The 51,765-nt window shown below is 41.9% G+C and overlaps 1 protein-coding gene across 4 annotated transcripts; it reads left to right on the top strand.

The window, feature by feature from the left end:
• Positions 1-4,649: 4,649 nt before the first annotated feature.
• On the top strand, positions 4,650-51,183 carry PELI1 (pellino E3 ubiquitin protein ligase 1). 4 transcript variants are annotated; one of them, XM_074579235.1, is made up of 8 exons: positions 4,650-5,065; positions 18,198-18,362; positions 42,032-42,176; positions 43,243-43,372; positions 44,858-44,959; positions 47,384-47,581; positions 47,694-47,882; positions 48,740-51,183. In XM_074579235.1, the coding sequence occupies exons 2-8, from the start codon at positions 18,308-18,310 to the stop codon at positions 49,304-49,306; spliced, it is 1,386 nt and encodes a 461-aa protein (XP_074435336.1). In that variant the 5' UTR covers positions 4,650-5,065; positions 18,198-18,307; the 3' UTR covers positions 49,307-51,183. The 4 variants fall into 4 exon arrangements, with proteins under 4 accessions (XP_074435336.1, XP_074435338.1, XP_074435339.1 ...); XM_074579238.1 differs by lacking the exons at positions 4,650-5,065; positions 18,198-18,362 and adding exons at positions 32,227-32,394; positions 33,582-33,690; XM_074579236.1 differs by lacking the exons at positions 4,650-5,065; positions 18,198-18,362 and adding exons at positions 32,230-32,394; positions 33,582-33,724.
• The last annotated feature ends 582 nt before the right edge of the window (positions 51,184-51,765 follow it).

The following is a 51,765-nucleotide window of genomic DNA, read 5'->3' as shown; positions in this document are numbered from 1 at the left end:
GTTTCAGCTCCCTGCTGTCTCACTGTGGAGTGGTACAAGCTTACGGGGCAAGGGGATGTGGCAGGATCAGAGGGAAAACCAGCCCCCAGGCTTGCTGTGGGCGGGGAGCTGAGTTATGAAACCCAGTTTTTAGCACCAGTTCCTCCAGATCTCTGGGCATGTCACAGAGGAGGGCAAGCCTTGAGTGGTGGTTGCTCTTCTTCCATAGCAAAAGACGTGTTAAATATAAGGAAATACCAAAAGCAGCCACCACACTCAGCTGTTTCCTCTTTTTTTTTTTTTTTTTAAGTGGAGAAAGAAAAGCTTTCTGAAAATTGTTCCTCCTACAAAAGGAATGCTTTGTAAAGCTGGTTTGTCTCTTAAGCTTCCTCTGAACTGCATTTGAGAAAGAAAGGAGCCCTGAGGCGGGATGGAGATGAGAAAGGGAACAGCAAGCAGGGCTGAGCCAGGGCGCTGTGCGAAGGACAAACGCTCCCATGAATTTAAGAAAGGATCGGGCCAATTCATGAAACAGAAATCCATCGAAGGGTGGTCATCATGAAGATTCTAATTTGGAGGGTCAGCAATGGGATGCGAGCCCTGGTCCTGTTGGAGATGGTCTCTCGGGACAGGGCCAGGCTCATCTCCAGCACCTCTGGCACCTGGGACTCATCCTGCAGTGGGGATGCGGATGCTGGTATGCTGGGATACTGGATATCCCTCATGGGTGCTTCGGCTTCTGCAAGAGGGCAGCATGGCTGGGTGAAATCAGGCAAGAGCCTCCCAAGGGTCCAAGCAACAAACACATCATCTACTACAGAAAAGCGCAGCGGGGGAGAGCAGCCGGAGCAGCTCCTGGGAGACGGATGGGATCCCACTTGTCATGGCAAGAGGGACTATTTGCTGTGTCAGGTCATGAATGTTAGGGGCAAGGCTCTGTACCACGAGTGCCGAGCTCATCCTCTCCCACCCAGGCTTTCCTCAGCATCCTCCATGGGTGCTTCTGACAGCTGCACCTAATTCCTATATGGCTTAGTAAAGTGAGCACGGGATGGCAGCGTGAGGTCTCCTGCAATCTAGCCCCAGTACGCCCCAGGCATAATATTCACCTCTTCACGCCTCAGTTTCCCTCAGTAAATTGGATAGTAATGAGATCTATTAACACCATCATGTTACATCACATATGTGGCAAGTGATTCATTACACGCAAAGCTCCGAGCACGTGAAGCAGCTCACAGGGGTCAGGCAGCACCAGGCTCATCCCAGCATGATGTCTGTCTGTGATTGTGGCGGCATTCCATCTATCCTTCACCCTCTTCCCCATCCCTTTTCCCCCCAATTTTGTCCCTCATCCCGGGGAAGGTCCCTGGGAGGAGAGATGTGGCTCCTTCCCAGGTGAGACCCAGCAGGCTTTTGGTGTCAGGGCTCATGCCAGGAGCTTCTCCACCCACGCCCCCACACTGCCGTCACCTTCCACCCACCTCCCATGTGCCCACACGCGTGCTCCTGACTTGCCCGTGGTTGTGTCCCATGGGAATCATAGAATCATAGAATGGTTTGGGTTGGAAGGGACCTTAAAGATCATCTAATTCCAACCCCTCCCACCAGACCAGGTTGCTCAAAGCCCCATCCAGCCTGGCCTTGAACACCTCCAGGGATGGGGCAGCCACAGCTTCCCTGGGCAACCTGGGACAGTGTCTCACCACCCTCACAGTCAAGAATTTATTCCTAATATCTAATCTAAATCTACCCTCTTCCAATTTGAAGCCATCACCCCTTGTCCTAATAGAATCACACAATGGTTTAGGTTGGAAGCGACACCTCCAGCAGCTATGGGGAGATGGGGGGTTTGTTCCTGCTGGAGGTCCACGGTACGATTTACCCCATAGCAAAGGATTAGGGGATGCTGGTATCGGTAGCTCAGCCAAGAGGAGATTAAAGGATGCCTTGATCAGAAGGCTATAAATACCTGGGTTAGAAATAAAGCAGCGATAACGGGGCTACTGAGCGCGGAGAACGAAGTTGTAGAAAATCCAAAGGCAAAACAATAATCGCTCAGCAGAGAGCTCAGTTTTAACACCGGGCTTTGTTTGCGGCGGTAGCCAAAAGCAGGGGTGGATTTACCATCAGGGCTGTTTTTATCTCGGCTGTCCACACTTCTTTGAAAGAAGTGCACCTTTGAGGCAAAAGCTATTTTTGGGATGCCCCTGGTTACGTGCCGGAGGTCAGAAAAGATGATCACCCTGACCCTTTCGTTCTTATCATCTGGGAGCCGTGAGTTATATCTCTTAATCTCTCTTTAAAAATCCCAGGGCCAATGAAACTCAGGTTAACGAGTCGTGGAGCTGTGCTTACACAGCCCAGCACCATTAATTATTTCTAACCCTTGCTAATTCTCCAGCAGCTCCCAATATGATGGCAAGGAAAGCACCTCTGTTGATTTTCTGCGTCATGCTGGGGCAGGACCACGTCTTCTTCTGAGTGATGTGGTGGTAAAATTCCCCATTTACCTTAAAAATCCGTTTATTTCTTTCCCGCTATATAAAAGAAAGTTTGAAGATCAATTAGTGTAGTCTTTCTTTCCACAGCTAGAAGGGTCTTCCAGCTGAAATAGTATTTCAAGGGTTCCAGGAATATATTTTGTCTAAACAATGCTCTTGGAGAATCGGTATGACGGTCAGCAGTACTGCTGGAGCAGCCTGTGATACAGACCTATCTCCCTGTCTTGCTTGAAATACGTTTTTATACATTTATTTGAGCACCCCCATGCGCATGGCAAGACATATGGAGAGGACTGGGGCAACACGCCATGGTTGATGATATCCAGGATTATTTATTTCCCTCTGGCAAAGAAGTGAGGCAAAATGAGGTTTAAATTGGAAGGGACCTTGAAGATCTTCTAGTTCTAACCCCCAACATGGGCAGGGACACCTCCCACTAGACCAGGTTGCACAAAGCCCCATCCAGCCTGGCCTTGAACACCTCCAGGGACAGGGCAGCTACAGCTTTTCTGGCTCTTGTTGAGCTTCTCATCCACCAACAGCCCCAAGCCCTTCTCCTCAGGGCTGCTCTCCATCCATTCTTCGCCCAGCCTGGATTTATCCTTGGGATTGCCCTGACCCAGGTGCAGGACCTTGCACTTGGCCGTGTTGAACTTCATGAGGTTTGAACGGGCCCAACTCTCCAGCCTGTGCAGGTTCCTCTGGATTTTGTTGTATCTGTAAGGGATCCGTCAGCTGAACCATTCCTCTTCCAAACTCTCTGAGTGATGCAAGGCTCCCAAGCCTTAAATGCGTCTGTGGCTGCAGCTGCTGGCGGGGGACGGCTGCCCCGCCATCTATCCCCAATATTCTGCCCCAGCGCCGCACCGCGAGCACCCCAGCTCCATTTATGGACCATTTATGGACCATATGGACCATATGGATCCATTAATGGTCCATTTATGGACTGAGATCTATAAATGTGCACAGATGTTGGGAAAACCAACTTTCCCTGGAGGAAGGGGGAGCACTCGCAGCATCTCAACCCCAGACTATGCACAGATATATATATACAGATATATAAAGGCATACACACATATATAGAGATATACACATGTGCATATGCATATACATATGCATACGTGTGTTATATATACACAAATGCATATTTATGTATAAGTGTGGGCGCGTGCACATATCTGCATAGATGCACAAGAATATATGCACATGCATAGACATAGACATATATACATACATATACACACGCATATATACATACATATATATAAATGCATATATGCATATACATGCATGTAGACAGATATATACACACATATATACATATATATGTGCATATACATATTCATATACATATACACATTATATATACAGAAATATATGTGTGTGCATGTGCATACATCTGTATATATACACAGATTATACGCATGTGCATACAGTCATATATACATACATATACACACATATACACAAATACATACATATATACAGATATTTGCATATATGTGTGATTTTACAGATATATACACATATATATTCAGATATATACATGCACGTATGCATATATACCTGTGCGTATGCATATACATATTTATATATTTATACATACACGTTATCTATACACAAATGCGTATTTATGTACAAGCGTAGGCATGTGCGTACATCTACAGATATACACAAGAATATATGCATGTGCACAGACATAGATGTATACACATATATACACATGCATACATATATACAGATATATGCATGTATGTACGTGTATGCACATATATGCATATATACAGACATGTACACACATATATACATGTGTATGTGCATATGCACATATATACATATATACACGTGCATGTGCATATACATATTCATATATATAGGACATTGGAATCATAGAATCGTTGAGGCTGGAAGGGACCTTTAAGATCATCGGGTCCAATCATCAACCTACATACACATACACATGTATATACGCATACACACGTACATATACATATGTATATACACATACACGATACACGAAGATACTCATACACGTGCACACACACACGTGCACGTCTATATAAGCGTATACGCGTACGGAGCACGCGCGCAGGGGGCGGCACTACAAGTCCCATCATGCCGCGGGGCGGGGAAGGGGGCGTGTCCTCGCGAGACGCGTCGCCCCGCCCCCGCCGGGCCCCACCCCCGCCGGTGGGGTGGGCGAGCGCGCGGCGGCGGCCGAGGCAGAGGGCGGGCGGCGCTGAGGCGAGCCGAGCCGAGCCGAGCCGAGCCGAGGGGAGCCGGGGGCGCTGAGGCCAGGCGGTGTGAGGGCAAAGGAAGGCGGCGGCGGGGCCGTGGTGAGGGCGGCAGAGCCGGCGTCCATCGCGTTTCTTCTCCCCGGCAGCTGCCGCCGCTTCCCAGCTTGTCTCTCGCTGCGGGGGCGGCGGGGAGAGCTGCGGAGGCTCCCTCCCCTCTCGCCCGCCCTGAGGAGACGGGGACGGCGGCTGCCCCTTTAACCCCCCCGCTCCTTGCTTCCCCCCTTCGTCTCGGGGAGCTGCCGCTGCCGGCCTGAGGTGCCTCTTCCGCCTGCTTCCTTCCTCCCTGGGGTGAGTATCGCGCCTGTCGCGACAGAGCTGCTGCCGTATCGCCAAGGGGGAGGCGGGCAGGGGGCCCGCCCGGGGGCTGCCCCCTTCCTCCGGCTCTTTCCCCCCCCCTTCTTCCCCCGCCGCCCTGCGCGCTTTGTGCGGCGCCTCCGCAGGGCTGTCTTGCTGTTGCTGGCTTTAAAATAATTCTCTATTTATTTTTTTTCCGGGGGTTGGGGAGTTTTTTGTCTTTTTTGGGGGGGGTGGTGAGTGGATTTTTTTTTTTTTTTGTGCTGTGTGGTTTTTTTTTTTTCTTTCTCCCTTCGTACCCCTCCCCGGAGTTGGCCGGGCCCCGATGTGGGGCTGGATGTGCCGGGGAAGCTCTTTGTCATGGAGCGGCTGCTGAGCCGCCTGCCCTCGGGAAAAACATCACTTTAAAAAAAAAAAAAAAAACAAGGAAAAAAAAAAGTCAGCAGTTGGACTCCGAGGTTTTTGTTGAATACGAGGGGTGGGTTTTTTTGGCGGTGGTCATGTTATTTTTATTTTATTTTTTTTTTCCGAGGAGAAAAGATTCCACCCCCCCGCCAAGTCTAGGCTCCATTTATCGCAGCCCCCTGTGCCGGAGCAGCACGCAGGCGGGTGAAAACAAAACAAAGGGGGATTTTCGTTTTTGCTGCTGTTAACCTGCAAAATCTTGGTGGGAAAGCTTCCCCTCTCCCCTCCCCCTTTAGCTCTTCCAAATCTGATGCCGTTTTACTCTGGAAGAATCCAGATAGCCGGTAGATAAGTTGTGTCTTTTTAATTTTAAGCTTCTTGCCGGGGGGAATCGGAAGGTTTCTCTACCGTATCCTCAGCCTTGGCTCTTTTGTGAGCAGCCTGCCATCCAGCGCAACTTTCGTCGGGTTTTTCTTTTCACTCTTCTTTTTTTTTTTTTTTTTTTTTTTTCACGTAGTTAAATAATGCGGTTTCAGGAAGAGCTAATGGCAGGGGGGACATTTCTGCCTGTAACAGCCATAGAGAAGATTTTTTTTAAAAGGCAGGGGAAAGGAGCAGCAGTTGTGTTTTCAGCTAAATAATATTTTTTTTTTCTTCTTAAAAGGCGTAATGATATTTTAAAGCAATTATTTTATTTTTATACTGAAAAGCTTTTTTCTTTTTTATTCTTTGTTTTTAAACTACCCCCTCAAAAACTGCAGCTGTTCCACCTCTGCAAAATGCAGCTTCTAGAATACATGCAAGCAAAAAGCAGCCTAGCTGTAATGCTTGTGTTTCTGGCCTTACGTTTTAAAGGCCACCCATTTGTTTTCGCTGGGACCCTGCTGCCTTGAAAAGACACTACTTGGTAAAATTACAAAGTGTTTCAGCTAGACAGAGCTGGAGGTTCTGCATCCGAAGGACGACGGGTTTATTTTTTCCATTCTGAGCACGCGTCGGGGGCAGAGGGAGAGCTAGGGGGGAAAAAAAGCAGTTTCCGGTTTCTGTTCAGCAGCTTTTGATATTTTTTTTTTACAAAGAAGCAGATAGATGACCTGTTGATGATACATCTTCCGTCGCTTTTTATGCCAAAAGGTGCCGGTTGGTTAGTGGAGATGAAAGCTTTAGCCAAGATTTTTGTTTGCGTGTGTTGCCGTGCAGTCTGTGTGGCTTTGTGATGTTTTAGGCCAACAATTTTGGAGTGAGTAATGTAGAGCCAAAGTTCAGATGTCTACACGGGACACTTCCCCCCCTCCTCTCTGCTGTCCCCCTTCTCCCTGAGAAAAAGCCTGGTTTCTAGAAAATTTAAGTCATAGTTGGAAAATTAGACCCTTTTGGTGCTGTGTAAGATAGGTGCCCTAGCTCCTTTTGAAGTCGTATGAATGACCAGGCAGGAAGCTTTAGGAATTCGTTTTAGTTGTATGTAGGCACCTACTGGGTACCTTAAGCTGACGTGTCTCCTATTTCAAATGAATTAAACTTGTAGGAGCACCTGTGTTCTGCTGAGTATAGTCTTGTGAAGTGTGCCTAATGAATGTTTCCGTTCTTACCAAACACTGAAATGTATTTCTCAACGCAGCAAGTCACCATGCTGGACCTGGTTCATTTTGGAAATTAAAGTTTTGGGTAACTTCTAGTATTTCAGTTAAAGCAGAACTTTTATATAAAGTCTGTCTGCTACAACCGTTTTGTATTTTGGTATCAATACCGGTTTCTATTAAGAAACTAGGCATGGAAAACAGGATCCTTTCACTTCAGGATTTATAGCTTGAGACTGTGTATTTGTAGACGCAAAATAGAGCATCATCTGCTTGGAGCCAGTGGTATTTAAAGCTCTTATTCATTTGGAAGGAACTAATTACAAGTACATTTTGATATAAAATGTCTTCTCAGACAGGAACTCTGGAACACAGGAAAGCAAAAAACCCAAAGCTGTTTGTAGATGCTAATCCATGCCCTGAGCTAAAAAAGGAAGAATGAGGGTGTTTCATGAGAAATCAAAGTCACCTTTAAGTGCACGCTTGTAAGCTAAATTACACAGTTGATTAGGAATTCCTGCAGGATGCCGATAATTGGAGGTACTTGTTGCTAGCTGGTCACTGTGTGCCTTGCTGGTTAGATCGTAAAAGTTTTGACTGTAGGTGGCATCAAGAGGAAGAAGTCCAGCTCTCTTGCTTCCCAGGCATTCGTTCCTTAATCTCCAGATTCACAGGCGGGCTGACAAACTGTCGAAGGAAGTGACAGCAAAGAGATGGTGTAGGAAGTAGGTCGAGCGCCACTAAACACTGCTGAGAGAGTTTCAGTGGAAAAAAGTAAGCATGTTTCCATCTGATCTAGTTTATGTTTGCTTTCAATCTACCTGTTAACAGGACGCAGCAGTAAAGTTCATACTCCTGCTGTAGTCCTCCGATTCCGCTGAAATTAATATTGCATCCCTAATTGGGCCCAGTTAGTCTACCTGGATGGAAAGAGTCATGGGGAAGAAGGCAAAATAGCAATTTAGTTCCCATCGTGTAAGGTGCCAGTTGTGTCAGCTGGGCAAAGCTGAAGTGGCTCTGTGTCTCCTTGGAGGCCATGGACAACTTGTGGGATGGACTTCCCTCTCCCAGTGCTGCTGCGGGCTCTCCAGTGTGGTGGCTGGGGCAATAGGGTAGCATCATGATGTGTTCTTTGTGGACTTAAAGTTTTGCAGTGGATGTGGCAATTAATAGTGACAAGCGATTTTAAGTGTTTCTTGTTTAAAATGTTTGAATTGAGGTATTCAAAAACCTGCTTTCCAAGTTAAAAAAGTTCTTTGGCATGCTAGAAATCTTCCTTATACTACAAAAAAAAGCAAGCTCTACTGTCTTGCTGCTGTCTCCTGAAAGCAGTAAAAGCTATTGACAGTAACTTGATTTGCAGAAAAATTACAGCCTTGCACTATGAATATGTTCTTCACGAAGTATCCTGTATTTATATTGATTTGAAAAAGAGATGTTGCTTCGAGTAGGAAGAGGCACTTAAATGCTTTGCATGAGTGAGTGCACAGCATATTGGCTACCTAGGTGAGCCCTATGCCATAGATGACTTCTGCTGACCCATTATCATGTGATCTGGAGTACCAAATGTTGCTAGCTGCTCACAATGACCTTTCTGGAATAACCCCATAGTCATGAACGGATGTAAAAAAGTTGAAACTATGGGCTCTACAGGAAAAGGCTTTTGTCCTCTGCTGGCAGCCTGTGCTGAAGGTAGGTGGTCATCAATACCAGTCTAGCTCCAGCAACGTCTCCTGGCTGGTGTGCTGGGTGTAAATGCTGTGAGGTGGTGTTTTGGGATGTGGGCTCAAGTGTAAACTGGTCAGCAGCTTGTTTGACCCAGGCTGAACACAGCGTTTGGTTAAAGATTGATGGTATCCTCCAGTCCCTGCCATGCAGGAGCACAGTTCAGTTCATGAATAGGTAATAAAAGTTAATCTGCTGACCTTGTTTCTTAATCCATGCTGCTGAATTCAATCATAGAGACTTGACTGCCACCCATGGTACCTACTTACATAAAAGCTGAATTTTGGGGCGGGATCTCATGTACTTGAGAGCAGAGTGGACTGAAACTTGCAGTGCACTTCTGGCTGTGGTTTCAGGATTGGGAGTGTCCTATAATTTTACTTGTCTAATTGGAGGTACATGGCAGTTGTCGGAGTAGGAGCGGTCAAAACCTCTTACCCTGGTCCTCTAATTAAATTCCTGTTGGGAAGAGGATTCATTTGATTCACACATTGAAATACTTCCCTTGTTCATGTATGTTGTAGAAGACTTTGGATATGTGTCATGCTGGCTCAAAATGCTCTTGATCTCCCTTGATGTTGGCTATACAGCTATGTCAACCAGATGTTTTTCCATGCCGACCCTGTTTGTAGCAGATTAATTGCATAAATGTGTTTTTTAGAAGGGGGAAAAGTGTTGCTTTTGGGGGAAGTTTTTTTTTTTTTTAATAGTACAGAAATATTTGGGCCAGAGGGTGCTGGCCTGCCTATACTAGATAGGGTAGGCATGTATGTGTTGGAGGGAACAATTGCACCATCTGATTGACAAAAGTTAATCAAAGTCTCGGATGTAGGCAAGCTTTTGCTGTTAGTTTACATATTTGGTGTTCAGGGAGATAAGCATGGTATTTTTGCAGAAAAGCTTTTTGTCGCCAAATGCTGCGTTTCCATTTGTGAGTCTAACATCTGCTATAGTGGCTGAAGCTCTGCATTGTAGACAAGTCTAGTGCAGAAACAAACAGTAAGGAAGGTAGGGAAAAGCTGAAGTTGAATAGACTTAAACAAGAAGTGATCTACAGAATTTTTTTTATTATTACTAGGGTAGTTGATAGTCTGAATAGCTACTAGAGGATGCTGTTTCGTGGATTGATTGAGGTTTTGAGCGAGTCACATGCAAGCATCTATAAAATATTTTTTAATGTAAGATACGGGATTGGCGCAAGTTGGTCAAGTAAGGTTCTTTGGGGGGATATTTATTGGAGCTAGGACTTGAGGAGAATATGGAAAAAACAAAACAAAACAAAAAACAACCAACCCCCCCGCCTAAAACCAGAAAAACAATAACAAAACCCTGCCTAGCCAAAATTGTCTTCAAGTAGATGACCATCAATGTTTTTTTGCTTCCATTGCCAATTGATTCATCTGCCTGGATGTACTTAGCCACTTGTATTTCAAGTGTACAATGTTTCTGCAACTATAGTGAACCCTTTGGGCTTCATTACAAACACTTAAAAATACTCTTTTCTAAGCTGGGATACCTATTTTCCTTACTTCATGGGCAAGATTGGGGATAAAGATAAATTTGAAGGGACTGATTTGTTGTCTGTCAAGATGACTCTTAAGACCAAGGCCTGTAAGTTTCTGGAGGTGTGGTGAGAGCAAACTTAGTGATCTGATTTGAGCATCTCACCCTGTCCTGCTTGCTTCATCAGTGCTCCTGCTTAATTGTCTGGCAGTTGGTCTGAACAGAGAAGTGAGCAACTGGAAAGTAGCAGCTGTTGAGTTAGTTTCTCCCTCCCTTCTGCCAGTTTGTCCTCTAGGATGGTAACCCCTTGACCTATGTCAACAACACAAATGTCTTAATTGTTCCTTGGGTCAGGGCAGCCAAACTGTCATGTCCGGGTTAGATCCAGCTTGAAATGTTTCCATCCAGCTGGTCTTTTTTGCCCCAGAAATGATCAGCCACAACTGGGGCAGCACACAAAGCACCTAGGTGGAACCGTGGGCTTTAGGTATGGGAACTAGTGTGCCACTGTAGCCTGCACACATGGCCCCCTTAACCGTCAAGTCAATTGGGATGCTGTAAGACAATGTTAAACTAGTAGCAAAATTAGGCTTAGAGTTTCATGTGTTTGTAGTTGCTTTCCTTGTGTGAAGATCATGCCTCTCTGACAGTTACAGGTCTGCCCCAAAGTGCTGGCTTTCCCTGCCCTCAATTCCTTCTGCTTTTAATGGTTGCGCAGCATTAAATAGTAAAGACTTGATTTTAAAATCATGCAAACTTGACTATTTCATCTGTATTTTCTTTGTCCTAGGACAAATTCTTCACGTTCAATGATAAAAGTGGTCCCTGAAGAATTCCTGCTAAGAAATGTCAAGGCTCTTCTTCTCTTAAATGTTAAAATGTATACTGAGATTTCTGCCTGATGCTACCTTGATATCCTTTCCACTTGTCTGAAGCAGTTGTAGTTCAGTACAATATTTTTACAAGAATAAATATTGCCTTAATGGTGGCTTAACACAAGGTTCAACTGGGAAAATAAGTAATGATTCTTTTGTCATATTGTGTAGCTGAACTATTTATTTGGTATGAATGAGGTTAGGGGAAAAATCCAAAATGCATCACACACGGAGGCTTACTATAAAGTAATTTGCTTCTTTTTAAAGAACTTGTTGCTCGTTTTCCTTCTTTAATGCACCTCTTGGGATAAACTGCTAATTCTAAAAATATTTCAATTCCGCCACTTCCCACTAATATATTTTTTCTTTGTTTGGCTTTGGTTTGCTTTTTCCCTGAGCCACTCTAAATACTCTGAGGAATGCTCAACATGGAAGAAAGTAAATGCACGTAGGTATTTGAGTTGCTGCATTTAGATCACTGCTGTATTTCGAGGCCAGCGGAAGATGACTTTGAACTTCTACTCTGCAGTGAAAGAGAGTGCAGGGCCCTCAATCTTTAGCTAGTGTCGCAGGTAGGGTATCTGGTTCCTTTCTACTGGGCAAGCACGCTGTTTTGAATTTAGGAAAGAAAATATAACATGCTTAATAAGCATGACAAAATTCTTCTGTTAGAAACTGGGAGAGTTTCTACCAGATGGAAACTCTGGGAGAGTCAACAACCAGAGTTATTGACTATTCATGTATGCGAAACCAGAGTTATGGACTGTTCAGTCAATATTGCTATTTCCATCTTCATGATCAAACTTTGATGGCGTTCAGTTTCAGATTTAGGAATGTCGCTTTCAGAACACCGCAAAAGGGTGTATGATGCCCATAAGTGGCACGAGTCTATGCACCGCTTCCTAGGTATGCTCTAGTACAACCTGTCTTCTGTGCTTGGGTGGCGGGTGGCCCACTCTTAGCCCTAGGACACAGTCTAGGCTTGGATGGCCAACATGTATGAAGCTGGTAAACTTGGGCTGGAGAGGGGGAGGAATATTGCTTGCTGTACACCTGTTAATGATTTGGTACATTCAAGTGACTTACTCTTTTCTCATCTTTTTCTGCTTTAAAAGAATGCATTAAAGCCACATGGAAAGGCCATCTCTGTTTTTACGCAGAAAATGTTTCCAACTTGTTCTCACACTGGATTGGCATTGTAAAGTTAAAATATTTTTAACATCAATAGTGATGATTAGAAGTTGAATAGTTAGAGGGGAGAAGATAGTAGTCAAAACTTCAACACCTGGTATTTGTGTTTGTTAGAGGGATATTTGTTTAAATGCACTTTCAGCAAAGAGCTGTGAGAGATCCACCTCAAACTCCCTGAAACTTATGGGGGCAATCAGTAAAAATGGCTTTTTAACAGGGAAAAGAGCTAGATATTTTTTTCAGTTTTTCAGAGAAGCAGAAGGCCCGAAAGTAGGCTCTTAGAGAGTTTCATTTGTTCTTTTTATCATGTGATAATGTTTAGACAAATTTGTGATGGTAGTGCTGACACTTTAGGTGAGGACTGCTTCCTTCCCTTAGAGTTAAAGCATTACATATGTTTTTATGTATGTATAAATCAATCATATATATATATATGAAAATATATATAACTATGCACTTCATACCCTGGGATTACCCGACCAAGTTTAAGACAAATTATATTGCAGTGCATGTTAACCTGAAGACAGTTGATCACCCCTGTGTACTTAGATGACTTTCACAGCCAAGTCGTCTCCTCTTGATTCCTGTGGTAGGTGGATCCATCATACTGCATCTTTGTTCTTTGATATTTTTTTTTTTAATAAGGTAATTCCTATGTTGCTGATAGCCCACATCAGTTGTTTTAGCATTCGTTTGGTGCTGTATGTGGTGGATGTGAAATATTATTCCAGTAGAGCTTTCCCTTTTGGTGCAGCATAAACTGTTGCCTGTTGGTTAAGGTTTCTGCAAGCTCCTCAAGGTTGTTGCAGAGAGCTGGAGTGTACCATGGTGAGGGTAGCAGCTGGGTTGGTTTTGTCTTTTGTTTTTTAAAAGAAGTGATGCATTATTCTGTTGGGGCAGTCAGCCACCTGCTGAAGTTGAGGAACTCAACTTGATCATGCAAACAGATAAATGCACGAGTAGGTTTTATTTTTAACCACTCTTTTTTTTTCTTACATACGTACGTATTCTTACAGTCAGTACTGTGGCCAGTGTATTAGCTTTTTCTTAGGCTTTCAGAGACAGATGTCAATGTAGAGTAGGTTTTTCAACCTCTCACTGCTGCCTGAGAAAGGCCAGGATGCTGCAGTAAAATGTGGGGGCTTATAAGCCACTTGTGACTTAGATATAGAAACTGCTTTTGAATTTATATGCCAGTATAGATACAGTATTTATTTTTTTTCCTCATTGAAATAACTATTCATACTTCACTGTTCTCAGATATGCATAGTTAGCAAGGGAAACCCCTACCTCTAGAGGGAAAGTGTTACAAGCATTTTTCCTGCAATCTGTCACTTACTATAACTTTGGGGAGGAGCTCATTTAAGGTGGCAGTGTCTAAACAGGAGCAGAGATAGGAGCCTGATACAAAAGGTGGGGGAAGAGTTAACTTTTACCTTAAAGCCAAGAAGAACCAATCCCAAGGAGAATTGAAGAGCTTATTTACCATGCCAGTAAGGACGTGTAGCTAGCATCTGGTATCTCTCAATCTCTTCGAGTCCACAACAGCAAGTATTGTAGGCATGCTGCTGACGATTAACAGTCAGATTTGTCTGGCCATTTGGTATATATTTCAAAGCCTCAGTCATCAAGAAATAGAGGTTTTAAAGATGTAGATAGTGCTTGGCTTATGTGTGGAGTGAGATGGCATGAGAAGCTTCTTGCCTCACTCTGCGCAGATGTAAAGTGTAACATCGCCTGTTTTCTCTTCTCTCGCTCTCCAGTTTCCCAAGGCAGGGTTGCCAGCTGTGCCAGCACCTCATGCAGGCCTTAAAGATGAGAGGGGTGTGTTCACTTCTGAATCCCTGGGAGATGTGGGGAAGCATGTTCTAACCCTTCCATGTACAACAGAAAACCTAATAAAGCCAGAATTGCGCTCCACTTCCCTGTCCAACTAGGAGTTCAGTGTATGGGAGGTGGCAGGGAGAGGAACCTGTAGGCTGGGATGATGGATGATGTCTCCAAAGCCCCAGATGGGTGTTAGACTTGTCTCCCTATTTTTTTGTCCTTATTAAAATAAAGGTAAGGAATTCACAGGTGTGTTGATGCTTAATTTGCTAATGTTTGGAGGCTGCTGCAGAAATGCGGATTAGTATTCAGTTACTAATCAAATCTTGCTCTGCTCTGAGGCATGTAAACTAATGAATTGCCAACAAATGTGAAGGTGGGTGAAAAAGCTGATAGTGCAGCTTTAGTTCTCTGGGTTCATGCTTCCCATGCTTCTTTTCTACTTCCACTGTGTCGGATGTTTAGAAGTGTCAGCGTGACCAAGGACCAGGTACAGAGCTTATCTGAGGCACAAGCCTGCTGCTAAGGAGGAAAGCACAGTGATTTGGAATATGGAGAGGTATAACATCTGTTCGTAACCTTTTGTCACAAGTGCAACGGATTATAAAATGACAAATACTGATTCTCTGCCAATCGGCATATGCTCAATTCAGTATTGCACAAAGCACACCAATTAGATTTAATACAAATGTTCCCTCGGAAAGATCACCTTGATTTAATTTTTTTTCAGATGCATAAAGTAGAAATGGTCTGAGGCTCTCTGTTTGTTCTTTAAAGACTAAGTGCTATATTTCTAGCTCTTGGCAGACATTGTCCACAAGTACTTCATGTTCCATGGGGTTTATGCCAAATTTAATGTACTATGTGTACTGAAAGCATCAAAACCAGACTTACTTTAATTTTAGATTTTACAGCTACCATTATTGATTTTTCTTAGAGCTGTTCCATCCAATCTGCTATTGTTTTAATTTCTTTTCCCTGCAGGAATTTGTAGAAGGCTCTTGACAGTCTTTATTTGTGTGGCTAGGGACTGTTTATATGAGTGAGAGCTGTAGATCAGACATCTCTGCAATGGCCAAACTCTCCATTTATAGAAGCTAAATCAGCACACTGCATTAGCTGTGAATGCCTGTCTTTAATACTCACTGGTATGCTGTGACTAAGAGTGGTGTTATAAACAGAGTCTATCAACTGTCTTTCAAGAAACTTGAATTTTATAAAAACCTGAGATGGGAAAGGACTATTACAATCAGCTAAACATGCCAAAAGATGTGAACTTTCATTTCGCAGTGCTCGTATCACGTGTGAATGGAATTATGCCCATAAGACCTTGGACTCTGAAGAGATAAAAATGGGAAGCGGTAGGGGAGAGAAACAGAGCACAAACAGGAGTTACGGTAGGTAAACAAAGAGAGGAAGGAAATAACTGAGGGAAAGAATAGGGCATAGTGCAAAACAGCCAACCAACGTGGGCTGGAGCATTCATAATGCTACAGTCGTCAGGTCTGCCGATCCCTGCCTGACAGCTGTATCTGCTGGCCTCGTATTTTGGCTGTTCGTCTTTTATTTTCAACCCTCAGGGCCAAGTAGTTGTGCTTAACCATGGCTTCTGGCCCCGTGGCGCATAGCCCTCAGTGTGGAGCAGGATTCCCTTCCATTGTGTGGAGGGCATGACACTCGGTGGAGCCTGGCTTTTCCCCCTCTGCCTCTTCTACTTCTCCTACTGAGCCTCCTTTTATTAAATGACAGTCTTGTTTTGGTTTCTGTTTTCCAGCTTTACCTTCTGATAGTGTTGCTAAAGTAAAGTTGCTCAGGTCTTAGAAGACATGCATCTAAGTGAGGAAGAGAGGTGTCTTGATACAGAGAGACTTAAAATCCCAAGGAGTTCTACACTCTCCATTAATACTCATTAATTGTGATTGAGCTATGTGGGAATTCTTAGTTAGTCTTTATTATAGGCTTAACCACAGCACTCAGTACTTCTTGTAGGCCTAAATCTTATGCCAAAGGATTGAGTGTGATTATAAGTCTAACTGCAGTTATCCAGTCCTCAGCCATAGTCTATAGTTCAGATTTTACTCCATTTTAAGGATGGTGATTAGTCTTTGGAAGCATCACTTAAGCTTTGATGATCTTCAGATACTCTCCCGCAGTTTTCAAAAGCTGTATTTTATGTCCTTCTCCTGTCTTCTCGTTGCAACTTAGCAGAGGTGCTGGAGTCTCTGCTGTGGCTTGTTCAATTTCTGCAGTTTAACTTTGCCAAGCAGTGCTAGAAGATGCTTTCCCAGCATGCGATCAAATGACCAATGTGGAAGGACTATTGGTTTTTGCAACTAGACCCTAAAATGTGTTAATGTTAGTATACCCCAAGTTTTATTATGGAAACTGGTTACGGAAGTAACTTGCGTTAATGTTAGCAGATAAACTGTGCCTCACTTTTGTCTCTCAAAAGAATTTTGGTAATTTTTATTTTGGTGTTCCTCGTAAGAGGGATTGGTGCTACATGTTGCTGCAGAATTGAGTAGGCTAATGGCCCTTGTCTTCCTTTTCTCTCTTGAGTTCTCTCAAGTCCTAGAACCCCAAGCATAGCAAAAACCGTAATAGAAAACTTGTCCTATGGAGAAACGTAGAGAAACTGACTAAACCCAATGAAGACAGAATAAAGGGTTGTTGCAAGTCTGCTTTTGTAACTGAGACAGAGCTTGAAATTTTTAGTTTATTGCTGTTACTGTGCTTGTTTTCAAGCTTTATTTTCAAAAACCCTTCATATAAGCTTAGTATTAACTCAATATGCGTGCTAATAAGATTATTGCTGTACTAAGCTGTCTTCTGCTGATGAATGTAGCTTTTGTTACCTAAAGGAACAAAATAACTTGAATAGAAGAGTAAGTATAAAGAAAACAAAAATTAGCTCCAAAGTTAAAAATAGGAGTGGTTACGTTCCCTTGTTTCTCAAGATTAAACACAGCTTTTAAGTGCTGCTGAGGAACAAACCCTATTTCCTGTCATCATGCTGTTAATTAGTCCATGCATTTCAAAAAAACATAACTTTGCTCTTATTCTGGAAATGAACACATGAAAGATGGTCCCAGCTCTCTGTTCCTCTCCTGTCTTCAGGTGCACTCATGGAACCTAGTAAATCAAATTAAGGAGGAGATCAGGGTGTGAATTTGTGGAGACACCATGGATGTGCAAAAACCTTACATCATCTAAATGCAGGGCAGCAGGCAGGACCATTGCCTTTGCAGGCAGTGGTATTTTATGCTGCCTTAAAATTGTTTAATCACAGAATGTGCTCTATGAAAGTGGTAACAACTAAGTGCAGGTGTTCCTGCAGGTCGTGAGAATAGGTGATAAATAATAGTTCTGCGATGCAGTGCTTCCGCCTTTGTATGCGAAGCTCATGCCTCTGCACTAGTGACCAGGTTTGACAATGAATTATTAATTTATTTTGGAAGGGAACTCTGGAGATCATCTGGTCCAGCTCACCTTACTGAAGGTAGTTTGAAGTTAAAGCCAGCTCTTTCATCCCTTTATTTTGCACGGTCTTCAATAGCATACATGCAAGGTGTCTGCTGGTAATACTTGTCTAATGCATACCTGCAACAGTCAGTCTTCTGTAAAAGTAAAATTTAGACTTATCCTGTGTAATTCCAGAACATGTTTTTAAGTTTCAGTAAATCTGGAGCATGCTGAAACTGACTGGTAACTGAATTCCTTGAATAATTTTGAACAACTGAGTTTTTGAGTTATTCTGCCCTGGGAGTATTGACTGGACACAAGTATATGCTGTGTTCAAAGACATGTTATTTGTGCTTTTCTCAAAATGCATTTATTCCAGTAGACAGTGAGCCAACATTGATAAACCTCTATGAAACTATTCTTTACGGTGGCAGTGAGCAACAGGTAGACTTCCCACCTCTGCCTCTCCCACCTGACAGTTTTCAATTGGTGATGCTAGCCATTTGGTGCTAATGTGGATGGGGCTTAACCATATGGTCTCGCTCTCACTTTCTCTCGCAGTGTTGAAAAATGTTGTCCTGTCTGCACTAGCAGCTAACTGATCTGAACCCATTGTTGACAGCCACCATCATCAACAGGTCATTTTCCCTCTGCGAGTGTGGCTTTTGATTATGTATCGTAAATCCAAGTGGAAGTGCGGTTACAATCTCACGGTTCTTGGACATGGTGAGTTTACTTCTACACAGTTGTTCTAAGAGAACAGACTTTTCTATTTGCACCTGAACTTCTCCTATCTGAAAAATTTGAAGAGAAAATTCAGTTACTACTTCTGGAATTCCCTCAAAACAGACCTTTCATTTACCTCTAAGATTTTGATTGATATTAGTTGCGAGAAGTACAAGTGTAGAGCAATACAAACTATTAGTATTGTCTTGCTGTTACTGTCCATAATGGTATTCTTTAAACTTTTCTTTTTTTAAAGCAGAGAGCAAATGCTCTAAGTTGTTCATTGGACAGTGTCTCTCTACAGCAACTACCTCTAGCTGTTATAAAACTGCAGATTATGTTAGAGAGGTGGCTGCTAAGCTGTACCAAATTGTACTTTGATGTGCCCTAGTGTTGGATTTCTACTGGAGGTTGTTTCCAGAGGCTCTGAGGTGAAATAATATTTACTGCCTGCTGAGAGTGATGCCTTCTCATCTCCCTGGTCTGTGCACGCACAGACCTTCCTTTCCCAGATCCGAGTTGTGCAGCCTCGCACCCTTCTTTTCTCCAGACCTGCTGACCAGAGTTTGTCCATGAGCTGACTTTCCTCACTAACCCAAGAGAAACAAATTTAATAACAGGTGTTTTCTAAGAGGTTCAGGGAGCTGTGTCTTAAGTTTCATCATTAGACTGACTGTATACCCTTCTGATGTGGTAGGCTGAAAATTCTTGCATTGCTTTCTGTAGGTTTGTCTGTGAATATATCTGTGGCTTGTTCTTTTTCCTTAGCCCTCTGGTTTGAGGACAACAGCTGCTGCCTCCTCTCGCTGTTACTTGCATCAAAGTAATAATGTGGTGTTGTGAGAAGATAACTTTTCTTTGCTTGGACCAGTTTTCATACCAAGTTAATGCTAGTGAAATTAAAAGTACAACCTCAAGTACAATGGGTGTGATTAATAGTGAGAAGACTTCTGGCATTGTAACTTTGAAAATTCTTACAGTTTTATTTTACATCTCAAGGGACTGGAGCAAATAGGCATGAGATGCTAATCATAATAATGTTTTTCATGATCAAAGATACCAGTACTTCAACAGCTGCTATTTTTGTTTAAACTGACAAAGTCCTAAAACTGGTTATGAGCAGTCAGTATTGGTGGTTAGCAGCCCAAAAACATTTTAAGTATAGAAAACTCCACTTCATTATTTATTTCACGTGAGTTTGCTGACTTGGATTCATGCTGTATATTTCTTTTTTTTTTTTCCACTGTGCCTCTGGGTTTTCTGTGAAGTTTCAATAGTGAGTGGATTCTTATTTCAAAGTTACTTAACTCTGACAGTGCATTTCAAGGTGAAGCTCAACAGATAGTACAGTATGGTCTGGAGCTTTAATAATAGTGTAGCTGCTAGAGCTTTGGTTTATCAATTTGAGAGTCTTGTCTGTTAGGAAGAAGTTTCTACTGAATGAAATATGGTGGGTCAGAGAGGACTTACCATGTTCAAGTACTCGTGTATAAGCCAAAATACTTGCAACAAGCTCCTATTAAGAGTGTCATTCCTGAGGAGTTGTGGAACACAGTTGAAGCTGGTGGCTTCAGAAGCCAGAAGGTATCTGGCACTTGAGTGCTTCATCTCTTCAGACAAACAGTACGCAACTTAAATACTATAACTGACACTGAGCATTGTCTCTGACAGCACTGCAATTATTCTGAATGTCTGGGGCTTATCCAAAATCAGAGTGGTGAATTAAATTACACATCCAGCCCAGATCTTCTCTAGTACAGTCTTGCTTAGGTAGGCTGATAGCAATCTTGCTTATGCTGGTTAATTCAGTTGGCTTCAATGCAGTTGAATCCTTACTTGCACCTGCATAATGAGACTCAGGTATCAGGTTTGGTGAGGTGACCTGGTAGATGAACAAAATCAGAATTTGGACTTTAGTTTCTTTTCCTTGCTAAGTATGCTTTTACTTTTCTTTTTTTTTTTTTTTGCACAGTGCACCTATAAACAAAGCCCTGCTGCTCAATATAGTTGATCATCTGTTAAACAGATGAGCTACAAACTTCAGTTTTATTTTTTTTAAACATTGTGAAGGCTTAATATAATAATAAAAAGAGAGAGAGAACTCAGTCTGCTGCTACATTACTGTGCCGGGAAATAATCCTTCCTCCCTGACCAGTTCCTTAGCTGTTCCAGCCATGGTATGATGTAGTTTTATTTTATTAACAATGGCTTTATTTAGATTATCCTTTAAACTAATGGTTTTGGCACATTTTAAAGAGACACTTAAGGAAGAGGATCTTGTTGCAGTATTCCACTCTGGGCTAAACTTACAGGCTGCAAGTATATATGTATTTAATTTAATTAGGGATTCTTCATTTGTACCACAGCAAAAACCATCTTTGAAGCATGTTGAGTTTGCAAGCAGTTATCCAAAAGGCTGAAGCTTTGTCAAAGGATGCAGTCTTTTGCAGGCTGGAGCTGTTTTAGATTACTCTGTGCATTTCTGGTTGGATTGCATCTAATTAACAAAAAGCTTTTCTTGTGATCTTGGATTTCAGATGGCTGCCACTTCACTGGGAATTTTGATTGTAATATTTCAGTGCCCCTTTGTGTTAGGTTCTCTGCTGTCTTTGCTTGACTTTTGTATTCTGGACCTTTATTTCTGCAAGTAAAGACAAGTTTTGCTGCTTCCGTGTATAAAGCTAAAACACTATTGCTTTGGGGGGAGAGGTTGCAGCCTTTCTTTTTCTCTTCATCCAATTTTTAATTTTTAGGCAGACTTCTATATCAAAAGCTAAAGAATAAGCACCATCCTGTAACTTTTGGGAAACTCAGGTATTAAAATCTGTTAATAAAAAATTGGTTAGTAACGTGTGAGGATGTTGGGATGGAAATCACATTAATTGCGATTGTATTAACGTATTAACATTGTGCGGAGTGAGGGAGGGTGACCTGAAAAGACAGGTCTAGATATAAAAAAGAGCCTGGTAATTCCTAATGCACCCCTTAATGTTAGACTTGTTCCTGTTCTTAAAAGAAGGACCTAGGACAAGTACAAACCCAGTTATTCCCAGAGGTAGACTTTTTCAAATCCCAGTCCAGCAAATAGGAGCATGCTTAGTTTTAATGCTAGAAACAGTAAAAAAATAGCTGTCCAGCAAAACTAGGAATGTGCAGTTATTCCCAGGAGTGGCGCTTTGCTCCACAGGCGCTGCGCTATGGAGCTCAGCTCTAACCCACGGTTCTTGTTGGGCCAGTTTTGAGACTGAAACTTTGTGAACAGTTGCACTCCTGCACTTTCTGTCCTTCTCTTAAGGATTTTTTTTAAATTGAATCATTCTTCTAACCAGGAAAAAAGCTTCAGTCAGCTTCGAAGTGGTTACTAAAATTAAAATGCTTCGCCTCAGAAACCAATAAAATTGTTGGAGCTGATACACTCCCATTCTTGTTGGTCTCGTAGTGCTCTATAGTGTTGATAGCATTTGAGTTTTTTGCTGCCACTGATCTCCCATCTTTTTGTCCTAGCAGTCATGTTTACAGAATAAGTACTATTATAGAGAGGCTAAAGGAGGGTGCGCTTGTGACAGCGCGGTATTTGTGTAGTTCAGAGTTTATTTTGGAGACACAGAGTTCACACACTTCCATCAGTGGAAGGCTAAAAGTACAGAGTGACTTCAGAGTTTTCAAAAGAGTTTAAGTACAACAGTGGCTGCAAAGCCACAGAAAGTCTTTGTTTTCCTTTATGTTTACAGAATATATATTACTTCTACAGCTGGTGTTGAAGTTGCTGAAGTGAGACTGAGCATGCTTGAATATTTTTTGAAAGTCTAGGTAAAAATCCTGCAGAGTTGCATGGAGGTAGACCATGCTGCTAAAGCGGCAGCTTGCCTATTAGTTGTCTCAGCCTGACAAACTGATAGCCTTTGTCCCCTTGCCTAACTCATTCTGATTGTTTGGTGTCAAACTGGCTACCCTGACTTTGCAGTATTGGTAGTTTTAATACTTAGTACGTCTGTTTTGTAGTTAATTGCTTGAATGGTCTTGCTTAAATGTTTTCTTTACTTTGAATTTGCATTGGTCCAGGAGCTTGAACATGGTTGGGCATCTCTGCTGAGTCTGGGTAGTAAATTCTTAACATGTGCCAACTCAGTTGCCTGTGACTGTGTGTACCCTCTGCTGCAGTCTGGCACTCTTCTGCTCCGCAAATGAGGACCCCTTAAGCAGGAGAGTAACTAATGACAGGTAGCAAGTTGAATGTGAGCAGGACTTCTACAAACCTTTATGAATGCACGTGAATGAGGCACTGCTCCGCTTAGTATGAGCAGCTGTTAGTCATTTGGAGGGATGTTCATAAATGATGTCAGTCTTGAGAGGGCCAAGCTACCCCTAAAAACTTGCAAAGATTACTTCTGAAGAGCCAGATTTCTTGGAATGAATCACTCTGCACTGAACAGCTGACTAAAAAAGGGCAAGTGAAACAGCTCCTCCATACCAGATTATAACTGTTAACTTTGCTATACTAGAAAAACAGGACTTAAGGTTTCCATGGTAAGCAGAGGTACACTTGAAGTTACCCTGGTATCTGAAGTGCATGCACACTGTGGGTTAAAGTGGAAGCTTCTCTCCGCCTCTTTCTCAAGAGGCAGAAAGGAAGAAGTCTGTATTATATTAACCAGTCACTTTGGTTAATAAATAAGTGCATGCTGTAAATCATGTGAAATTGATTTTAGAACTGTGTAAAGTACAGTACTACTGTGTTCTGAATCGTTTGGTACTGTTTAAAAATTACTAGGTCATGGTACTGTCAAAACTGTGACTTTCTGTGGCTCTATGCTCTTTTCTGTATATTTGCCCAACGGTGTTTCCTATTTCCTGAATGAAAAAAATTTTTTTGAGAGAAAATGAATAATTCTTTACTGCTGAAAGCCTGCCTCTCAATACTTATGGGTACAAAGTGCAAAGCCAAGGTAACAGCTAAAGTGAGTTTGTGAGTGTTAAGGTACTTTTGCATTTATCTTTGCATGTCAGAAATGCCTGAAATGGGAGAGAGATGTAGATTTTTCTTTCATGTATGTCCTGATTTAAATCTAGTCCAATCTGTAACTGCTCAGCTGCATTTGGTTTTGAGGCTTCTTCAGGTAACTTTGAAATATAGTATCCACAGAGAGTCGGTCCTAGCCAGGATACAGCTTTAAGCATGTGTGTTTTTCAGAAGAAAAAAATATTGAGCTATTTTGCTTGAGAATATTATGTGGGAAATAAGCAAACCTGCATTGGATGATGAGAAATACGCTGAACTTGCGTCCTCAAACCTCAGTTTTGGGATTCTTATCCATTTCTAGGCCAAATCTTGAAGGTTTGCATTCAGACAGAATTCTGTTGAGTTTGGATCAAGGAAGAACATAATTTTTTTTTGTCTTCAGGAGCACTTTCCCCACTAGTGCAATTACTAAGAGTCAAATTGCTGTCTGTCTGGTATAGTTTCATTGGGGTTAGTGACTTGAGTTAACGTCATTGAAAAAGCAAGGGCAGTCCATGAAACTCCTGGCTGAACGTGTTAATGCTGTCTAGCAATGGGTGCACACTTTGACTATTGCTGGAAGAGTGCTCTGCCACAGTGACCGTCGGTATCCCTGTACTCTACTTTTGTCTTTGTATGCTAGATTTTTGTATGATTCTGCTTTCCTCAGTGACATACTGTGAGAGGACAAAAAGCAATGCAGATTCTAGAGAGCATGGTTAGTTTAAAAAACAAACATGCCACTATCTTGGTACAAAAATACTTGTTGGTGTTTTTCAAAAATGTATCACATGACTAACATGCTTGGAAATATTTTTCCACCAGAGTTCCTCTGGTCGTAGCTGAAGACTGAACTAACTTAAAGTTGCCATATTCAGCTAGATACCTTGTCTTACTTGAAGGTAACATTTTGCTGCATAAATAGCAAACTGAAAACTTGAAACTAGTGACACTGTAAGTCAAATAAACATAACAATTTCCTTAGCTCTTAATAAAAGCTGGACCATACAGTCAAACTGAAGTCCCATGGGTCTCTATAGAAGTAGTACACCTCCATCTCCATGCTTGAGATACTCTATCATTGGCTTATTTTTTTTTTGTGAGAATATATTTGGCACAATAATGCCAAATGTCATATGTGACAAGAGCCAAGAGTACCTACCAGTTCTCTCCTTCTACCCGGAAACAAGAAACTGGATTCCTTTCTCAACCAAGGAGTAAAATTTAGGATGGCATCCCTAGCACTGAATTCTTACTAGTCTTTGAGAATGACCTTTTAGTTGTTAGGTGTTAGTGCCCACATAGAGGTAAAGGAAAAGTGCAACTGCCTGTTTATTTTTATAAGCAGCAAACCTCTTATCCAAATTGGATTAGAAGTGTAGGAAGTAAAGTATTGCTCCTCTCTAGAAGTGCTAAATCATGCACCGCCTATGGGATTATAAAGGAAAGGAAAAGGTATTATTGAATAGCATGGGATTTTTTTTTTCTCTGAGTGGTAACAAACTAGGAACAGGTAAGTGGCACGGAGGTGGAGGAGATATTTGAACTTTGTCCTGTTTGAATTGCTGTCTGTCAGAGGTGACTAACCTGGAAACTTACATTGTGCAAAAAGTTAGTTTGTGTTTATGTATAAATACAAGTTGTATTAGCATAAAATCTAGTCAACTTTACTCATTAAGAGATGGCTTTTAATGTATTTGGAGATATATCAATATACCTCTATTAGAAACCTATCGCATATGCAAAGTAATCAATTCTTGTTCTCCTACATTGTTTTCTAAGGTAACCTTTGTTCTGTACCTGAGCTTGTACAACATTATTTAAAATATTACTAAAAAAGACATGCTTGAATGTCAGAAATATAGGAAATTGAGGTACCAGCCATTTATGCGTGGCTGTAATATATCCTATCCGGCCACTATAAAAAACTGACACTTGGCTTGCAGAGAGTAGGCAGACTTCTGACAGCTATCCAGAGGTATGTAGGTCATATGCTTTTATATGTAAATGCTGGAGGTGATATGTTTAGAAGGGGCCAGGTTTTGTACCTTATATAAAAAGCTGCCCAAAGTTTGAAGTTAGGAGGAGGAGGAATATAGTAAGATGGTACATTTATTAGCAGTGACTTACAAAATACTCAGGTATGAACTACAGACCTGGGATATTCACATGCAGAGGTGAGGAGAGCTGTGTGGAGGTTATCCAGCACTTTTTTTTTTTTTTACTGGAATTGCAGGTGAGCTACACTCAAAATGGTGAATATCGAGAGTGTACTAACACCATGGTGAGGAATTCAGGATAAAGCAGAGAGAAACCCTATTGGATAAACTTGGCTTTTGTGCTTCACAACCTCTCTGAGGGGAAAGAGTACTTGCCTTATTTTAAGATATCCATTTGTGTGATGTAGGAGTTTGAATAGAAACTGTACTGAATAGTCTTTAAACTTTGTCCCTCTTAGGATATTCTTTTTTACCTTTAATGTGAGTGTGGGGAGTCAGCCAGTTATAGCTGAATTTCTATAACTGAATACATTCTGTCCTTTTTTTGCTAATCTATGTGAAATGTTTTGCATCACTGAAAGTGAGGCAAATGTGTGTTAGTACTTCTAGCGACTGTCTGTCTTAACTTTCCCTGAAGAAGCCCGTGGTCAAACCATCTAGCTTTGTGGGAATGAAAACTTTCAGGTAGTGCAGGTTCAGCTAGTTCTGCTGGAAGGTACCTTAAAAGTTTTGCAAGCAGGAAAACTACATCTTGGAAATGAATTCAAATTGGGCCTCCCTTTCTTCATTTAGGGGAAACCGTAATACCTGAAGCTCAGTGAATCTGAGTTCTGCTGTTCAAAGGACGCAGAACTACAGCTAAAAAGTGCTTTGAGGGAAGTGCTTGTGCATAGCCTAGGTTAATTGAACTTGCAGATACGGTATTTGGCTTGCAGAGTTTTCAAGATCCAGAAATGTTCCTGGAGAACTTAAAAAAAAAAAAAAAATTTCACAACAGTTTCCAGGTACCTGAGAAACTCAAGTTGACTGTCTTGGAAAGCCTGGTGCAACTACATCTGCGTGTTTCGGACTTAGCAGATGGCTTACATCAGTTTGACCTTTTGGGAAACAAATGTGTGTTCTTCAGAATGATGCCTTACCTATCATCCTATCAGTCTTGGATTTTTAGGAATCCAGCATGTCTGATGCTTCAGGTTGTTCTTGTTCAGCCAGGTGAAGGATCATCTTAAGAGCAGCTCAGTTCCCAAATGCCTTATTTTGGCAATGACTGCTGTGAATGGAGCTCTGTGGTGTCAGTGCTGAACTGCTTATTGGGACACATTTCTGTTGAGAAGCTTGCTGTAAAACACAGGGCATGCTGTGGGGCTCACCCTTTCAAGTGTTTAATCAGCCCAAACAATCTTTGGTGTGGCTGCAGCAAGCTCTCTGCAGTAATTTTTGCCAATTGTTTTATTTTAAGCAAATGTTGAACCAAACAGTCATAGGAAGGCTGTGAACAAACATGAAGCTCCAGACTGGTCTGAAAGACTGCTTGTCATCTGCAGTTCTCCAGCATTTGGTACGCCTTTCCTATTTCCTGAGGGAATGCATGTCTTGATGCCATTTCATACATAAAGCTCCCAGTCTCTTGCAGTAATAGCTTGAGAACTGGGAAGCCAACTCCTGCTTTGAGCAGGAGGTTGGACTGAATGACCTCCTGAATTGCCCTATGAAGTTCCTTATGAAGAAAGGAATTGACTCAGCCTCTTAGAAGCATATAAGCACATAAAAGTCAGTAGTCCAGCTGTCCTGTAGGTATTTCTTTATTCCTGCCTGAAATTCCTTCAGCTCCTATTAAGGTTAACTATGAAATATGTTCTTGGTGGAAGGATGAGGAATCTTGCATGCATTTTTGTTTATGAAGTCTCTGCCCTATAGGAAGTTGAAAGTACTGAGTCGGTACAGTGCTGAAAGCCATGGGTACCTACTAAAGCAGAGGTTAAGCTGAAGACAAAGGAACAATTGTTTTTCAGTCTGCAGGGTGGGGATATGCATTGATGGTAACTGTGCTGTCCTAGAGTCGAAGGGCTAGGGTGTCCCTGGTGTACCTGAAGAGCAGGCACACAAAGATCTAAGGGTGGAATAGGGCTTCATAGAAATGCTCATTAGGTTTGTCTGATGGCAAAGGATGACTCGTGTCACAGGAAATGCTTCTCTGCAGCGTTGATGATTTGTTGCCTGTCTGTAACTAGGCTATTGCAGCTTCAGCGAGGAATTGCTCCACAGTTGCCTAAGGATCACCATGGTTGTTGGATGACAGGCATTTTAGAGTTGGCAGATCCCTTTGAAGGAGCATTTGCTGTGCCTTAAGAACTTGAGATTCTACTTAGATCTCTCTTACTCAACTGTCCTACAAATCTAATGAGCCTCTCCCACCTCTGCCAGAAGTGCTCAGTGTGGAAGAGTTTATAAAGTATCGTCTACCCTTCATGTTGCGGCAGCTTGAGATGCAGCAAAGCATTCTCTGAAAGCTGTAGCTATAACAATGGACCTTTGTTTGCTTGGCGCTTACAAGAATTTTCTTATTTCTTGCCACAAGGCACCACACAGTAGTGCAGGGGATTAGGTCATTTCCTTCCCTCCTCCTCTTCCTGCAGATTATTTGATTAACATTTCTATTGTATACTCTAATTACCATGTTCTTGGCTTCAGGCTGCTTTTCGCCCTCCATAACCTCCTTAAAACACTGTAGTATGACTTTATTAACTGTATAACATGGGAACTCCTTGCACAGAGATTACATGTGACATAACACAATGAAAGATTAATGGGGCTGGCAAGTCAGTAATCTTCCCTCGTTTCTTCTTCACTCATGCACCTGGGGTTAGACTTCTGGGAACCCTCTAACAGCATTCACGCTTTCCAACACATTAAATATTTTTGGGGTTTTTGGACATCATTGGCTTTGATCAGAGTTCAGCCACTGACTTTGTGGGAAACAGAGTTAAGGTGGGGTATAGTGCAAGTTCAGCCTTCCGTATTGGGTGTACAAATATACTTTCCCCTTGGGAACACTGTAGATCCTATTCTTACATGGTTTTGCTCTCTTTTCTCAGTGTTTCCTTGGGTGTCCTTTCCTCTGTACCCTGCATGAGACAATTTCAAGCACTCGTCCTGTGTGGGGTTTTTATCCTGCTGCCTGTTTTGTTAAATAAAATTATAAACAGAAACATGTTTAAAATGTCCATCTTGAAATTTAGCAGTAATATACTGATCGGGTTAAGTCTAGTATGAAGAGTTTGCTACTTGGGCTTCTTGGCTGTCTGCACGCTAGGGGACATAGCATTGCACTTTGCCCATATCTGCAAGGCTGTCTTTTTAACTGATATAGCTAGAAATTCATTCCTCTTCAAAGCTCATTTTGAATGTCAATGTGAAATCACGCAATTATATCAAACTGTACAGCATCTGCTTGTGAGTCAGATAGAAGAACATGACGATACAGCCCTTTATTTCTTTAACAACTTCAAGGAAAGAACCTCCCCTGCAGTTAAGCATCACTTCATGAAATTAGCAGTGATATCTTGGGCTACAGATTTCATTGTTTTAGTCTGGCACGGTCGGCAGTATCTCTGCTCCAGAAAAAAAATCAGTTAGCTTGCTTAGTGACAGCGTGCTTCCAGTCCTCAAGGCAGAGCACGGTTCTTGTGTGGAGTGGAAATCATTAAACCCTCCTCTTAATAAAAGTTAGGGACAATGCTGACATGGGAAAAGATGAGTAGAGCATGGCTGTGAGTAAACAAGGGCAGGGAAACAAAGTAGTTCACATTCTGCAGGGTGAGGTTCAGAGGCAGCCACAGCAGTGTGGGTAGGGGCAAAACAAACCTTCAAAAAACCTGCTTTAAGATGGGGACAATGAGCTCTGAAAAGGACATTATGTGGTGTGTTTGCCTGGTAGCAGAAGACTATGCTCTAGAATACTGTGGGTCACTAATAGGAAGGCAGGTGGGGTGCAGAGATAAGGATTGTTATCTGTGGCAGGCTGGGTTGGGCAGTAGAAGGTATTTCTACCTCATTCTGTAACTTCATAGGTGTCTGCAGCATAAAGTAATCCACAGGCTTATTAACCTGGACTCTGAACAGTGGCATCTGTAAGAGGAGAAAATAAAGGAGCTCTAGAAGCAAATTAGTCTTAAGATTTTCAGACTAAATGCTTCTGAAACAGTACAACTCAAGTGTTACGGCCTGTGAGAGAAAAGTAATGCTTGTGAGAGAAAAGTAATGCGTAGAAGTGGTCATACCAAAGTGACTTATCACTGCAGTTAAATACCTGAATACACAGCACCTTTTGTGCTCTTGTGGCCGTATCTGTGTGTTAAGTGATACTAATACAGGCCTGATAATGTTTTGTGGTTTGTTTGTTGTTTTTTCTTAAAAAAAAAAAAACAAACAACAAACCAACACAAAACAAACCCAAACCCACAAAACCAAACCCTTAGCCCTGTTTAAAGCTGCCAACCTTGCATAGGCCAGGATGAAATATAAAACATATGAAGGTGGTGGGGGAGGTGGGATTAGGTGACGCTTCCACCACAGTGAATGGTACCATTTTAAGGTTCTGCAAGCTACCAGTGGAAAAGCTGGAGTCATGTGCCAGTAGAGTGAGGCTCTTGAATTTTTGGCAGGGAGGAGGGCTCAACTTTAATCTCAAGATGTGGCTTGATGAGTCTCTAGCTTTACTGATGAGGTTGATTCAGAAGGTTCCTATCCCCTCAGTTGCATTGGTGTAGTGGGTTTACAGAATAACCCACAAACAGATTAGCAAAATGATTTGGGTTAAAACACTTGGGGCTTCTGTGTTGCATTTTGGTTTTTCCCAAGACCGTCACCAGCTCAGCAATCTGACAGCTATGATAATGACCATGCTGTCTGAGATCAGTACTCAGTGGCAGGTCCTCTTTGGTGGCCAGAAGCAGAAGCCTGGAGAATGGGAACAAGGGAGCACCTGTACATCGATGCTTCTCCAGGTACTTCTCAGTGTTCAGCACCTGGGGCTCAGTCACTTCTGTGGAGCAGAGTGGTATCTTTGTGCATAGTAATCTATGATAGGAGCCAGGGGGCGAACTGTCTTTGAGCCTATGTACAGTTTTATTATCCAGAATATCCTAAGGCAAGGAATTCTGCAGCTGAGTTTTTCGGGTAGGTGACAAGATCATGTAACCGCATGGCCTTACAAGTATTGCTTAGGGGAAGGTTGGCTGTAGAGTACAGGTCAAGGAGAGAGAAAACAGGTATGTGTTTGCCTTGTTCTCAGCAGTGAAGCTGTCTTAGGTGGAGTTGCAACTAGAGCACAGGCCTTATGAGGAGCAGCTGAGGGAACTGGGGTTGTTCAGCCTGGAGAAAAGGAGGCTGAGGGGAGACATTATCACTCTCCACAACTACCTGAGAGGAGGCTGTAGCCAGGTAGGGGTTGGTCTCTCCTCCCAAGTAACAAGTGATAAGACCAGAAGAAACAGCCCCAAGTTGTGCCGGGTAGGTTTAGATTGGATATTAGGAAAAATGTCTTCACTGAAAGGGTTATCAAGGATTAGAACAGGGTGCCCAGGGAAGTGTTTGAGTTGTCATCCCTGGAGGTATTTAAAAGATAGGTAGATGTGGTGCTGAGGGACGTGGTTTAGTGGTGGACTTGGCACTGCTAGCTTAACGGTTGTACTAGATGATCTTAAAGGTCTCTTTCAACCTAAACGCTTCTGTAATTCTGTGGCATTATGAACAAAAAACTTGTTCAACAGTGCTTAGCTTTGACTGCTGCTGAGTAACGTGACTGCCATCCCCACCTTTGGTTCTGCTGGTACGACTACATGTTGTGCCATAAGCTGAACTGGGAAACAGATCCAGCTGTAAAAACAACTGAGCAGGTAAGCCAACTTTTTAAAGCATAGACAGATTAGGGAAACCAGTCCTTAAAGTGCTTGCAAAACTGAGGTGGCAAGCTGAAGAAGGAGCCGCAGAAACGGGAGGAATCTCCACCCGTAGAAGTTGAAGATGTCAACTGCCAGCCTGCATGTACATGGCTTGAGCCAGGGTAATGAGTCATGCACACCCTGGCCTGCTACAACTGTGACGTAAAACTTGATGTAAATGTTAAGCTACTGCCTCGTATTGTGCTTGCAGCAGCCTTGGAGAGTTTGCATGATCGATTCTGAGAGGTGGTGGTAACTTGGAAGCTGTGGTAACTGGATCACCATTTTATGGCTCAGACATTTCAGTTATCCCACCCACTGGCTTGATGCAGTGATTTCGATGTTAGTGAAATAAGAACTGAGCTCAGAATCTGGTCTGGCATGTGCAGATTTGCCTTTCTAAATGTGCATCCTACGAGAATGAGCTGTTCCAGCATCATTGGCCATGGGAGTCCAGTACAGGTGGCGTCTGCAGGTGTGTTGTGTGTCCAGTTCTACAGTGTTAGTGAAAACGGGGATAGCAATGCTTGAAAAGGTTCTGCTGGTTTAATTCTCACTGTATTAAGAAATCACTTTTTGCGTGGGAGGTGAGGAAAGCTAGCTGGGCTAATAAGTGATAATTTAAAAAAAAAAAAGTATAGCATGCATGGGTACAGTTATGTAAGAGAAGTGGAGAAGGAAATAGATCAGCGTTTCTCCAGGAACCTCATCCACAGAGCTGCTGGGGAATTGGGCAGCAGGATCCTTCTCAACACACCCTCTGCTTCCTTTTTTCCTTTTTGGGGTGGGAGATGGATGGATTTATGGAGGGGCGAGCGGGATGCGGGCTCTGCTTCCAGCCAATGGTGTGTGGCGTGGTGGTGTTTACCTAGCTGACGCAAGGCAGAGCCAGCCCCTCTTTAGTCGGAAGGAGCTACCCACAGCTTAAGTAAAAGCACACGGAGCAGAGGCACTCAGTCTAGTCTGGCAGTTGCTGGGGGCTTAAAGGAGTTGTTGGATTTCGGCTGGTTTTAAACAAGCTTGAAAGAGTGGGGTGGGTTTTTTTTTCCTTCTCTACTGCGTAGAAATACTGAAAGGACAAAAAGATACCGGTAAGTGCTCTGCATGCCATCTCATTTCCCTTCTAGTGTTGTATTGTTTTCAGTCTCTTTTCTAAAAGCCTCCTCATTGCAGTGTTTTTCAGTGAGAAGTTGAAAGATAGTTCAGTGATGTGGTCGGAAGGAAACCTGAGAACAGGCGGTGTTTCTGTGGGCTGCCCTTCCACCTAAAATCGGAAGAGACATTCAAAGTGCATAGTATAATAAATGCTTCTTGTTTGTAAGAAGTGTCAGTCACTTCTCATTTACAGGGTGCAGAGCAAAGATGCCTTGAAACTGTCACTGTTACCTAACAAAATCATACCAAGGAGAACGTCTCATAGAGCCATTAACTATTTGTGTTGTCTAAACCAAAAGAAGGCTTTAAATGTACTTGTAACTCCTATTTTTGCAAGATGATATAGTATGCTATGTGAAAAGGCTTTAGTGTAATACAAACACCTATTTGGCAGATACTTTGGTACATAAACCACCTCATCAGGAATCAGAGGCTCATAAAAAGCAAAATGGTAACGTTCAGATCTGTAGAACAAGAAGTCATTGTGATTTTCTGCAAGCGCGGGGTCCTTGGCTGTGTATTCTAGTTCAGGTGTATCAGACAGTAGATCTGCCTGGGCTCAGTCCTCAAAGCATAACAAGCTCTATTTGTGTTGCGGCCCCTTTTAAAGTAAAATGCCTCTGTTTTGGTATAAATTCCTAATCTTTATATGGAAGATGTGCTTCTGTCACCGACTTGCAGTGAAAGTTGGGACTGCTTATTTTTAATGTAATACTGTGTAACTTGTCGAAGGCAGTAAAGAGGATCATTTTAAAAGATCCTGACTGCAAAGTTCTCTGTATTAGAACTGTCCTTTTGCCATGTACCAGTATTGTATAAAGCTTCTTGGTTTCCTGCTTGTACTTTCACAAGGACTCCCCAAAGATGGAAATAGGTAGTGCTATGGCTAATGAGCACTTAATGTTCTATTAGCATGCCTCTGTCGTATTGTTTTATGTCTTCATACATTGCAGGTTATATAAATAATCTTCACTTGATAATCTGAGTATGAAATCAAAACTATCCCCTTTTAATAAAACATCCAGAGTGTGTAGTAACAGCCAAAGTGCAAGTAGAGCCAAAAGCTCATGTAGAAAGCTGCAAATTAATCTCTTTAAGTAGCTCGTGTGAATAACTTTCACAGGTGGCTCAGCTGATTGAGCAAGTCCAGCCTGCAGCGTTTGGAACCTCGTGCTGCAGGGGCGGTCAGCGGAGGAGCTTTGCCTCGTGCGAGGATGTGTGCTTCGTCACTGGTATATCTGAGAACTGACGTGGAGGACATGGGTGGTAAGGGGGTGTAGACTGCATGTAAATGTAGTGGGTTAACTGGTGAAGAACTTTCTCGGCTAATTAAGGTTATAGATAATATTGCAGTGACAGCTTTAAAATAGACACCTTGTGCTAAAAGACAAATGTTTTCAGCTTCCCACACACAGTCTGAATTACATCATTTATAACCTGTAGGAGGCTATCGTGGTTTCCTCAGGGGAGGATCAGCTGTTACTTTTCGTAACTGAAAAAAATGCTGGATGATTTTATTTTTTTCCAGGGGAATATTTCAGAATTTATTTTTGTCAATTTGTCAAAGTGGATCGTTAGCAGTTACATAAATCTTCCAGGTTTAATATGCCCGGCCACATTCTCATCCCATCAACAGCAGTTCAGAATAACGGGACTGAAGTTCACGGAGGTCTGATTGAAATCAGGCCCCTGCACTTAGATGGGTTTTTTTCTGTCTTCTGAACAGGAATGCTATTTTTGAGCACTGTCATAAAGTACAGATTTTCATATAGGTGCTTAAAATAGAAGACTTGTTCTGAAACACTTGCCTTGTTCATTGAACAAGGATGCTTGTCCTCACAGTGCTGTTCCTGTCTTCCCTAAAATTGCTGAGAGCTGTTCAGACTCGCCTCTGAGGCTGAAACAGAACTTGAAGCAGGACACCTGGATGCCAAGCCGAATGAACCTGCTGTTTCTTTGACTGGAAAAAGTTAGCTGTAGCCTTGGTGCAAAGCAGTAGGTTTGCTCTTGCATATCAAGTTAGTGCCTCTTTTGAAAGTGTCTACAAGCAACATGCCTTTTTTTTTTGGTGTGCTGTGAGTCTTGCATGACTTGTTTCCAGGATAACCAGCCTACTAATGGCAGATGTCCGTGATAAAAAGATGCTTTCATTCTGTTTATGAGAATGAAAAACTCCTCTATTGAGAATTTACAGATGTTCTCAAGGCACAGCAGCAGATAGTTGTTTGCATTGTTTCATGCTTGGTATCCTGTGCAGGAGAGACTACTTGCTCATTTCAGAGCTTGGCCTTGTCTTATTTTCAGTGCTTTCATATCATAAGACACTCTTGTGTGTATAGTTGGATGACTAAGCTTATTCAGAGGTTATAAAAGAAAAGGCGAACAGTATAGACTAAGGAAAGAATTAATAAGCCATACAAAAGCAAAAGGCTGCACTAATTTTCCACAGTCCCAAGGCTTATTCTTTTTTTTTTCTTTTTGCTGCTGAACAACTCCCTTTTCTAGAAAGGAGAAAATTATCCTTCCTTGGAAAGGTAAAGTAGGGCTACTGATCAGATTGTGATAGTGCAATTTGAATACGTAACAGCTGCATAGCTATACCTTGCCTGTGCATCTGTAGTGAAGGATGCAAGCTGTAGACAGAATCTGGCTAATCTCGAAAGTGGAGTCTAAAACCTGCAGAACTTAAAGTTCCAGGTACGTGTGTAAAGGAAATGTGAGCTTGTTTTTAACTGGAAACTGAGGAAGTGTGAAAACTAGGGTTCATAAACACATACTGTTCTGCGCGCTCTTTTTACGCAAGTGATTGCTTCAGTAAAAACTATTTTAATAAAAGCTACCAAAGAGATTGCTAGGAAAAACAGTTAAAGGAGAGTAACTTTCCACTGGTGATGTAACCATTGTGTAGAAGAAAGTCATTTATAGCATCATAAAATAGTTTGGGTTGGAATCTCAATCTGTGTCTCAGCTTTCAGAAACGTAGTGATGCAGGGAGCTGATTCCTTGTTGCTTGCACCAGTGTAGATCAGCAGTAATATCTTTGATATTGTTTGTGAAATCTGGCAACCTGGATTTGTATTCACACAAGAAGGCGCTCTGCTGGGAATTACTTTGGGTGTTTTTTTTCACTTTTCTCTCATTACTTAGTGCCTCTTCCTTCTTCCATGCTTGGAAATAGCTTCATCTTGAGAGACTAGTATTCTGCATAGATCCTTTGTCTCTCACAGTGACTTTAACTTTGATATTCCGGACTTTTAAATCTGGAAGTCAAGATTTTGCCTTTGAAGGGATGAGACATAACCACAGAAGAGAATATGCAGCACTGAATTACTATGCACGTGTTCAGAGGAGTTTGGTTTCTCATCTTGCAGCTGCAAGATTGCCTATTGGAAACTGCAGTCCTAAAGAGCTTAAATGTGTAAATGGATGTTGGCAAACTTAGGTCTTACTTGTGTTTTGTCAGGTAACTGCACTATTCAATGTGAATTCTTTGTTTGAAGAGCAGACTGGGGTTTAAAATCCAAATAACGCTATAGACAGTAATATGTAAATCTCAGGAGGGTAAGGATAAAATTTTGTTTTATTGGTAATGGTATTGCTCATAACGTATGTCTAACTGATCAGAAGCGCATCTAAGGTGCATATTTCAGTTGCTTGATAAAATTGTGTTGGGCTTCCTAAAATTAATTGTATTCCTAGGACAATTTAGGTTGTGAGATTGTCTGGTCCCATCCCCCTACCCCAAGCTGGGAGTGCAAAGGGCTGGACTGCCTTAGGTCAGGTTGTTCAGGGCCACGTGCAGCTGAGGTTTGAATATCTCCAAGAATGGAGATCCAACAGGCTCTCTGGATTATTTTTTTTTCCCTAATAGCTAATCAGGATTTTCTGTGTTGCAACTTGTTTGTTGCCTCTTGTCCTGTTGCTGCACACTTGTGAGAAGGGCTGGATTATATTTTGTCCGTATCCCCCCTGATTTAACACGGAATTGCTGAGGGAAGAGCTGGATATGAGAATTGCAAGGGTAGTAAATGGAGAACTACAAATAGGAAATAGTATAAAAATAAAAATGTCAGTAGACAAGCTGTCTTGGGCTTTATTTCTAAAAGCCAAAAAAATCCAGACCTTAGAATACGTAGACATAGAATATAAAGAAGATCATATTATAAAAATGGAAAAAATATCCAATTTTTGCATCTGAATCAGCATATTTTTATTTTAATATACTCATTGACAGAGGACTCCTTTTTATACTGTGAAAGTGGGTTTTTATGTAGTATTTTAGAAAAGGGCTAGTCTGGCACTAGCTACAGTTGCTAGCAGCCTATAATGCTGGCTCTGTGTTTAGAAAATGATGGTAATTTATTACAAAGAGACTTTTATTCTAGTATTTTTAGCTCACAGTCGAGTGTTTAATGAATCTCTGCTTGGGCTCATTGAATTTTTGTTCTCCCCTCCCCCTGCCTCATTTTAACCGTTAAGGTACTGCTATTCTTGCTGCAATTCCAAAAGCTGCACTTGGTCTGCTAAATAGTGAACTTATTCACAAGGTGCTGTGCCTGAGAGCGAAAACGATCTGAAGACTTTCTGTAGAAGCCACCAAAGACTAGACATGTATGAGTCTCATGATCAGAAAAGGCAACCGAATGATTGAGGGTGGCTGGTAAGCTAAAGCTGATAGTTCAAAACTGACCAAAATATGTTATATCTCTAGGTGCCCCACTGAAAATGACATGTTCAGTGAAACCAGGCAGACTCTTAAACTCTTCGTCTATTCTCAAGAACAGTTTGCTGAGTCTTCCTGGAGAATAATCTGCCTCCAGATTCAGAGTGTAGTGTTTGAAAGTGGCAGGAGACAGTACAATGATACGGCTTTTCCTTCCACAGAGATGTCATCAGAAATCTCTGGTTTGCTTTCTGCCATAGCAGTCTTTGCCTTCTGTGACTCAAGTGAATATGGAATGAGAAGGTTTGCAAGAAAGTGGGATTTCCATTCCTAAAACAAATTTTAAATATTTTTTTGGTTTAGATGTCATCTCTTTCCTGTCCCGCGAAACAGTTGCACATGACAGTATTGTGCAAGTTACCTTCCACGAGCTTCCTCCTGGCTCCAGAGGAACCAGTGTTAAGAATAAAAATGCATTACTTGCTTATGAGTTCTTCCTGTTCCAGTTTCCTATTTTTGAGACTCAAAGGCACTAACTGGTACCCATTGTGGTTTTCCACTAACTGTGAATAGTTGTACTCGCCTCTTACTCCATCAAGTCATGCCTTTCCGAAACTGTTTTGTCTGCGTACAAGTTGCTTTACTCACAAAATCTATTATTATATTGTATAACACAGGGCTGTGCCCAAGTAGGGGTTTTCAGGTTTTGGTCACTTCCCTGTAGCAGAAGCAGAAATCTTGAGGTGAAAATTTGCTGCTACCAGCAAATCTGATTTGCAAAAATCTATGATTTTTGAAGAATGTAGAATGGGGTGGGATCTTGTAATTAACAACTTTTTCGTCATCACCATGGAAGGGTCTTGGAGGAGTTTTGGAGCGGTTGGGTTTTCAGAGCCTGCTTCAATGAAGCCTCCTCCACCAGTTGCCAGATAGCTGCTGCAAAATTAATGGTCATGGCAAAAACTTGCCTGTGTTTTCCTCAAGCAGTGGGTTGCTTAATTGTATACTGGCACTACAGGGACAAGTTGTCTCTGTAACGTATTTAATTAGCCTTTCCTAACACTTTTAAGAAGACTCTTGTAGTATTCTAGGAATAAAAACTGGACAGGTTATTCTACAAGAGAAGGCTCATTATATAAATGAGTGGATCCTTCTTCTCAACTCAAGAGCACGCCCTCCTGTAAGTTCTTAAATGCTTTATCCAGCTTTAAATGATCCGTAAGCCTGCTCTGTTTCAGGAGCAGAGATGTTATCCCACAGCACGTTAGACTCCTCTCCAGTGGGAGAACATTTGAGTTTTATTTGCAGACATCAAATTTTGCTTGGACTAGTCTTCAGGACCGCATTGGAAGAATATAATTAATCTTTGTTATTTCTGGGAACAAAATGAGTCTTCCTTTTTTTGGGTACAGTGCATCAGGAAGATCATACTGGGTGAGAAGTAGTATGTACATTGCACTGATTATTTTTTTCGGGTCTCTGAATTTTGTGTGTGCTTGATTTGAAGTTGCTGGCTTTTGATGATGTGTGCAGCTCATAAACGTTCTGAGACACACTTAAAAAAATTGGGTTCAAATACTCCAGCCATGCCTTTGAAGATGTAGGAGCAAACTGTTTTACTAATGGTGGCTTTAGATTGCTAATTCTTGAACCGTCTTTAAGTCAAGTAAGAAGTGGGTTTCCATCATATGTGCTGGTCCCAAAATAAACTTGGCTGGATTTCTTTAAATGTGAAACAAAAATGTATTAAGGGGGCGGAGCTGAGTGTTAATGTTGGATGGTTTTCCTTGTATTAAGGTGTTCTAGTTAACTTCTTGCATTGCTGAAGTCTGTCACTTGGAACTGTTGGCCCTTCTTATACCTTCTGCTTAACTATCTCCAAAGAGGAGCTTACTGGCCGCTTGTTCACTTAAATCTTCAGAGTCTTCTTTCACTTTTCATGTGTAATTACTTTTAATGAGACTCAGAAGCTGCGTCTGTGGCTGGGAGATGTATTTTTTAGCTTTCCATGAAATCGTTCACTTGGGTGAACAGAAGAGAAGCTATGCCAAACCTTTTCCTTGTGCTAATGGCAAAAGTTATTTTTAATGCTTGCTTTCCCACCTTCTCTAAGTGAATGGATTAGCTCTTTATTTTTAAACACCATAGTGTTGGGTGGATACTATTCAAATCTTTTTTTTTACTCTGTCATGGTATTTACTAGTCCTATGCTATTTCCTAATGGGCGGTGCTGTACACTTCATAGCAGTATTTCTTCTGAGTTGTTAAACACCAATTCAAAGGACAACCATTATGTATTGTAGCAAAGAAATGTGAAGCCTTGCGTGTGAAATGCAATGACGAAGATGAAATGAGTTGTATGTGAGGAAAACTGAAGTGCAGGGGAGACACTGCTGAGGAGATCAATATACAAGTAGAAAATAGGTTAATCATTTGGGGAGGAGATTAAAACATTAGGAGCTGTTTTTAGAAGACAATATATAAGCAACTGTAATGCAAGAAGATTATTTTAAAATAAAGCAAAACAAGAAATGCTGAAGTTGATTAGTAGAAATACTTCATAGAAAGTATATTTATATCCTTATATCAATATAGAGATAAATACTTAAGACTTACACTCACTTAAGTAGAAATACTACAGAAAGGAGATCTGGCTATAGTATTAATGTCAGTAAACCATCCCTGTGGTGTCTTCAAAGGCATGTGGCTTCAGAGAATTGCTGGTGTGGTTCTCCAAGAGGGGTTGTGATGCCAGGAGGGAAGGAAGACCCCAGATGGCCATAGCAGACATGAAAATTGCCAACACTGTTAATGTTGTGAGGCTCTGTTTATCAAATGGGCCAATCTCTGATGTGTTATGGCTACTGGCATGATAGTTTAAGGTCACTTTTTTATAAGTTTTCTTTAAATTCTTAATTTTAGAATTTTAAAGGCAAAACCTCGGGTCCCGCCTACAACAGTAAGTATGCTCACCATCCCAGTTAACTTACCGCTACATGTGGGTCAGCAATCTAGAAATGCTTCTGAGCAAACTATACTGCTTTTCTCTCTCCTGTGCTGCTGTTGCTATTCCCGTGTGACAGAAGGGGACCATTGGATCAGTATATGGCACTTTCTGCTCCAGATAAATGATGGATACCATAAGGCTTGAACCAGGATAGCTGCCTAAACAAAATGCATGCTATGCAACAAAAATATATTGGTGTAACTGTCGTGTAGACAGGACACAGACACTTCATGGTAGTTTTGCGCAGATCAGGTTTATTACAGTGTGCTTGCACATCTAGCAGTGGGTCAGGACACTGTTGTAATGTTACACGTGTACTAACCGCAAAGACAGTCTTGAGTTAATTTATTCCAAGCACTATGAAATCCACAGTATCCAGACTTGAGAGCAAAGGAGAAGTGATTTGGAAAGTAACGAGAAATGAAAGGAAGAAAGAAAGGTTTCAGTTTAGCCTCCTGGTTGTGTTCTGCAGGCATTGCAGCAAGTTTGGAGGATAGCAAGATGTCTTTGCATGTACTTGTGTGAAGCCGTCCCAAATATGTGGGGTAGCACATAAGAAGGCAATGAATGATCATGCTGAATTTTCAGATAGCACCGTGAGCTAACTGCAGGTGGGGATCAGCATATCCATGCTGAATAAGAAATGGGTAGATTGAGAAAAGATGTTGAAGGCCAAGCTTCTCTGTGAAGGAGCAAAGAAGACCAGGAGAGGGTAGAGATCAGGTCAGTAAAGGAATCTTTGCATCAGCTTCTGAACAAATGTGAGCAGGGTGTCAAGCACCGCTACATCGTCTTCTCTGTTGTTAGTACAGAAGATGGGCTAGTTAAAATCTGCATGATGATATTTTTCCAGCTAATATCTACGGTCTAGTTGAGGTAGAAGAAAATGGAGATACAGCTTTGTAGTTGTGATAAAAATTGATGATGGGATATAAGAAATGTTATGTGGGCCAAGATGAGTATTTGAACAGAAGGCAGAATGTTAACTATCAGTACTAACAAAAACTTAATAGTTTTTTGAGTTGGTTTGAAAACTTACTTGGAAGAACCAAGGGAATATTCTTACTCTGTTAAAGAAAGCCTCAAACAGGCTAGCTTCAGCTTTATTCTTTGAGTGCTCTGTTGGGAAGGTTTTCTCTACAGGAGATGGGTCAGGGATGGGTTGGGTAGGTCAGAGGTGTCTGGAAATGTTACTGATGAGAAGCTGTAAAAATACTAGTGTGAACTGTTCCTCAAAGCAGAAGTATAATGAAAAATTGCACTTTAGGACACTGTTCTCATAAAGAATTATGTGGAATTCCCTCAGAAAAATCTCCTTCAAGCAGCTGTTTGTATCACTTCTGTTGCTGGTTAAACATGAGAGATCATATTGCACACCCCAAACTTGTATGGTAGACCTGATATCAAATTGTCGTACAACTTCCTTCCATCTGCAAATCCAGAAATTTCTTGGAAAGCTCTGAATCAGACACTTGCCATGAAAACTTCTACCTCTCTTGCTAATGGACGGGTCTTGCTTTGTGGCTTTTTTCTTTAAATTTAATCCCTAGCTGGCTCTACTTCTTGATAGTTGAACTGAAAATACTAAATGAAGCTATATACCATTTATACTAAAAACTAGGAAGCTAAAACTAGAAGGAAAACAACTGTGGATGTTTTATCAAGGCCATACTGGAATCTTTCAAAATGCACTTGTGTTTTTTTGTGACCTGGTAGTTCTTCCAGGCAATTCAACCTTAATTGATGTGGGTTTATATGTATGTTTTTAAAATTGTTCTGGGCAAAACCAAAATATGGAAAAGACAAAATATTGTACCTGCTGTGTCATATTGGTGTGCAGGTTTGTGTAGTAAATGGATTTCAGTCTTCTGTGTTACACTTAATTTTATCTTTGTTTTTGCAGGAAATAATGAAAAAAGTGTGCCACAACTCCTGATCAGAGACCTGAAATTTGAGAAGAAGTCATTAGCTAAGCTCATGTTTTCTCCTGATCAAGAAAATCATCCATCAAAAGCACCAGTAAAATATGGTGAACTGATTGTATTAGGGTAAGTGTTTGTATCTTGGCTGGAAGTGGGAATGAAGGTAGAATTCCAGGGTGCGTTTAAAGCAGATAAAATGCAGGTTACTGTGGGAGATGGTCCCACAACCTCTCATTTGAACTCCCTCTCTTGTGGTGTATCTAATGAGTGTGCAACTGATCAGCTTTTCTTTGGTAGCTGATCTCATGTCAGGGAGGCACTGTACTGCAGTACGCGTAGCTTTTTGTGACAGCGTGAGTATGGAGGTAGAGCTCTAAACAGCTGAGTAGGTGCAAGTTTGGGTTTGACTCTTGTGTTCTTCCCAGGTAAGTGTTTCATGACAGAGGCAGCCAGTTTGTGAAGGCTTTCCAAATTGGTTTCAGGTTGTGACCAGACAGATGACTAATGTGGTAATGTGGAAGGAGGTGTTCCCTAAAACTTCCAAGTAAAATGAAAGGAGTTTTATAAGAATATGGTTGCTGACTCTATAATATTCAAGTGCAAACAGAAGATTTTAATAAAGCAAGTTTGCTGGCTGGCCTATTTATGTTGACACAATCAAAGTGAGGGTCTGAGGGTTTTCTAATGGGTTAAATTGGGGTCTCAGAGGACAGCATATCTGTTTCTTATGGGGCTTTATTTCAACCAAAACTCTCTAAAATACTAGCTCTCCACCAGGGTTGGTGAGTATTTAGAATATTTCATGTACTGTGTGATCACATCACTTAGTGATAAAGCTACAGATATATAACCTTACTTGTTTCATGAAGTGTATAACCTTAGTTGTTTTCATGTTTGGGGCTTGAGTCTCTTTCACTTATCAGTAGTAGTGTTGAGGTTAATCTGGGTAGCATTCCTTGCCCTACAGGCTGTGTGTGTATATGCTGTAATTCCGTAGGCATATTTCAATATCGTGTGAATCAATTCTCAGATTTAAATAGATATGATTAATTGGAAATCTGTAATTATTAATACCATACTAATTAAGAAGACTTTGTGCTTAGAATGGGAATTCCTGTGGGTCTGTATCTCCTGAGAAGCTAAGTAACACAGGAAGATGGACTTTGTTCTTTTTCTGTGTTTTTTTTGATAGGTACAATGGGTCTCTCCCAAATGGAGATAGAGGAAGAAGAAAAAGTAGGTTTGCTTTATTTAAAAGGCCCAAGGCAAATGGGGTGAAACCTAGCACTGTGCATATTGCCTGCACCCCTCAAGCAGCAAAGGTAAGCTGGATTTGTCTAGTTAAGTCTTATTTCTCCTGGGGCTGTCTAAAGAGTTCAGTGAAGTCTGCTGTTATGCTGAGATGAAATGATGTAGAAAGCATGAAATTCTGTCTGTGAAAAGAATGGTTCATGTTTATCCAAGGTTTTTTTGGTACCTGTCAGGGTTAGCAAGAAACCGTTCAGCAAGAACAAATCTGATGCCTAGTCCTTGCTGTGTCCAGAAAGACAAATGTTTATATTTGAAACATGAATGTTCAGGGCACAGGCTAGTCATGTAAAACACTTTCTGTTTTGTTTTCCTTCCAAACTCACTACAGACATCTGTTCTAGCCTTCCTGTTTTCACACTCATTCATACTTTAAGGCTAACTTTTCTTCACACGGGGCTGACTTCTAAATGATCCTTTGCCACAGCTCTGTGTGCACTTGCTACTCTGTCCGGTGGGTAGGAGTTCCCCAGGGACAAGGACAGGTGGGTTTTGCAGGACACATTTTATACTGCTTGTAATCAAGTTCAGAGTTCCCATTAAGAAGCAGTAAAGGAAGGGCTCAGGTCCTGAAGTTGAATTGTATTTCATGTGAAAACTAACATGTTATAGCTATTCTATTATAGCTAAGGCATTATCGTAAAATACAAGATCAGGCCCTTGAACAAATACAGTAGTGTTAAGTGTTTGACTCCCTGAATACCTTGACACTTAAGAATATTGATTCCTGAATTCAGGGTATGGCATAAAGTATTCTGAAATCAAAAGTATTTTGCTGACTAAAGTTACTGTAATAGAATTACATCTCTGGGAGATCTGTGAAAGGAACATTTATTTTTGCTAATTCTTTATGGTCTTCAAGTAAGTGCTGTTTAGTGTTCAGTTCCTAGTAGGTAGTTGCAGAATGAAAATCTAGAAATCCAGATTACTTTGATACAGCTTCTGCAACCTGTGCTGAGTTTCTCCCATCTTACCCTGTTCACCACCAGTGCTTGTTATGTTTTTTGTCTATGTATCTTATTAATCATCACTGATTTTAGTGTGAACTGGGATCCTGTTTTTAGAGTGAAGTCCCTAAGGTTTTGGGTTTTTTTTTTGTCCTCGCTTTGCTCTTGGAGAAGTTCAAGCTGAGAAGGCCATGTAGGTGTTACATTCAGTTTTAGCCTTTGCACTCAGTTGTTTTGGGGTTTTTTTTTTGTGTCAAGGCCAGCATTGCTTTCACACAAAGCATGACTAATAATATGATTTGGTTACGTGTATTTTGTTGCAGCAAGCGGTAAAGGGACCAGTTTGGTCTGTTGCTGAATCAATCCTGCAGCTTTTTAAATGGCTGGGACTGTTTTTTTGTGAATTTTAACTACAGGTGTGTCACTAACAACCATCTGCCTTAATGCATTAATTGAGCAGAACAAGAGCCTGGTTATATATATTTTCTGCTTTGCTGCTGCATTCAGAGTTATTGTTCATTTGTTGAATAATATTTGGCATTTTTTCCATAGGCAATAAGTAATAAGGACCAACACAGCATATCTTACACTTTGTCTCGGGCCCAGACAGTGGTAGTTGAATATACACATGACAGCAACACAGATATGTTCCAGGTATGTGAAGTCAATATGATATATAAATGTCTTCTCACTTTTGGTTGTTTCTAATAAGACATCCTCTCAACAGGCTCTTTCCTTCAGACCCAAAAGTTTGCATATGTTGCTTTCTGTGCTTTATTATTCAGAGACATTTAATTCTGTTTGTTCCTAAGGATGTATATCTGTGCATCTCTCTTAGGCTTGGTCAGAGGTGAAAGCTGGTTTTGTGTGACTAATACACAGGATTATGGTTTTGCCTTTGATTGCTGGTCTGCAAGTCACGTAACCTGTCTCCTAGTCCCTTCTTGCAAAATGAAGAATAAAGTGCATGGTTCTTTTTAAGCACTTGGAACTTTGCTTCTAGCATTTACGAAGGGATTTGGGATCAGCTAGTTGGAGACAGGGTAGAAGAAATACAGTGTGAAAATACAGAAAAGCTTTTGACACAACTAATATGAAAAATCCCCCTAACTCCTTTAAGCAAACCCAGAAATAAGTCTAAAGCACTGGGAGGTGTGGAGAGAGGAGGCCCAATTCTGATGTGCTGGCAGTTCAGAGCAACTTTGCTGCAGTTCCTGTGTGTATGAGAAGGAACCACAAACACATTTGCAGCTGTGGTGTGCGCTCATATCTTATAATTGTTTCCTGTTTTTTTTCTCAAAAGGCAGGGTTTTGTTTTGGGGATTTTTTTTATTGTGTGCTTTGTTCCTTCCGATTCCTGAACTGATCTTGCATTGATTTGGTGGTTGTCACTAATTTATGGCAAGGAGTTTTGCTGTCACAGCATTTAGCTGTGACGCCACTGCAGGATCTAAGGAGGTAGGAGGTGTTGATAAGTGGTGGAGGAAGCTGCTGTGCAACTGCAAGTACCTGCAACAGAGCAAAAGGGCTGTAATGACCTAACTGCAGCATAAGCTATTGTTTGTGTAAGTGTTCTCTCTTCCGGCGTGCTGCGGCATGTATGCTGCTCTAAAATCGCCAGCGGCAGTCCCTGTGTATGATGCGTTATCCTGCCTAAGAAGGAATAGAAAAATATATTCTGACAAAGCAGTTTCAGTCTCGTGAAAGCTCCTCATCCGGCCTTCACCAAAATGCACCTCAGGGTGTTGGGTCTCCTGCCCAGCAGTTAATTGATCTTAATATAACCAGCTATTTTATAAGAGGTTGTTGAGACCTCTGGAAGTGAGTGAAAGGTAATAGTGGGCTTTAAACCTGGCTACGTGAATGTTTGGGAGGGAGAGCAAGTCCAGAGGAGGCTATGAAGATGCTGAGAGGGCTGGAGCACCTCTGCTGTGAGGACAGGCTGAGAGAGTTGGGGCTGTTCAGCCTGGAGAAGAGAAGGCTCTGAGGAGACCTTAGAGCCCCTTCCAGTCCCTAAAGGGGCTACAGGAAAGCTGGGGAGGGACTCTGGATCAGGGAGTGGAGCGATAGGACAAGGGAGAACAGTTTTAAATCTACCCCCTTTCAGTTTAGATTAAATATGAGGAAGAAATTCTTTCCTGTGAGGGTGGTGAGACACTGGCCCAGGTTGCCCAGAGCAGCTGTGGCTGCCCCATCCCTGGAGGTGTTCAAGGCCAGGCTGGATGGGGCTTTGAGCAACCTGGTCTGGTGGGAGGTGTCCCTGGCCAGGGCAGGGGGGATTGGGGTCTTCAAGGTCCCTTCCAACCCAGACCATTCTAGGATGTAACTTCTTTTCATGCTTTATAAGGAAAAGGATGAGATGAGTTGACTGGAAAAGCAGTGAAACCCGTGGAATTCTGTCAAAGCTACTAGAGTTTTGTGGAACTGCGAAATTTATTCTTACATGCATCCAGAAAAGAAGGCACGGCTACTAGAAAAATCTGTTTGTAGTCAGTTGTTGTGTTCTGTGCATGTTAATGTAACCCCTCCTTGCCACAAACATCTTGTACCTGGTCTTTTCTAACAGATTTGCTGCTTCTCAGTGCCCCAGTGGAGCTGGGGAGGCAGCTCACAAAGTCTGATTTTCCTACATCTACACCTCCACCTTGTCTGCATCATTCAGAGTAGTCTGGGTGTGCAAAGTGACTGAATATCACTTTTCTTACATCTAACTACTGTTTCCTTGCTGGTTTTGGCACTGCTGCAGCTGGTCCAGCTCACCTGAGTGTAACCTTTCTGATGAGAAGAACTTCAATGGGAAATTGTCTCAGAATTGACTTAATTACATCGTTTTATTTCCCCTTCCTTCAGTTGGCTGTACTCAGCCTTCAGGATAACTTTGGTGTCATGGAGATGGAATAACTCATCAATTCAGATTAGGCTTTAGAAGCCTCAGTTTAGATTGGTGGAGGGGAATGCTTCAAACTGGAATGTCATGATTTTTTCTTATCACTTTTAAATGTTTTGAGTTTGTGAATATTTCTAGACCCAAAGGCAAACTTCTAAATGGGTTTGTGGGGTTTTTTTATCCCTTTCCAGATTGGTCGGTCAACGGAGAGTCCTATAGACTTTGTCGTGACAGATACAGTTCCTGGAAGTCAGAGTAATTCTGATACGCAGTCTGTGCAGAGCACTATATCAAGGTTTGCCTGCAGAATCATATGCGAGCGTAACCCTCCTTTTACAGCAAGAATATATGCTGCGGGATTTGACTCCTCAAAAAACATCTTTCTTGGGGTAAGGAAATTCTTTCTTTGTTCCTCCAAGTTTAGTGCAGGCTTATTTTTAAACCAATTCATAGCTCTGCTTCAACCAAATCAAAAGTTTTCATTGGTGTGATTTCTCTTAGGAGAAAGCTGCGAAGTGGAAGACATCAGATGGGCAAATGGATGGACTAACCACAAATGGAGTTCTTGTAATGCATCCCCGTAATGGATTTACAGAAGACTCCAAGCCAGGGGTGTGGAGAGAGATATCTGTGTGTGGGAATGTGTTCAGCCTCCGTGAAACCAGATCAGCTCAGCAGAGGGGAAAAATGGTAAGAGTAGTGACCGATGTTTTATGCAGCCTGTTGAAAATGGGTACAGCCATAAAGTGGTTGGGCATAAACAGAGGCTGGAATCTGCCTCATTCCGCGTAGAAGTCACCTCTGTAATTAGCTATGCTGACTTCTTACGTGTCCGTGTCCATGCATGAAGGTGTCTTGCTCAACCTGAATAACTGATAGTGTTTATCTGCAAACTCGTATTTAATTGCAGATCTAGACTGCTCTCCTACATTGACTTGCCAGTCTGCTGTGCTCATCTGCGCTGTCATAGTCATGAGCACACTTTAAAGAGTACTTTCCTGATTGAGTTTATGCTGTTAAGGTTTTCACGCGTTTCCTTTTCTATAGAATAATTATAGTTTTATTGACACGTGCCTATATACCTGGATATCCATTCCCACTTGGCATTTTGCATTTTTTTTTCTCTTGTTTCCAAAGCATTGATGACATTTCCAGGAGGGGGTTGGTTTTGGTATGACTTGGGATCAATTAGCAAAAAGAAATGCTACATGAACACTTAAATAAGTGATGCAGTTAGCTAGGAAGGCTGACAGCTGATGAGGAGAGGAAAGCTGTTTGTGAAGGTGTGTTTGAAGAAAACAGTCTAAGATGTGATGGAGGACTAAACAAGACTTGTCAAGAAGGTTTTTTTTTTTTAATTAAAAAAAAAAAAAAGAGGAGGGAGAAGCTGACACAGGGCATGCTACGCCTGTCTTGTATACGACAGTCAGGAGCTGCTTGAAACATTTTGTCTGTGTCTTCCAGGCCGATTTGTGTTATGAAAGTGCATTATGTTACTCTCCAGGTGACCTTAGGTGACATGTCTCTTTCTCTTTGTCCATCACCAGGTTGAGAACGAAACGAACCAGCTCCAAGATGGCTCTCTGATAGACCTGTGTGGAGCAACGCTGCTGTGGCGCACGGCGGAAGGGCTTTCACGCACTCCCACTGTCAAGCACCTGGAGGCGCTCAGGCAGGAAATAAATGCAGCAAGGCCCCAGTGTCCTGTGGGGTTTAACACCTTGGCGTTTCCCAGCATGAAGAGGAAAGATGTTGTAGACGAAAAGCAGCCGTGGGTGTATCTGAACTGTGGCCACGTGCATGGCTATCACAACTGGGGAAACAAAGAGGAAAGAGACGGCAAGGATCGGGAGTGTCCCATGTGCCGCTCTGTTGGCCCCTACGTGCCTCTGTGGCTTGGATGTGAAGCGGGATTTTATGTGGATGCAGGACCTCCAACTCACGCGTTCAGCCCGTGTGGACACGTGTGCTCAGAAAAGACAACTGCTTATTGGTCCCAAATTCCTCTTCCTCATGGTACCCACACTTTTCACGCCGCCTGTCCGTTCTGTGCGCATCAGCTGGCTGGTGAGCAAGGCTACATCAGACTCATTTTCCAAGGACCTCTTGACTAACACACGTGTTACCGAGGACTGCAGTAAACTGATAAGCTAAGCGATTCTGATTTTTAAACCAACTGTTTTTCGTATTCTCTGGGCTTTGCTGGTTTGCATTAAGATGAAGAATTTTGGGGGGGTTTTTTGTTACAACAAAAGTCTGGAAGAAACAGGGGGGGAGAAGGGGGAAACCCCCTGCTTTTTTTTTTTTTTAGTTAATAACTACTTCTGAAGAGGTGAAGGAAGCGTGGAGTGAACTTCAATGCCTTCCGTTCAGTGGTTTTGAATCACATGCCCACAGTGTTTGAAAGTTGTTTCATTCTTTTTGTATATGGAGGGTAAATAGTTCAAAGAACATTAGTTTACAGCTTGGATGCAAACGTTGTAAAATATAACGTGTATATTAACTCTTTTCTATTTATCTTTATTATTGAAAATACGTAGAATGTTTAGAGAGTAGCATGGTCATAGTGTGTTACATCCAGCGATTGGATGTGTAGAGTAGTTCTGGATGGAGAAGGACGTGAGATGGAAATGGTAGAAAAATCTTTTTTAATCTAAAATACTGAGTTCTTAGAATAGTTAAAATGCTTTTTAAACAAAGCTAATGCAAATTATGATGGCATAAAGGTGTGCTTTAACCATGTTGAAAGGTAGCTAAGAAGGACTTCTTAAAATGTCTTTTTGGTAGGACTGTACTTAAGATCTGGTTACAAGGAGAATATTTACCAGACTCTTTGAATATGCAACTTAGTCTAGATTAAGGATTTTTTCTCCCTTCATGCTAACACATCTCTTTATTTAGCGTTAGTGACATTTGTGAGGGTTTTCCCAATGCTAAACATTAACAAACCCAAAAGACGAGGCTCATTTTGTTCCTTGCTGGTTTTAGCAGGGGGGGTAGGTTGAGGGGAGAGGCAGATGTGGGGGAGCAGGGAGCAATTTGTGAATCGGCCGTGGTCACAACTTGTGTCAGGCTTCTTGGTCGGATGCTCTGCCTTTCATCTGACACGTGGGAACCGCAGGCTTCACGGGCTTGCCTTCACCCCACTGCGAGGTGCCGGTGCGCATCTGGGCCACACGCAGAACAAAGTTGAAGCCTGGTACCTACGGGATGGGCGTCTGTGTCCTGGCACCCTTCTGTGACTTGACACGGTTGGCGATCTGTTAGGGGAGAGCTGGGGCTGGGCTGGAGGCGGAGAGCTCGGTGCGGGATGCTTGTGCAAGATGGGCTCTAGTTAGCGGTTTCTCTCCGCTCTCCCCTCCCTCCCCTTCCTTTCCGTCTGTATCCACCAGAAAAGGCCAGTGCACTACATCCAGCTTTGCTGCTAACCCACTGTGCTTCATGGCAAACACACAAACCTGACCTTTTTAGGATTGAGTTGAGCTTTTTTTTGGCCAGCTTCATACCTTTTTTTCTTTTTCAAAATCCGTACTGTATAATTGACAGTAGCAAACTTCTATAGTTTATAGCATAGCTATAATTTTTTCCTTTCAAAGCCGTTCTAAAATTTTCTTGGTTTAAAGAGAAACCTATGTTGCTTAGATGTCATGAATTATTTACTTTGATTGTCAATTGTTTCTCCATTTTTAAAAAGAAATTATATATATTGTTTGGTTCACTCAGGAAATGCATGTGTCAGGAAACCTGTATTATAAGTTCAGTTAGCTGTCATGTACAAGTAACTGCTGTTACTCCCTTGCCATAGAAATATAACTGATTTTGACATTTTTCCAGATTATATGCATTAAGTAATGGAACTGATGCAGCAAGGAACCCCTGTATTGTAGTTGTTCTAATCATTTTATTCAAACTATATTATACTGTAGGTTAATTTTTATTTGCAAATTAATTTATTCAAAGTACGTGAGTAAACACTTTTCAAAAACAGGAATGCTGGGATTGTCTGTTGCTTTGTTCCCGAGGGATGGGGAAGGTGGCTGGAGATGGCCATTCTGCTGTCACGCAGGGGGTCTGTTCTGCGCTTGTGGATTAACATCACAGAAAAAGAAGTAACTCAAAAGCGTTTGCGTGTTGTCCCAGTCATGGATTTGAAGGGCTTCTTTCAGATGTGACCTTTCAATGTGTTTTATATTTAACCCTACGTTAACAAAGGCGAGATTCCTGTTCAAAAGACATAGTTAAATCATCTCTTCTCTTTAACTAAATGGCTGGGCTCTTGTAAAATGCCAAGAGCTCTTGATTCCATCTTCCACAAAATCGGATTGATGCGTCTTCTCTGGTTCTGATCTTGTTGACTATGGGGATATGAAAAATCAGAAAAAGACACGATGCTGGCTGCAAAGCAGTATGATTGTGAAAACAGACTGAGACCGGGATGGTGGTAGGCACATGGAAAGCGGTGTACTCTCCCCGTGTTGGATGCTGGTGTGGAGCCGATAGTGTACACCGCAGAAGAAGATGCAGCCCCAGCAGAACCGGCTGTTCCTCTGAGTAGCATTAGGCTAAGATAACC

Source organism: Larus michahellis, chromosome 3 (assembly GCF_964199755.1).
Source record: "Larus michahellis chromosome 3, bLarMic1.1, whole genome shotgun sequence".
NCBI lineage: Eukaryota > Metazoa > Chordata > Aves > Charadriiformes > Laridae > Larus > Larus michahellis.
Note: the sequence above shows the minus strand (reverse complement) of the source record. Positions and strands in the feature narration are given on the sequence as shown.

What these genes read in the sequence shown, in the direction of transcription:
- PELI1 (XM_074579235.1), top strand. Translation starts at nt 18,308, where the DNA reads ATGTATCGTAAATCCAAGTGGAAGTGCGGTTACAATCTCACGGTTCTT. An exon ending in GGTGAACTGATTGTATTAGG is followed by an intron (nt 42,177 to 43,242) that starts GTAAGTGTTTGT and finishes TTTTTTTGATAG; the next exon opens with GTACAATGGGTCTCTCCCAA. An exon ending in CAAAAAACATCTTTCTTGGG is followed by an intron (nt 47,582 to 47,693) that starts GTAAGGAAATTC and finishes GATTTCTCTTAG; the next exon opens with GAGAAAGCTGCGAAGTGGAA.